Source organism: Mercenaria mercenaria, chromosome 18 (genome assembly GCF_021730395.1).
Source record: "Mercenaria mercenaria strain notata chromosome 18, MADL_Memer_1, whole genome shotgun sequence".
Taxonomy (NCBI): Eukaryota; Metazoa; Mollusca; class Bivalvia; order Venerida; family Veneridae; genus Mercenaria; species Mercenaria mercenaria.
In genome coordinates, this window is record NC_069378.1 from 42,430,712 (window position 1) to 42,502,800 (window position 72,089).

Sequence of the window (72,089 nt, forward strand, 5' to 3'; positions counted from 1 at the left end):
TAATTTCTTTAATAAGTAATCAAACCAATACGAAAGTTTTTGGAAGGACACATGGTACAAATAAGAGGAAAATAGATCTAGAATAATTATAATAGGTTTCTTTATTAACTGATTGTTGTCTGACTAATTTAAGATAAAGAACTCAAAATAGATAACTTTATAACGACATAAAAAGATAAAAATATATATAATGTATGTTGGCATTTAAAATGCCTGACATTTTGGTTCATATTTTGTTGTGTTGACTCTGTATGTTGTGAAATTGTTTCGATAAAATATGATTTACAACATTCGCCGAAGTCTGAAGTAGTAAATCAATAAATATATGTAGAAAATGAATGATTTAGTTTGTTTTACATAGTAGAAATGAAAATTAATAGGCAAACAGAAGTGATATAATAAATTGCTGACAGGTGTGACTAATAGAATACATTTTAAACATTAATCAAAGTTGCGGTTTAACATAAATGAAAAATTGCGGTTGAGATATTGATAGACGATGAGGTTATAACATGAATTATACATGTATGTTAGAATGTGTCAACAACGCGGTTTTTATACGAATTAATAACGCAACCATGGAGTATGTCCAATTTTTATGTATAATCAAAATCAGTTTAAACCGGTGCTAGAGGGCGAAATGGATGTTGCACATTTCACTATCTCTCATTTGAGTCTGTTATTACTTTACTTAGTTGCATTCTTTTCCTTCTTAGTTTTAAATCATACCATTTCAAGAACGCTCAAGCATGCGATTTTTACAATGATTAACAGTGCGCTTTATCATAAATCAACATCGCGGTTTAACCATGAACTGGTTTACCTCTTATAGGAAATAATTTATAAGCCCCTGTTTATTGTAACTCAGTATAGGCACTTATGCATCTTAAAGGGTTGATGCACGTGCAAAACTTAACCTTTACCTTTAAACATTTAATTTACGTCTAAATATTTTTGGCATTCTAAGCAGTGCACGATGTTCGTGACAATCTTGTCAGGAGGAAATATGCATTCTGTGTATTTAAGAAATGTTACAGTGTCTCATGTTTTTCGTTTTCGACTTTAATATTTCAAAGTCAACTATTCTTTATAATATATAATATATATCGCAATAAGGCCAGCCCTATTCAGCGGTTTCGCTTCGTGCCCGAAATTAAACGTTTATGAAAATTTTTGGTGTGTAAAATTGAGCCGCGCCATGAGAAAACCAACATAGTGGGTTTGTGACCAGCATGGATCCAGACCAGCCTGCGCATCCGCGCAGTCTGGTCAGGATCCATGCTGTTCGCTGACTGTTTCTCCAATTCCAATAGGCTTTAAAAGCGAACAGGTCGCAAACCCACTATGTTGGTTTTCTCATGACGGGGCTCAATTTTACCCACCAAAAATTTTCATAAACGTTTAATATCGGGCACGAAGCGAAACCGCTGTATAGCTTTGCAACCAGCATGGATCCAGAACAGCCTGCATTTTTACTAAGAGCTGGGCAATATTTTCGATGTTTGATCTGATTTACAAACTAAACTATTCGGTGTTCAAATATATGTGCAAAAAAAAAAAAAAAAAAAAAGGAAAAACTCTAAAACATCAACAACAAAAAAGCACAACAAAAAAACCCTATACTTAGCTTGCTTGGGGATGTTGGTTCAATACAGATGTTGGCCCCCTGTCGTAATCGATGTATGGAGGAGCACTTTTGGTCTAAACAATGTCGGTGCGACGTAAAATAAAACGAAACGAATCAACTCTATACCATCCCGTGTTCATTGGCTTATTTTCTTTTTTTTCAAATTTTGACGTTAATGTCGCGAAGAAATAATCGTTTGTGTTTGGCCAGTTTTCTTGTTATTTACATTTTATATTTACATTTCATAATTTCATAACTATATTAACGTTGCATAAGCTAGATGTGTTGTTCAAAACTATATTTAATTCGAGTGGTTATTGTTTTATAATGGAGGTGACGACAACTATATTTATTCATTTCAAAGTAATTATCTTAAATGAGCAAAGAATTGCCCCTGATATAAAATGTCTCTGAAACAATGCAAGACGTGAAACTTGACAGTTTTAATTGATACATATGTGCATGTTAAAAGAACACGATTAAGAACGGAAATTTCCTTTAATTAATTTCAAACATCTTTCATTTTAGTGTGAATCGTCTCATTTGAATTGACCGTGAAAAGGGTGTAGTATAACTACCAGCTGAATAAACAAAGTGCACATGGGAAACATAATACGAGTATTTCTTTTCATTTATATAGATAAAAATGAAATTCTTGTTTTTAGTTTTATGAGTAATGCTTCATGCAGAAGCCACAATAAAACTCCATGTGCATGTATCTAGTCAGTATTTGTCTGTTATTGTACGTCATCATAACAGCAAAATAACCTACCAAACAGTATTTTTATAACGTACTTAAAATATATTTTAATGAATATTGATGACTGTAGTAGAAAGTTTTATTAAAGCTGATTGTTTTGATTACCTCCCTTTATGGTTCATACTGCAAACGTTTATGTGCAGTATTGGAAATAGCGCTTTCCTGACCGAATGATTATGCGGAACATAGATCTATTAACAGCTGTTTCTCCCGTTTTTAACATTAGATTTAAAGCCTTATGGGACTTTAAATACCGATTAACTTCATACAGTATGTACACATGTCCATGATAAATTATGGAACGCTGGTAGATTGGGCTGTTTCCTTGAAGTATACTAGATGTCTCCATTTCAACTTAAATATGAAATAAACATTCATCATTGAATGATTCACAGTGACTTGGCCGGTGAAGATAGTAAGCATATTCGATAAAGGCAATATCATAGGAAAATAGGTGCTACTGTTACAGTAAATATTGTATGAAGATCCTAGAATAGTGTAGAAATAATAACTTTAAAGTTACATTCTCCCTGTTCGTTCCAAAGAAAATCATGACGTCCATTTCTTTATGAACTGCAAAGAAAAGGCGCCACAGGTACAATAACGTCGGTCGTTGTTTTGGCGACGCTCGCGTGTGGTCAAGGAGAACGTTCCTTAAACGACGTCACAGCTGCTTTATCTGGTGAACTGACCGGGAAGCAGATTCAAATGTTAAATACAACGAAAACATTTATAAGTAATTTATAAAAGGTGTAAACACAAGGAAATGAATATAATGTTAATATAAGAAATGAAATGTTTTTAAAGTTATTGTGAAATTAACGACAAGATATGACTTGCAAATTCATAAATAATCGATAGCACAATTTTGCCGATCACTTCCTGTCGTTACTCTAAAAGAATAAATTTATTTCTTATATTTTCAAGTGTGTAACCTTTCTTGAAATGTTCATTATAAATACAACTATAACTGACAATTACGATCAATATACCTCCTTAAATATTAACCCTTATCATGCTGGACACTGATGCTGCTTTTGTGACCAGTGCCGATCAAGATCAGTCTGCACATCCGTGCAATCTGATCATGATCTGCATTGTTCGCAATTAAGTCTGTATCCTTTTGGTTTGCACTCCTTTTAACAGTAAATGGTACAGTCAAAATTGAAAGATGGACAATTTCATTATCAAATTTCAGCAGGATAAGGGTATAACCTTAATTAGTTAATAGTAAATAGTTAATAGAACTGAAAGATGGACGAGTTCATTATAGAAATTTAGCAGAGTAATTGTTAAGAACTTTAAAGATGTCTGTCGACATTTATTTATAACTAACCACGTTCATTAAGATTTAAATATAAATTATGAAATGCGATGAATTTCAAAATATTGTCAGGTCTATATATTTACCTTTTTTGAGAATGCACAGTTTAAAGATTTTATCCAATATCTAAAATATATTACTACTAATCTTGTATTAAATTCCTTTCATACATAGATAAAACTGACAGAATATATTTAGACTCTTTTTAAAAAGATGGCAGTTATATCTCCTTAGTAAGACTCAGTACCAATTTTCAAAGTTTTTAAAATATTCATTATTACTTGTGTGGAGAAGATATGGCATTCAAATGTTGTTAAATAAATAAAATTTCCATATAAATTGAAAGGTTATCATAAGATATATTCTTTGTATGGGGAATAACTCCTAAAACATTCATGTAAGATTATGTTCCAGTTGGTTTACCGAACTCTGAAGGTAATCAGATAGTCTGGCTACCGACTAGATAATCTTTCTTTTTTTTAGAAAAAAAATAATTCTTTTATATATTCTAATTCATCAGTCTTGGCAGAAAACCAGAAAAAAAGACAGCAAATGACGAGAACTGGATGCAGTACAAGACCAAGACATTTGTTTTAGAAATATCCATACATGAACCTAACATCATGAAACTACACAATTGCACACAGTTCTTTGTGAGGCGTATCTAAAGAGAAAAAAGTTGTCCCTTGCTTAGAGCTCAGCATTAAAATGGAAACTGGCTTCACGTCTCGCATGGCTTCCATCAGGAATGAGGTGTCGAGAATGCTTAATATAAGATGTAAAACATGCTTTACAATCAGCCTTAAATTTATTAGTATAAACTAAAGAGAGACCAAGTTAAACATGGGGTCCATGAAATACCTATGTCTTGCCCTTACTTATTATCTTTTGAGCATAGGTACATATTTAACGCACACATTACAACATCATCCAAGTAATATATATATAATATAATGTAAGAGTCTAAGGATGTGTCTCTGAAACAAAAAAAAAAACATCGAGAATTTTAAACTGGTCTATATTTATATCTGGTCTAAATAAAATTTGAAAAGGATAATTTTGGTTACCTTAAAGCTTGTTTAATCATTATATTTACTGTTCCTTTGGGAAATTTGCTATTTTTTCAAGCAGCTACATCAGTTATAACAGTGTTGTGTCGAGATATAATCCTATGAATAAACATCATTTCAATAAAACTTAGACTGTATATCATTCTTTATTCTCATTACCTAGATCTGATTCGGTTCATTGTTACGCCAAATTAATTGAACAGTAAAATAGTAAGAAAAGTAAAAAACACTATCCGCGTAAATAAATATTGTCAACATAAAGTAAGATACAATTTGCACGCCTCAGGCTAATAAAAGAGATAAAAACGTGCAGTTTTACACATTGTTACATTGTTATTTCTTACAAATACACTTTATTGAATGTAAACAAGGAAATTTTGACTATATAAGCCAATGACAAATAAAATAAGACGTGAAAAAAAACAAAGTAAACAGTAGTCCAGGATGTCGACCAAATGTATATAAATGCAAGCATCTTTTTAAATAAGCAACTTTAAGAGTTATCTTTATTGGATCAACAGTATAATTTATTAAAGGCGATAATGTTGAGTATATCAAAAGTTTTTATTATATTTGCTGTGGTATCATGTGTTTACAGTGTGCCTACACGAGGTTGGAGAGAAATTAGTATAAATTTAAGGAGGTCTATCGGATCTGCGTACTCGGCGGCAGAAGAACTTCATGTAACATTCGTTAACATGTTGAAAGCATACGAAAAAGTAATTGTAAGTAGTCTATTAATAAAAATATATATGAGAAAGGAGCTTAAATAATATGAATAAGTTTGTTGTCGCCCGCGTGCTAATATTGTTCTGGAGATGGTAATATATAATAACAAAGTATTACATTTTATACCTGTGATATATTTGCTTGTAACAATTGTGTACTTTTTTAAGGATGCTATACAATGTATACCGTGTACCGTGTCATGATTCAAATTTCACCAGGAACTTCCAAAAGCTGATTTTAAACTATTGCATGTGAATTATCTGTCAGTAGTTACTATTGTTTAATGATATGGGATCAATTTCTTTCTGCAGTTAAGATTTTTTCTTACTATGTGAGCTTAAAGAACATTAGTTTCCATGACAATTAAGAGCAGAAAAAGCACAGGTCACAGCACTCGTTTTTATCTAATAGTGCATTTTCTGCTTTCACTGTTTAAAGCATTCCTGAAACTAAATAAAATTGAAAAATAGGGGGTACATTTTAAAACATATAATATCCTACTTAATGTTATATGGATTTCAGGTCTTACACGTTACTATGAATACATGTACATGCTGGTAATGGCGGGCAGTACAATTATTTTCCCGTAACTGTAAAACAATTAACAATAAACGATTTTTTTTTGTTTCTGTAAAAATATCTTGCGTTTAAGCAAACAACAATGCTTAAAGTACAGCAAACGCTATATTTGACCTTTTTGTTCTGAAAATTGTTCTGCTTTATTCATTTTGAAATAACTTGTTGTTAAAGATGTAAGCTGTATGATATAGCCTGTGATTTTTATGTTTCACCCTTTCTGAAGGTTGTATCTTTATGATAGTTTGAGCTATATGCTGCAAAAATCACTATGTTTGGTCACTAGTTCTTTAATGTATAAGCCCTGTGAAGAGATTTGAGCCGTGCCATGAGAAAACCAACATAGTGGGTTTGCGATCAGCATGGATCCAGACCAGCCCGCGCATCAGCGCAGTCTGGTCAGGATCCATGCTGTTCGCTAACAGTTTCTCCAATTCCAATAGGCTTTAAAAGCGAACATCTTGGATTCTGACCAGACTGCGCGGCGGATGCGCAGGCTGGTCTGGATCTGGATCCATGCTGGTCACAAACCCACTATGTTGGTTTTCTCATGGCACGGCTCATTTGCTGTGAACCTTTTTTGGAAAAGAAAAGAAAACATATTGATGGTTTGCCCTGTCTGTGGAGATTTAAGCTTTATATTATGTAAAAATTATCCTCTGAAGGTTTTCTGCATGAAATTATCTTTTATATAATACTTACAAAACACTGTTCATGTTTCATATTACAGACAGCCGAATACATGGACTACTATTGGGTATCTTTTATAGCACATTCTAGGGGCGGAGTAGTAAGTATACATAATTCTTATTTGTAAACTACATGTGATTTCAACTTTTAATTATACTGTTTATCTTTTTTATAACAATGTGGGCATGATTTTAAATCACGATGCATTTTTAAACATTAACTTTAAAGCTACAGATCAATACAATCATGGTTTATCTACTGTGACCTCTGACTATGAACACTTTTAAAGCTTGTTTCGACGACAATTATCAATATTTATTTTTTTACCTCTTTTACTTCAGCGTCAAGAATGCCAGGCATATGTTATGTGGCTATTTAGACCGACCTTTAGAAGGATAGTTATCAGCCCAAGCTGTAGGCCAGCATACTAAAGTTTATTATACATATGTATGTCGAGAATGTTCATGTGTAAATAAAACGTTACACGTAACAACGTCTGTTTCGATGTGAACCTGACAGGACCATATCCTAACGCTACTGAAATTGCAAAAGGAGATTTAAATCAAAGCTTTGTAAGCCTTATCGGAAATCCTGGTATGTATGTACATTAAACGTAGTTAATTTTACGAACTACATTGTTTTTTATTGTTCCTGTAATGTTCATACCAAAACACTAAATTAAATCTAAAGCATGCATATGATGTGCTAGCTGAAATTAAATATGCATGCATGACATATTTGCATTCACTTAGGAACATATTTTAAAGGCACTCGCTACAGTTTTTCCAGACGGGTCGATATTTACCCCAACACCGTGCTAATTTGGTTTCGATGTAGCTCACTGCAGACTTGGTGCGGTCTTCTGCGCATGCCCGGAAGTGATTATCTAATGTCGCGTACGGCAAATTATTGTATGTTCGCATGCATTTAATGTACAAAATGTTTAATATACTGGCTAAAGGTTAGGGTAAGTATCACCATGGTTACAAAATATATACATTTAAAGTACTTTTAGTTCAAATTGCTTCAATCCGACATATACTGGAGTCTGTTATTTATTACCAGCGTTCAAACTCTGCATTGAGTCACAGCTGTTTCTAATCCCGTACCGTACATTCGTAAACTACAGGTTTTGTTAAAAAAAGGGCGGAAACTTTCATCGTTCTATGCCATCAAAATGCTTCAGAAACACCTTAAAATCCGCTTATTAAGAAATCTGCCGTTTGATAATTATATATTTATATTTCTAAGTCATTTGCTCAAACACTGAAAGAGCATTTCGTACCAACCTGCGTTGTATAAATGCCCGCCACATCCCACCTCGTTGTAATTTGATTTAAGCGAAATCTAATATGGTGACCTATCAATTTTCTATTTGTTTTAGATTAGGTAGACATAACCAAAGGTATGCGCAGAGTTTGCTTAAATTCTATTATGTGAAACTCGATAAAATAGCAGAAGTACCAACTTAAAACTGACAAAAATATGCAAAAATAGCCCTTAGGTCTGCTGAACAAGTATTCCTTTCTTTACAAAATCATGTTCTTTTGATTTCTCTGAGCATGTTTCAAATAGATATATTGTTTTCCGTTATAAAAATGCTTAGAAAATCAAATTTATGCTAATTATTGTACTTTATTGAAAGATATTTTAGGATTACAGAAACTTTGAAAACTGTTTAAAATAGCACCATATCTAGGGGCAAATTAAATTGAAAGAAAGCTGGTGACCTAGTATTTTTATTTAATTTTTCATTACATCTTAACATGATCTTTGAATACAAAACATTTCATCAAAATCTATTATTGAGAAAAAAAAACGAAACTGTAGCGAGCGTCTTTAAGTTACCTAAAGGAAATTCGTACGTACACGCTTTCCAAAATAAGTAAGAACGGTTGTAAACAAACATGAACTGTTCACAATATTTACAATACTTGTTGTATTTACTTTTTACAGACGTGCAGATATATGTGTCATCATTTTATTTGTCAGACGCTTATTTTTGACTGTGTAACATCTTAGTTTTGTTGTTAAACTGTGATTTGATACAATAAAAGCAACTGTAAGATTACAAGTATACATGATTATCATACACCCTTTTGTGAACATTTTATATTTCATACTCGAACAAGGAATGTCAGTTTATTGTGCAAATACACTCAGTTCCAAAAGAAAGTGTGCACTTAGTTTTCTGTTATTTTTTCTCGGTTATTTTCATGAAAACTTATAATGTTTGGTACCAAAATTTAAATCAGTTCGTAAACAAATTGGTGTGCATTGTAGATTTTGAGTTATACCTGAGAGTTAGTGTATGAAGAAAATGAAACAAAAAAGTCGGGGAATTTTTTGAAATATTTAAACTTAAAAAGTACACACTTTCTTTTGAAACTGAGTATAAATTACAAAGAAAATGACATACGGAATTCTACATTTCATTTACCAGCATTTATCAAATTATACGCACGAAAGCAAAACTGGCTGGAAAAGTTATCAGAATGGCAATAGAAAGTTTTAAGTACCATTCAAACAGCCGGATTCTGTGTATAACTCGCCGCTCTATTTCCCCGTTAAAATCCGAGGAGCACGCATTTTTGATAGCAACTGTAATTTAAATTACATACATGTATTCAACACGTCTAACACGCACAAACTTATATCAATAGTATTCAAAATTTCTTCATGGCATAATTTGCAGTACTTTAAAGGTTTAAGATGTTATAAACACTTCTACGGACCAACATTTCATTTTGTATAAACAGTGATATGTGCATAGTATAGTTTAAACAGTTATAGTCCTGGACCTGTCCAAAATGGACATATATCCATGCCAAAAATACAAGCTCTTCTTGTTGCAATTGAAAACATACCTGTTTGAAAATAAACCATTTCGCAATAACATTGCTTATATAAAAACGACGTGCAATTATGCACCTTCAAGTGTTGAAACATCAAAACATCGCCTGAAGACTGATTCAAGTCTGATGCAAAGCGACAAAAACACACTATTATTATATGGGAAATTGGAAAAAAATGCGAATGAAAAATGAATAAAAATGCGGTTTTAACATGAATCAATTGAATTTCTGTGTAAAACAAACAACAACAACACTTATTTTTTTGTTGGGTTTATCACCGCACCGACACAGTTAAAGGTCATATGGCGACTTTCCAGCTTTGATGGTGGAGGAAGACCAAGGTGCCCCTCCGTGCATTATTTCATCACGAGCGGGTACCTGGGTAGAACCAACGACCTTCCGTAAGCCAGCTGGATTGCTTCCTCACATGAAGAATTCAACGCCCCGAGTGAGTCTCGAACCCACATCGATGAGGGGCAAGTGATTTGAAGTCAGCGACCTTAACCACTCAGCCACGGAGGCCCCACAACAACAACATGTACTGATTATTACTGTAAGGAGCTTATAATACATCAAGGCATCTATACGTTTTCTAGAATTATAGAACTTGTTAAACCTAACCTTAACCTTTTAACATTTAACTTTCCATCAAAGGAAATTAGCATTTGTGCAATGCACGCTTTTCATGACAAGGAAATATGATTCTGAATAAGATGGGGGTTGTTACCACCACCTGCTTGGTTTTTAAAGCTATTGTTATTCGTAATAACTTATATATTAACAAATAAAGGTACCTAACAAAGTTTGTTATGTAGTTCCAACAGCATAATTGTAACAGGTCATATTGAAGCACAACTGCATAACAATATTTACTGTTTTGTCTGTCAGCCAGCCAACCTGTAAGCAAAACAAAACGAAAAAAAAAAAAACACTTTACATTCATTGTGTCGTTGCGGTGGTACAACAGAATGCGATAACGAAAAGAGGGAAAAAGTCGATATGTCGTTGTTGTGGGAGCGACTAAAACGGCATACTGAAGTCTATCCAAATATCATGAGCGACCAACATGACTTACGTTTGTTTTTGTTTTTCATTCGTTGTTGCAGGAGCAAAGGAGCGACAACTGCATTGTAAACTAAAAATATCGTTAAAGCTGCTTGTAGTAGAAAAAAATAGAAAAATACCACTAAACACGGAAAACAATTGCCATATTTTTTTTGTTACGATGCTTTCTGTAACACTTTTTTTTCAACCTACGCCAGCCTAACGGCACTTTTGTGCCGCCATTATCGGCGTGCTTAGAAATATCGTCTTTTCTTTCTGTCGCCATGCAGGTTTTGCAAAGATGATAGGATAAGACAAAACAAAGACAAAAATAAGAAAACTGTCTTTCTGTCGTTCTATCACGGTCAAAGAAACGAAACAATAATGCAACGAAAATCAACAAAGTACGTTGGCAAGCCATTAAATGGTTAAAGTTCAAAGGACAGGAACTAGAGGGCGTTTCGTCGTAGTGCCTGCAACATTTTTATTTTGTCGTACTGGGCGCTCTGTGTTTGCTGTTTTTGCAAACTGCATTGACATTTTATGAACATAGAAACAATTCTTGTTGTATACGAAATATGCAGCGAAAACTGTTTTTGTTCATTTAAATATCTGTATTTGAAATGAACAAACAATGGTTTATTGTTGTCTATGTGTAGATATTTCCCTGAAATAATGCAAAAGTAGACAGTTTTAATAAATACAGACGTAAATGTAGTTAGAACACGATTTAGAGAAGTTATTTCCTTAAATACGTTGAAAACATATTTTACATATTAATGTTGCCACTTTAAAATAAAACCGAAAAATATAGCATTATATAACAGCTAACTTAACTAAATATGATTTACAAAAAGTTTGCAAGCGATAGCAGGTAATCTACAGTGAGTTCAAAAATTATGACAGTTATATAACTATTCGCTTCCATTCGATTCCATCAGAGGTTTGTAGTAGTTCTGGGACCAGAGTGGTATGCAAGAATAGTTGAAGCTGGGAACAGCATACTTCAAACATTTTTCTGCGATGCTTCCTGTCTTATCTTTTATTTGTATATGTAGTAACACTTTTCTAGGCACTGAAATAAACTTTCTTATAACTATATATAGCCATAACTTTCCAGTCACGTGAAGAAAGCTAAGTATTTGTTTTCGCGTCGTTTTTTTTTTTTTTTTTTTTTTTTGGATTTAACGTCGCACCGACACATGATAGGTCATATGGCGACTCTCCAGCTTTAATGGTGGAGGAAGACCCCAGGTGCCCCTCCGTGTATTATTTCATCACGAGCGGGTACCTGGGTAGAACCACCGACCTTCCGTAAGCCAGCTGGATGGCTTCCTCACATGAAGAATTCAACGCCCCAAGTGAGGCTCGAACCCACATCGATGAGGGGCAAGTGATTTGAAGTCAGCGACCTTAACCACTCGGCCACGGAGGCCCCTGTGTTTTCGCGTCGTATCAACCGTACAAAGCTAAAGGTGTTCTTTTACATGTTTACATGTTAGAAATATATGGACAATTTCAATATAGTTTATGTAAACATAAAAGTTATTGCACCGTTCTATGCATTAGGACCAAAAAAGTAAACACTTGTTAAATGTGTAGCTAAACACAGAATAAATGTGTCAGTAAAGAGACTGGGGACAGAAAGCATTAAGCTTCTTACTCAATCCTGTATGCCATTTTGATATATGTTGCAAATAAATTGCGATTAATAAAATTGTTTAAACCAAAGAATTCTGGAGTTTTATTAAACAAAAAAACTGTTACAGCACGATATTTTGATAATAATGCAGCTCAACATGCATGGCTAAATTATTATTTAGCCAGGATAAATTCATCTGATAAAGAGTTTCTATGTTTTGAAGTAAATGTCTGAAGATAAAAACATTTTCGTGACAGAGATGGGCATTTTATAGTTTTTATTTTAAAATTACATGAAGTCTACACTAATATGGTAATACTGATTTCCGGACAATGCCAGGTACTATTATCATTCCCGTATTTTGAATAGTAGTTGTACCACAATGTTTAAAAAAATAATAAAAAATGGGGTAAAGTAGAAATCGTTAAATTGCCAAGCATTGAGACGATTTCAAATCTGACGACCAAAGGTATGATTTTTTAACTATTGTAGATAGTTGCGGGACTGTACAGTAAACGTTACAAAAATGACTTTTATCTTTTATCGCAGTAGAACAATAATCTCACGTCCCGGTTCGAAATAGCAAACATTTGAATTTGATTTAAACATAAAGTCATAAGAACATTTTTGTCAAAGTCGATGACTGTAATTTACTATTCTTACCTAGCCCACTTGTCACAAAACATTATTCCAGATCAAGCAAACATCTCCAGATATACTCGAATACCTGGATTTTCTTCGTTACAAAGTCCGACACGGAAAAATATGAGAGGGGGGAAACTGAACTTCGGAAATTTCTTTTGATAGTTCGTCGAAAAGTCACGACTCTTTATAACAGCATTTATGAATCATTAACAATAAAAATAAAAGAACATAACACAATGTCTTTTTGCACAAACAAAAAAGCGTCATCCATATGCATGTATATGAGCGATATTGCAACACCTAAAATGGTAAATAGACCGAAACGACGCGCTGGCCAATAAATCAAAATACAAAATGGTCTGATAAATATATACGGTTTTATGGATTGTATGTCGTGTTATGCCAAAGGATGAGAGAAAAATATGCATTCGGGTATTACTAACAGTACAGTCATGCTTCAAATAGAAGGTCGACAAAGCCCGTACTCCTTGCATGGTTTGTCTTTTAAAATCGATATCAATAAAGATGAAACAAAGTAATACTTTTGTTAAGATAAAAAAATGTATGAATTACACTGTGTTTTCCATTGTCTTGTTTACTTTTTCCGAAAAATTGATATGCTTTTTCTTTTATTTTAGACTAGAAACCTACCCTAAGCCCTCTTTATACAAGGGAGCAAACACCGTTTGTCAATCATAATCCTGTCCATGTATCAATAGAAAAATTAAGCTATGTTATCTGTTTTCAATTATGACACCGTCATACATTTAACAGTTCTGAAATTGTTGTTCTTTTTAGCTTTTCTTATAATTCTTGATATGTTCCCATATTTTGACGAATATATTTTGATAGCATTGTTCTCTTTCCAGCAACAGATTTCTGTGAGTTTAAACTTTTATAACAATGTCGTCTGTTTTTGATAAGCTTCACCACAAAAAGATGCCACACATTCTCCAGGGCATTAAAATATTTGATAATTACACATTTTTCTTCGTAAAGTGCTGACCCTTGCATCATTTATGCATTTTGTTTCATGCCTAGAGGTAAAAAGTGCATTATTTCCATGCATAGTGAATATAAAACACACAATAAATCGACTTTGTGTCACTAAGTACAAAGAAAAAACCAGAGTTAATAGTACGCCTTTTGCATATTGTTGGGTTTGGCATTATAAGCAAGGGTGTAGCCGCTGGAGGAGTGTGTATGTGTTCGGGTTTAACGTCTTTTTCAACATTTTTTCAGTCATATAAACGACGGTGTCTACTTGTAGCAGTAAGCACAATGTCCAACTTTATAGTGCTGCCTCACTGGAATATCACGCCGTAGACACGTGACATGATATCCCACCCAGTCACATTATACTGACACCGGGCTGACCAGTCCTAGCACTACCCTCTTAATGCTGAGCGCTAAGCGAGGAAGCTGCTAGTACCATTTTTTACGTCTTTGGTATGCCTCGGCCGGGGATCGAACCCACGACCTACCGCACTCGAAGCGGACGGTCTACTACTAGGCTACCGAGGCGATTGAGGTCGCTGGAGGAAGTATACTATTGCTATGGTAAAAACATACAGACATAAAGATCGCTAGTATGGATTTGTTCTTCTGCAGACAACATGGCTTTTATTCGGTTCGTTATTGCGTCAAAATAACTAGGAACAAAAGCTTATTATAAATATTGAATTTATTTTCAATTTGCTAGGCCTGCTTTCTCCTACAAATTTATTATCTAATAACAGAGTATGTTTTGGAAAACTGTTTACAGGTTTGCAGTAATAGATTGACCTTCAAATTCATGATAATTAATTTTAGTTGAAGCGAGCTGCAACACCGCCGTCAATTATGTATCTCAATTATGTATCTCTATGACGATCAGTACAAACAAAAAGGATATGGCAAATAATAAACATATCAGGTTTTTTCAAGTAGAAAATATTGTTGACATTATACTGGACAAAGCGTGATTATTACTTGTGTGTTTTAATGTTCTTTCCGTGCATATCTGCATGTCGTCTGATAATAAATATAAAATCGTTATATGAATACGTTATGAGATGTGTCTATAAAGGCGGTGGCATGTAAATACATACGCACTTTAAACAAGCTCCCTCTGTTGGACGTACGTTACAAATCATTAATACGACTATGCAGCTGGATATACCAAGCTTTTATTTTACTTGCATTGGTAGCAAGTGTTGCCATGGCGCCGCCTGAAAAAGGGATGGAGAGAAGTTGCTGTAAATTTAAAAAGGGCCATTGGATCTGCGTCCTCGGCGGCAGCCCATCTTGGTTTTTAAGAAACAAAAGCATGTTGAAAGCATACGATAACGTAGATGTAAGTAAGAGAAAATGAATATCGCTGCACGTATTAGTATTGTTCGGAAAATTATAATAAGTACATTTTACAGCGTTTTCACATTGTTATATATGCATGTTGTTGTTTTGTTCCTTTTTAAAGGAAGTTGCATATGGTGCCACGGTGTATTTGTTAAATGTTAGCAACTCTCTTATGATTTTGCTAAATTAGATATTACAACAGCTTAAACAACAACACATGTGATAGTCTCTTACAGTTTTATTAACAACACTATCCTTGTTTAAAATGTATAACTTTCGTAAAGTAAGAATATATATAATTATTCCATTTTGTATCTTTATCCTTTCATATCCATAGAAGTGTTATTATTATTATTTGTACGTTTCTACAAAGAAGTATAAAATACACAGAATGGCAACTGTCTGTAATCTCGCGTGAGCTCGTGTCAGAGCGTGATTCGGCGTTATCTTACTAAAAACAAACATATGCGAGCATGGAGTTACAATTTGTACCTTTAAAACTACATTTGAAATACATGTTAGCTTCTAAAACAAAATTAAAGTTTAATTTGGAAATGGTCTTAAAACACGAAGTACAAAATTTTGTTTTGCCATCGAAAGAAGCGTGGTCATACGGTGATAATTTTTTTTACCGATGAATAATTGCTTTCGCATACAAAATGGCGCGTGGAGAAAGCGCCACTTCAGGTAAACGAGATCTCGTTTTTTGTCACGGGAGGTTGGCGAGATTTGCTCTATATGCCTTTCAAGTTGCCAGTCTATTTATTTTTATAGCTCTGTGGTTTCTAGTATGGTCTTGAATAGTATATCACTCAGATCGAGCTTTTTGCAATGTCATGGGTTTCCAAGCACTGTTATTTTTTCAAATTTTATTACATAAGGGTTTACAATGTCGCAGAGCCACTTTTTTAATGCAACACTGTATGCTCCTTTCACGTTACAATAAGTCAAACGTTTCCTGGCTGCGGCAAACAGTGGCGTTAATAAGGTGCAATCAAAACATTTTTCGTTTCATATTTGTTTCAATTTGTTAAAAAAACAACAACAAAGCTTCAAGTACACTAATACTATTGGAATTTGAACGGATATTTGTATTTGCTTATATTCATTTTGAAATTCGTCTTAAGAGCTGAAGACGTTAGGTACAACATAAAAGCATTATTATTTGTTTAGAGATTTTGTTTAAAAACATCACCGCGTACGAAATTTCGGGGTTTTTTTTTAGTACATTTTATGGTAAGTCCAGTGATTTTGGGCGACCATGCAATCGCTGATAAAGTGCTTACTTCCATTTATTTATTGGTATTTTCTCTGAGATTTAAAGTTTTCGGATATGTCGAATAAATAAAAATTAAACATCACTTTACACTGAACGAACTTTTATTGATAGCTTTTCTGTGAAGACTTTAAACTTTACAATATGCTGAGCGATTTGCAGCCAAAAGTGACTCAAAACAGAATTGCATATGAAACTAACTTTTGATTATATACTAGTACGTTCTGTAAAAACTCAGGATTTATGGTATGTTATGTGATTTTTCATGATTCATGATTATTATATTAAATTGTTTGTTGTGAAAACTTCATTGAAAAGAAATTTCTGCTTTCGTTGAATTTTAAAGCTTTATATTATGAACCTATAGTGAGGCATGTTTTCTGCATATTAAGCATAAATTTATTTCCTGCATTTTAATACATTACAGAATGTCCCAGGTTTCGAGTTCTATTGGGTATTCTTTAAAGCAGTATCTGTGAAAGGAGAAGTAAGTATACATAATTCCATTTAAGTGAACGATTTTTACATTTTTTTTTTCTTTTAACAAAATAATGTGCTTTTTAACATTTTAACTAAAAAGATCCATTTTAAATTTCATCGCAAAACCAAAGATTACATGTTTTCTTCTGGCAATCCTGGCATTTTATACTTTAGAAGCTTATTTCAATGAAGCGTATCTCTATTTCTTTTTATCTGTTCATTTCATTCAGCGTCTAGAATGTGAAGGAATAGTTCTGTGGAAAGATGGTAGAAGGGTAGTGAAACGTGCAAGTTGTAAACCATGTGCCACAGGGAAGAAGATTCGTTGATGATGCATGAAAATATTTTTTATGTGGAACCACACTTTGTAACTACGTATATTTTGATGTGAACACGACAGGAACATTTGATGATGTCATTGAAATTACAAAAGGAGTTTTAAAACATACTTGTACCTAGAAATCAAAGTCGAAGAATAAAATTTGTAAACTGATTAATCATTAATTCTTAAAATTTTCAGAATAGTATCGTGTACATAATTAATATTACTTGAAGTAAATCTGAAATACTTTTCTCACCAAAGTCCTTATCAGAAAAAGAGGTCTCATAAATGGCATAGGCAAGTTCACGTAACTTTAAACCATGCTGATGATACATTTTCCATTATGAAATAATGCGTTTTGTGGAAAAAATGACTTCAAAATTGAAACAAAGTATATCATAGAAAGCCCTCAATCTCGGTACACCAACCAAGTGTGCTTTACTGAGATTCGTCAGTCATGTTCGGAATCAAATGGAAAAGAAAACACCTTTTTGTATTGACGATACAGGTTTATGCAACGTCATCAAATTGGAATGAAAAGAATAAAAATCTCCCTCTCTCTATATATGTTCTTACCTTCTGTAAAGGTGCACAGTAATATGATTTTTAAACCCTTTTTAAAATACCAAGACAATGCCTGAAGCATTCTTAAATGTATTGTTATTTTAGATTTTAGATAAAAAAATTGTACATGTTTCGGTAGAAAATGATACTATGCACCATGACATGACAAAATGGGGTCTTGAGATCATGTTTGCTGTTTTTACAAAAACAAACGGAAAACGTTTTTATTATCCAATCAAACATTGGACCAATACTGTCAAAATCAAAGGACAGTGAATTTGGATAAACAAAATGAGCGGTTCAAATTCCAGTTCATGCGAGGCTACTTTAGCAGCTTAACAGTCGGACTCATAATACTCGATTAGCATAGGACCACGCAAAATTTGAAGTACATGCCCTATCTGATGTTCCAACAATATGATTGAAAAATCTCTAAAAATGTATACGATAAAATCATAAATCGTAATATTTCTGTTCAGTAATATGTACCTGCGTTCTACAAGAATTTGTAAATAGCAGGTTAAGATCTAGATCTGCAATCATCGACATGTGGAAGCACAAAGATGAGCATACTTATCTAAACAGTGCAAGCAGGAAATATGAGTGTAGGTTGAGTGCACTGCCCATGTATAATAAAGTCTATGAAGTGAATTTCAAGACATTAGTGTTTAAGTTGAGTCTTGAAATTAAACATATGCTACAGAATCAAAGTTCCTCAAGTATCATTATTCAGCACTTGTAGAAACGACAGCATAGCTTACATCAGGCCCCGCCCATATAAAAAGCACACGGTAGAATATTCACCCTCTATGCAGAAAGATCAGTTCCATATATCAATACAATTTAGATTTATATGAAGATCCTTTGGAAGTAGAGAATGCGAACAAGCAAAACAATAGCAGACTCGATTTGACTGAGTCTGTTCATTAGAGTTAATGCAATGTGACACACCTCGCACACCACTAAGCAAAAACAGCGATTTTAAATAGACTCCATGATCCCACAGCAACGAGTAGTCCTGGTCCCTTTTGACTTACGACGTTTGCCTTATGATTTGTGACTTTTGACTTATGATTTATGATAATTTATGACTTTTGACTTATGATTTGTGACGTTTGACTTATGATTTGTGACTTTTGACTTATGATTTGTGACTTTTGACTTATGATTTGTGACTTCTGACTTGTGATTTATGACTTTTGGCTTATGATTGTGACTTCTGACTTGTGATTTGTGACTTATGACTTGTGACGGAATATTGCCGGGCACTTCAACCACGTGACGATGGTAGATTAACGTTGACGGAGAGCGAAAATCAGATGCAGTACGTTCTATTGCTTTGTATGAATATTATATTGATAATAATAGATGGAATCATAGATGGAATCCATAAGGGTCTGGTATTGTTTCCATTACCCAGATTACACCCAAATTAATAACCTCAAAGAAATGGAAACAATTTAGATAATGATATTGGACCACTTGTTTTAAACACGAAGCGTTCCGATGCAGCCTAATTGTGTACTTTACCGCAAAAATGCCAGTGAAGTAAGATTATCATAACTTTAAAACGTTAAGTTCGGCGTTTTAAATTTGTGATATAGACCTGCGGTCATCCAATTTCGTGAACTTGAAAGCACGTTTTTTTTTGTGAATTGAATGTAGTAAATAAAATGAAGATGCAGTAACGGTAGTACATTCTCACTGACAGCTGTACTTTAGAGTTATCTACGTTTACATGTACTGATTCTTGTGCAGCAAACTTCCAAGAATTGAATTATCTGTGTATTAGTGTATTAGAACATATTCTGAAATGAGTTATTCAAATACATCTACACAACTTCCAGTTTTTTTCCTCGTTTCTTCATGATATTTTATCAGTAAAACTCATTCTAATATTTTTTTGATCCGACGAGATTTGTTTTCCTTCGACTGTTGCGTGACAGATGGTACAAGTTGTTCAGTTGTTCTAAGACTGTAAGTAGATTTTACACGTATTTATTACAGATAATTACGACGTGTAGATTTTTGATCTTTTTACAAATAAAGCGAGTTGATCGCACTATTAATTTAAAATGTGAATAAAAAAATAGGAGTCATTAAAGAAAATTTCGGCAATGTTTTGAGATTTTTAGCATACGTACACGTGGACATACACGTTTTTACAGCTGTTACTGCGAAATGGTTAAAAATAATTTTAACAACAACAATGGCTTGTCCGTAGAAGTGCTTAAAAGCATTTCAAACCTTATAATTACTGCAAACTATGCCATGAAGAACTCAACGCGATGATAATAGTTCATTTCACTTGACAATTTTAGTATTGTTCATATTTTCGACCTTCTTGTATCAACGAGAAACGAAATGCTATTTCAATCAGTCCAACACACCAATGGGTTTTTTTTCTATAATAACCTTTTGTTAAAGTTTTATATAATATCAATTTCGTTTAGAGTTTTAAAGCTGTCATAATAATATCTAAAAAATACTAAAATATAATGAAAATTTAAAACCAAATCTAAGCAAATAATAAAGAAAATCCAGACGAAAGCCAATCCATAACATACTGTTGGTAATTTTTAACACAGGGTTTGCAAGTAATTATCGTATGTACATGAATTACACAACATAATAATTGAAATCGGCCTTAAAACTATTCCACCCAAGGTGAGCTATTTACCCATTGATTCGATTTTTCTCTTTTATCTTCAAATCGTCAAGTAGTTCCAGTTGGATTCGCAAAAGATATTGAATCATTGCAAGCAGACAAACACAGAGAAAAAAATATGTCGACATTTCAGTTAATACGATTGTTCATACTTGCCACTAGCAAGTTTTCAAAGTAATAAGTGTATTTTATTTACCATGTTAGCAAAACTTACAGAAAACAATGAGATAAAGAACGTAAATATGGCCAAAAACCTTGAACAATTTTTTCCCGCTTGCTATGTAGAAATATTCTGAAAATTGTTAATCTTATGGATATAGGTTTAGCAGAAGCTGCTTGTTATTTAATACATGGCTTCAACAGTAATGGTATTAGTAGCTTCCTCGCTCAGCATTAAGAGGTACTAGGACTGGTCAGCCCGGTGTCAGTATAATGTGACTGGGTGGGGTATATTGTCACGTGTCTACGGCCTGATATTCCAGTGAGGCAGCACTATAAAGTTGGGCATTGTGCTCACTGCTACAAGTAGACACCGTCGTTTATATGACCGAAAAAATGTTGAAAAAGACGTTAAACCCGAACACACACACACACACTCAAGAGTAAGACGTAACATAAACTGAGAAAAAAGGTACATGATTTCCTTATAAACAAAGTCCGTGTGTTTGAATGTATTCGTTTTTCAAAGTTTGGCTTTAAATGTATTAAGGTAATGGTAAGTGGAAGCGATAAAATCTAAGTTCAGCAGAAATGATAGCGACTCCGCCTTTGATACACATGGATATAATAGACATAACATCATGGTTATAGGATAAAGTAATTGTAGACTAAAGTTTCGATCAATTTATAGTTTTATTCACCAACCCGAAAGACATATTGGCCTTATTCTGGCGGACTGGTTTACGTTCTGGACAAATCACTTTCTGGCACCGTACCTGAACTTCATACTGAATGAAACATACCGCTGAAAGTGTGTTAAACTAACAAGGAATAGTGCTTTTATTCGTTTCAAAAGATAGTTGTCTACCAGGGAAATACTGATTTTATAATTTACACCATTGCCTTACTACAATCGCATTTCAAAAACTGTATCACAAAGACCACTTTCATAAAGTACACGCTCTAAAATAACGGCAACTAGTCCATTTTAATAAAAAATCTTCTTCAAATTATTTTTTATACAGAACTTTATGTATCTATCTTTTATTGGTAAAGGAGGTATTGTGTGGCAGCATATCCGCTAGGAAACGTTTTAGCAAGTATACCTCAAATGATGCAATTTGATCAATATTTGACAAAGCCCGTCCGCAAAGCACAAAAGATTTGTATATGTTATGATTGATTTAACAGTTCATTTTTCGTTTACAAACATTTTTACTTACTTTTGGAAACAAAAAAGTACTTATTGATTTGTCTGTCAACCAGCCATCGTGTAGACTTGATTGATGCAGTGCGAAAAAACCCAAAGAATATATATGCATTTGTCGCAAACAGCGTCTGGTCATTCTGTGTTTGGTGCAACAGATTGCGATAACGAATATAGAAACGAGACATCAACGTAACGAAAATCAACAAAGTACATTGGCAAGCCATCAAATGGTTAAAGCTCAAAGGACTGGAACTTGATGTACGGAGGACACCATTGAAATAGGTTACATAAGGCCGGATATTTGGATATTTGACCTAAGTTATTGCAGTATTTTTGTTTTGTCGTGCTGGGTAAGTTGTGGATTTTTAAATATTTAAGGTACGATGGTTTTTTTCTTTGTTTTTTTTTTAATTTTATAAACATTGAAATAATTCTTTTTTTATATAAAACAATGGTTCATTGTTATCTATGCCTAGATATTTTACTGAAACAATGCAAAACTAGACAGTTTTAATTAATACAGATGTTAGTTAGAACATGATTTAGAGAAGATATTTCCTTAAATACATTGAAATTATATTTTACTAGATATTAAACTTTGTAATTGCAAAATAAAAAAAACACAAATATATAATATTATATGATAAACTTAACAAAATATGAGGTACACAAAAGAATGGAAGCGGTATCAGGAAATCAACAAACTTTGATATAATAATACATTGTATAATAATAAACTTTTCTCTTTAGTTAATGTACATTCTATTTCATTAGACTGAGGTTTGTCAAAGCATCGGGGCCGAGATAGTGAGCGTTGATATGCAAGAAGGGAAAAGCATATTTCCTGTTTTGCTTAGATAAACACACTTCTGTGATGACTCCTCTCTTACTTTCTTATTTGTATATGTAGTAGCTTTTTTCTAGACGTCGTAATAATATTAGGTTATTTAACATTGTTCTGTACAATACGGAGATATATTTGGACAAGTACCAGCTGAGAAAATCATATTGGACGGGCCGCTAGGCGAGTGTAATAGGGTTTTCTCAGCTGGGTACAGTCCAAATATATCCATATTTACAGTACAATGTTAGAAAACCCTTTTTTAAATTCTATATCTATCTATTTATCATAATAATAGTTTAAATTAAAAATGTTTCACTGAATATTGTATTCCTGCCTTTTTTCTAGTTTTTCCCAGCTTGGAAATGAGTGCAAATATATTATACAGAACAATGTAGACATTGAATAACCTTTTTAATCTATATTTATTTCAATTCATTGAATGTTTTTTTTCTGCGTATCATCATTAAAAAAAGTATATGGTGCAACCTCCCTACATGAGCCATTTGGCGATTTGGGTGGTAACAATACTTGGCTGAGATATTATGCCCACAAACATGTCAGCAAGTTTGGTGAAGATCAGACGAAAACTGTTCAACTTAAACGCCGGGTCCTTCCTGGCTGATATTGCGGTGGTAAAGCCATTAAGCATATTTAGGGAGTAGGCTGGGCTTATCTGACAGATGATGGGTATAACACTGAAATATTATCTCTAGTAAACAAGCCCGGTCTTTGAAATATTTTTCAGATCTGAATAAATTGTAGTAAATACCATCTACAAATTAAAAAGCCTATGTATCTACAAGGGTATCTACACATATTTTCCATTGTTGAAATACTAAAATTTACATGACTGGTGAAGTTAAGAAGTTTAAACTTAACATTGCTTTGTATCAGTATCAGACAATGGTACACAGGAATTAGCATTTCATGTAATAAATATTAAAAAATGTGGAAATATTTTTGCTTACTTACACAATTCTTTGAAACATATTCCATAGAATTTTGAATCTCTCAGAGTTATAACAATATATGTCAGTATGTGTATTACATAATGAATGTTTGAATATTTGTTTTTACATCTCCCAGAAATTGCATTTTGAAACTACTGGCTCTGATATAGTGGACGCAACATTTTTTTATATCCATATTTTAAAATGCATGTAAATACTAACAAACTGCACTAAAAACATACACCTGGACTAAATATCCTAGGAAGTTTTTGTTCAGCTTATTTATTAACTGAAAAAATATAATAAAAGTGACATATTGCTTTTTTAAATAATAATTTCCCTTTTTTTCGGCCCCGTTGTGTATTTGACAATTCCAGGACCTGTTCAATATCTTATCATTTTGCTCAGTTAGATTTTCTATTTAATGCGCGAGAATATCTGCGTTGTTTTATCACGCTGACGTCATTTCCTTTCGAAATACACGTTTTTGGGCCGTAATACTTTTATGCTTTGCCACGGAACGCGCATTATATAAAAAGGTGTTTGAACAACGTGAGTTCGAGTATCATTTGGTAAACACACGTTCACTCTTCTGTTAAAACATATCTACCAAGTGACAAGAAAAGCTAGAATGACGATTACAACATATTATATTGCGTAACTATCTATATAGCTCTATATCCATAAAAACAATCAGAGACATTTTTCGTTTTATATTTGTTTCAGTTTAAATTTTTTCCATATAAGCAAAACTTCTATTAGCTAATATTCATTTTGAAATATGTCTGGCGTGCTGAATCTTTTGTGAAGGCTTACGTTGAAAAGCGTCATCATATTTTAGAGACTTCTTTTGAAAGCATCATCGCATACGAAACTTCGGCTTTTATGTAATTGTCCTTTCTTTTTATGATCAGTTAAATTGTCTGAGACGACCATGCCAGCGCTAATAATGTGCTTACTTTCATTTATAAATTGGGATTTTTTTTCCAGAAGATTTAAGTTTACAGATTTGTCGAACAAATTAAAATCAAATATCACTGTACACCTAACTAACTTTTGTTTAGCTTTCCTTTGAAGATTCATACTTTGTAATGAATAAAGTGAATACCTGTGAAAACATAACTGCATACGGAACTAACTTTTATTTATGTCTTGGTCCTTTCGTTAAACGTTTTAAGCTTGATGATATGTGGTGTGAATATATAATAATGTTAGGTGATTTGCTAAGAATTTATCATGCATACGAAACTAACTTTTATATTTCTAAGCTATGTAAAGATTGATGCCCAATGATATATTTCGTTGATTGCTTTGAACACTTCATCGTGTATGGAGCTAAGTTGTTATCACGTTTTCGTCCTTTCCTTGAAGTTTCCGTCGTTATGAAAATGTAAGTTTTTTGCTACTAAATCACCATATTTGATATTTTCTGTACCTTTTTTATGATTATCAAATTATATGGTTTGTTCATAAAACTTCATGGAAAGAAAATTGCCGCTTTTGATGAATATAAAAATACAAAAAAATTATAATCCGTTAAATGATCATCTAACAGGAAAGATTCCTGCATATTTAGCATATTTTTATTTCATGCATTTAAATAGTTTTTGTGTTTATTTTACAGACAGACATACACACATACTCCAATTGGGTATTCTTCATGGCAGAGTCTATAGAAGGAGAGGTAAATATACATACTTCCAATGGGTATTTTCAGTTCACAAAATAACATTGTTTTTCAACATCTTTACTGAGGATCAAGAAACCATTTTAATATCATTGCAAAACCAAAGGTTATACATCAGTTCGATAAGTTTTCTACCGGAAATTATGGCAAGGCAGACATCAGAAGCTTATCTCAGGGATGCACGCCACTATTTCACTATATATTTGTTCGTTTTTCTTTCAGCCTCAAGAATGTCAGGGAAAAGTTTGGTGGTCAACTGAAGGTGGAGTGGAAGTTACCAGTGCAAGTTGTGGCCCTGTTGCGTATTAAACATATGTTAATTGCTATGTCAACAAGATAGGGCACTCAAATGATGACATTGTAATTGCAAAAGGAATTTTAAAACATATTTTTGAAATCATATTAAAAAAGCAATATTTGTAAATTGGTTAATCATAATAAATATTCAGAACTCTATCGTTTACTGATATAGTTATTCTGAAATACTGTTGTTATCAAAGTTCTGATCAGGAGAAGATATATTATAAATGACAAAGGCAAGTTGACGTAACTTTATACCATGCTGATACTGCATTTACATTATAAAATTATACATTTCTAGGACATACATGTATGCAAAATCAGCATAGAGTGTTTTTATATAGATTTCCACAAATCTTGTTGAATAAGACCAGAGTAAGTCACTGGGAGATGCTTCAGCCATGTTTCATTCAACCGGCATCGTACTGGAATGATAAGAAGAGAGACCTCAGCAAATAAATATATGCTATTCTTCTGTACAATTGATACTTTATTGCATAGATGAATAGTGTCACAGTAATATGATTGTTTTTAAACGTTTTAACATTTAGACCAATGTTTGCTATTTATACAAAAACAAAACCAACTCTTTATTATATAATCCCATTAACATTGTAAATAAAGGCTAAAATCAGTATTGTCAAGGACGAGGGACGATGAACCTGATAACAGAAAAAGAGCGGTCCTATCCAAATGGTTGCCAGGCTACATATGCAGGTTTGTCTTAAGTGTCGGATGCTTAATACCCAATTCACTTAAGTATGCCAGACAGGCCATTTCTGATGTTCTCAAATATGTATGTTGTATCGTTACAATAAGCTCAACGGCAATATTTCTATTTCTATTCTGTAATCTGCACCATTTATAAATGGCTGGTTAAGATCTAGATCTGCAATCATCCACATATGATACCACAATGACTACACTCTTCCGCGCGTTTAATACTTCATATCTGTATTCGATAAGTCAGATCAGTGTAACAGGATACTACAATAACGAGCAATACTCCTCTCATCTGTGTTTACAGCAAATATAAATGAGACACTCATATACCACCGCCCATGTATAATAGAGTCTACGCAATAAAGTTCATGCCATGAGTGTTTAAACTGCATCTTGAAATTTAATATTTCCACAAAATCAATGTTCTTCAAGTATTATTATTCAGCACTTGTACGTCTTACATGAGGTATATAATGAAAGCAGCGCTGAACTATTGTTACCTGAAATTAATGAAACTTGAAGAATGCATCTCAAGATGCACGATTTGGGCCCAGGCGGGATTCAGACTGTAACAGATACTATATATCCTTCTTTATATTCAACTGCCACGATCACTTGAGCCCCACAATTTCATCTATTTTGTACAATAGCATAAAAGTCAATGGAGGAGACAGGGGAACTGTCGTGCCTTAATTCGTCAGCGGTTTCTTTCTGATTTTAAGAGAAAGGCTAAACCTGCGTAAGGTTTGTGCACGCTGGATACCGCATTTATTGACCCCTGAGCTAAAGAGTAAGATGGTAGGAAAAGCTTCCGCCTTGCTCGTCAAATACAAAAAGAAAAAAAAAGAAATATAGGCGTATGAAAGAAGTCGTTACAGGTGATGAGACGTGACTGTACGATTATGAGCCTGACAATAATGAAAATAATAAAATTTGAGTAGGCGAGAATAACGAAAGGCCCGTTATTGCTCGGCGGAGCAGAAGCGTCAGGCGGGTTATGTGACTCCGATGGAGTTGTGGCTCGTGTCCCTGTCCCTGAACACAATAGCGTTACTGGTACATTTTACAAAGAATATGTCCTATCTGCCGTTCTTGACCACAATCCAGCAAAGCGCCCAAGGACAGGTGCGTGTGGCACCAAGCTGCTACATGACAATGCCTTGGTCTATCGTTCAGCCGTAGTACAGGAATACTTCAAGAATAATTATATTGAGCTTTTACCACATCCACCTTATAGCCCTGATCTTTCCACTTGTGACTTTTGGTTGAACACTTACATTAAATCAAGCTTAACTGGACGCCGCATTTTCTTTCTAAGTGGCTTTTGCGTCGGGGAAAAGGTGAACAGTCAGATGGAGATTACATTTTAAGGTCTAACATAGTAATTTCTTGGAAAATTACTGAGGTTTGTATAGCCCGCCGCTGCTGCCACTAGTTTTCAAACGCTCTTCGTATATCCGTGTTTATTTCAGACAGTATCAGTTTTAAAGTCGCTTTCATTTTCTGCTTTTCATTGTAAAGTAAAAACGAAATATATAGTACACGTATTATATATCAGCTAACTTAACAAAATATGAATTAAACAAAAGAACGAAAGCGGTTGCATGTAATCAGTAAACCAGGAAATTCAAAAATATATTTTTGTTTATTTGTTTTTGGTTTAACGCAGTATTTCAGTCATTTAACGGCGGGCAGTTCATCAGTGTTCCTGGATTCTGTACCAATACAAACCTGTTCTCCGCAAGTAATTGCCAACTTCCCAACATGAATTATCAGAGGTGGAGGACGAATGATTTCAGACACAATATCTTTTATCAAATCGTTACGGAGGACATACACCCCGTCCGGGGACCAAACTCGCGACCCCGCGATCCGTAGACCAACGCTTTTCCTACTGAGCTATATATAGCCATTACTTTCCAGTCACGTAAGGACAACGAATTATTTGTTTTTGCGCCGTATCATCCCTAAACAGTTAAATGTATTCTAGACCAAACTGTCATATTGAAGAAATATGAAAAAAATTCTACATATAGTTAATGTAAACATAAATTAACTGGTGAACGTGTACTCACCCTGCTATGCATTAGGGTAAAAGTGTACACACTAAGTTTATGTATAGCTAAACACAGAATAAATGTGTATTGCCATTAATGAAACTGAAAATTTTATGAAACAAATAACTGTTATGGCATGCCATTTTGATAATAAAGTAGCTCTACATGTTCTGTTAAATTTTATTTACCACATTTGAATTGAATCATGGAAGGAAACATGGTACACACAAGAGGAAAATAGATCTAGAATAATAATAGGTTTCTTTGTTAACCGACTTTTGCCTATCTTATTGAAGATACAAAACTTAAAATAGATAACTTCATAACGATATAAAAAGATAAATATGTATATTGGCATTTAAAATTCCTGATATTTTGGTTCATTTTTTAAAAATTCAGTGTTGACTATGTTGCGAAATTGTTTCGATAAAATATGATTTACAACATTCGCCGAAGTCCGAAGTTAAATTAATTATATATGTAAAAAATGAATAATTTAGTTTTTTACATAGTAGAAATGAAAATTTGTAGGATAAACAGAAGATTAGTGATTTAATAAATTGCTGACAGGCGAGGCTAACAGAATACAATTAATCATGAATCAACATTGCGGTTTAACATGAATGAACTATGTGATAAAGATATTGATAGACGATGCAGTTTTAAATGAATTATATGTTAGAATAAGTCAACAACGCGTTTTACAAATTAAAAACGCAGCCATGGAGTAGGGAATTTTATTATAACCGAATCAGTTTAAACCGTCTAGAGGCCTAATGGATTTGCACAATCAGATTCATTATCCTCATAATTTGAATCTTAATTCATTTACTTATTGCCCTTCTTTGCCCTTTTGCCTCTTAAATTTAATTTAATGTAAAAAAATCATACCATTTCAAAACCCCTCAAAGCATCGATTTTACAATGATCAGCATGCGTTTTAACAAAAAATCAACATTGCGGTTTAAACATGAAATGGTTTACCTCTTATGGGAAATAGTATATTAGCTCATATTTATTGTAACTCACTTGTGCATTTTATAAAGAATTTATGCACTTGAAAACCTAGCCTTAACCTTAAAACATTTAATTTACGTCTAAGTATTTTTTTCCTATACAGCGGTTTCGCTTTGTGCCCGAAATTAAACGTTAATGAATATTTTTGGTGTGTAAATAATCTCTAGTTGTTTTACATGTGAAACAGTCACAAGACGTGTACATATCACATATGAAAGTGAACATAGAAATACCAAAAATTGTAACTAACTCCGCAGGTTTTTAAGGAAGCCCCAAGTATATATTTTTCAGCGCATTAACTATTTTAGCATGTATGTAACACATTTTTACCAAGAGCTGGGCAATAATTTCGAAAATGCAGTTTGATCTGATTTACAAAATAGACTATTCGGAGTTCAAGTATATGTGCAAAAAGACACACACACACACACACACACACACACACACACACACACACACACAAATAAAATAAAGGAAACCTATACTTTACTTGCTTGGGGATGGTGTTTCAATACAGATGTTGGCCCCCTGTCGTAATCGATGTAGGGAGGAGCATTTTTGGTCTAAACAATGGCGGTGCGATGTTAAATAAAATGAAACGAATCAACCCTATATTAATTTACTATCCCGTGTTGCTTGGCCTATTTTCTTTTTGTTTTTTAAATTTTGACGATAACGGCACGAAGAAATAATCTCATAACTATATTAACGTTGCATAAACTAGATGTGTTGTTCAAAACTATATTTAATTCGAGTGGTTATTGTTTTATAGTGCATGTGACGGCAACTGTTTTTGTTCATTTCAATGTTATTATTTTAAATAAGCAAAGACTTGCCCCTGATATAAAATGTCTCTCAAACAATGCAAGACTTGAAACTTGACAGTTTTAATTGATACATATGTGCATGTTAAAAGAACACGATTAAGAGCGGAAATTTCCTTTAATTAATTAATTAATTGAAAACAGCTTTCATTTTAATGTGAATCGTCTCATTTGAATTGACCATGAAAAGGGTGTAGTATAGTTATCAGCTGAATTAATCAAATGCACATGGGAAACAAAGAAAACGAGTATTTCTTTTCATTTAGATAAATATAAAATTCTTGATTTTAGTTTCATGTGTTAATGGAGAAGTGTTTCATGCAGTAGACACAATAACATATCATGTGCATGTATCTAGTCAGTATTTGTCTGTTATTGTACATCATCATTATCCATGGTTGGCCGACAGCAAAGTAACCTACCAAATGGTATTTTCATAACGTACTTTAAATATATTTCAATCATGTGACCCTTGCAGTTATAATATTACAAAGTAAAGTGTCTTGTTAAACTTGGGATACTTTTTGTTATTGTACAGTTGGAGACGATGTAAACTGATGCCTCGGTATATTGTTTTCAAAATTAAATAATTAGTAGTTAAAGGCTCATAATGCCTTCGTTAACGAATGTGGCTGCCATATTTTACTTTGTGAACATAAAATGTATTAATATCTCGTTAATTTTATTCCCGATAGTTGTATTCTCAAATATCTGACAAAAATCCGAATATTGATGACTGTGGTAAAAAGTTTTATTAAATATGATTTTTTTATTACCTCCCTTTATGGCTCAAACTAAATAGCGCTTTTCTAGTCACGAGAGTATGCGTAACATCTATTAACAGCTATTTCTCTAGTTGTTAACAACATCAAATATAAAGCCTTATGGAACTTTAGATATTACATTTTGTAATTTCATTCATATATGTACTACGCACACATGTCCATGATCAATTATGGAATATTTGCATATTGGGGTGTTCCCTTGAAGTATACTAGGGTTCTCCATATCAACTTTAATATGACAGGCCTACGAAATGAACATTCATTAATGAATGGTTCACAGTGACTTGTGACTTGTCCGGTGAAGATAGTAGTCATATTCGATAAAGGCAATATCATAGGATAATGAATATATTGTAAATATAAGCAAAGAAATGTTTTTAGAGTGCTTGTGAAATGAACGAAAAGATATGACATGCAAGTTAATAAATAATCAATAGCACACTTTTTCCGATCACGTCCTGTCCTTACTCTAAAAGAATCCAACTATAACTGATAATAAGTACCAATATACGCCCTTTAATATTAATCTTTATCATGCTGGACACGATTGATTCTGCCTTTTTGACCAGTGCAGATCATGATCAGACTGTACGCATCCAGTGTAGATCAATACCAAGAATATTTCGCCTAAAACTTATGTTTAAACCATTGATCACCTATGTTGTGTTGAAAGTGTAAGTGTTTCTTGGTGAAAGGTATTTTGATTTTACAACGAAAAAAAATCTAATTCCTGTACTTGATACTTCTAATTGACTTGATTTGACAAGAAACTGTATAGATCAATTGGTTGACATTTCATTCATATACATCATTTATTATTGCTGTGAATTGTCGCGCAAATCTCTAGGTCAAAGCATACCAGTTTAACAATAATGCCTACATTGAATAATTATACTGGAAAATATCAATAATGTTAACATTAAAATATGTTTAATTGTTAAGAAAATATGTCGGTAAATAACCACATTCAGTAAGATTTAAATATGAATCATGAAATGGGATGAGTTTTTAAATATTGCCCGGTCTATAGATTAACAATGTTTAGAATGCACAGTTTAAAATTTTTATCCAAGTTCTAAAATATATTACTGCTAATCTTGTATTAAATTCCTTTTATACATAGATAAAACTGACAAAATGTATATAGATTTAAACTAAATTTCCAAATGATAGATTATCATAAGGTATATTCTTTGTAATAGAGTATGGGGAATAACTCCTAAAACATTCACATGGTATGGGATTATGAATTTGTTCCAGTTAGTTTACTGAACACTGAAGGTAATCAGAGGACTCTACATATGATAAAACCAGAAAAAGTCAGAAAAGATGAGAACTGGATGCAGTACAAAGCCAAGTCTTTTTCACAGATATATCCACACGTCAACCTAACATCATTAAAACTACGCACATTAAGTTCTTTATTAGGAGTATATAAAGAGAGAACAAGTTTAACATGGATCTATGAAATACCTATGTCATGAGTACATGTACATATTTAACGCGCACATTACAGCATCATCAAGATAATCAATATAATATAATGTATGAGTCTAAGGCAGTGTCTCTGAAAATTACCATCGGGAAGTTTAAAGTCGTCTATATTTCAATCTGGTCTAAATAGAATTTGAAAATGATAATTTTAGTGACCATGAAAGCTTGTTGAAACATTTGTGTATATTTACTATTCCTTTGGGAATTTGGCTATTTTTTTTTTCACGCTGCTACATCAGATGTCACAATGGGTTGTCGAGATATAATCCCATGAATAAAAGTCATTAAAATTTAGTATATATATCATTCTTTATTCTCATTACCTAGGTATGATTCGGTTCATTGTTACGCCAAATTGATTGAATTTATGAATGGAGAAAATGCTGATTGATACACAATTAATCAGCTTGGTACTTATTAAATGTTATTTAATCTGATGTGCACCTACTTTTAAGACCTGTTTTATTATGAAAAGCAAAATTTGACCGTAGTCAAATTGATAATAAATTCCGCTGTAGTCGCGATGCAGCATCTGCGTCAATTATGCACCTAAAAGAATCTACACCATTTCGTAAATAAAGTGTAAATAAAAAGGATAAGCAGAATAACATAAACTCTATCGGGCTTGTCCGCGTAAATTGATTTGTCAACATCATGTAAAATAAAATTCACTAATGTTTAATCACGAAGTTTCCGCGCCAATTTGCACGTCTGTACCGTGTAAACAAGTACTTGCAACAATCTGAGCCAGTGACAAACAAAATATGACGTAAGACATTAAATCTAATGAAAATTAAGTAAACAAGAGTCCAGGATGTCGACCAAATGTATATAAATACAAACATCTTTTTAAATAAACGACTTGAAAAGTTATCTCTGTTGGATCAACGGTATCATTCAAAGGCGATAATGTTGAATATATCAAAAGTTTTTGTTATAGTTGCTGTGTTATCACGTGTTTACAGTGAGCCTACACGAGGTTGGAGAGAAATTAGTATACATTTAAGGAGGTCTATCGGATCTGCGACCTCGGCGGCAGAGAAACTTCATGTAACATACGTTAGCATGTTGAAAGCATACGAAAAATTAAATGTAAGTAATGTTTAAAATATGTATGAATAAGGAACTTAAATAATATGAATAGCTTTGATGTCGCCCAGGTGCTAGTATTCTTAAAATGGTAATACATAATAACAAAGAATTACATTTTATACCTGTAATACATTTGCTTGTAACAATTGTATACTTCTTTTTAGGATGCTATACAATGTATTCCGTGTACCGTGTCATGATTCAAATTTCACCAGGAACTACCAAATATCATATCATTTTGTTAAAGTAAAGATTTTTCAAAAGCTAATTTTAAACCATTTTAAGCGAAATCCTCTGTCAGTTTTCATAACGAAAATATCATTGTTTTAGGAAATAAGATCATTTTTTCTATAGTTTAGATTTTTTCAAACTCTCTGAGCTTGAAGAACATTAGTTTCTAAGACATTCTAAAACGTCCGCTACAGTTTCTGTATATGAGATGGGCGAGATATTTACCAATAACAGAATTTCTACAAACTTTGGATATTGAAAGACAGTCCTTTAAGAAAGATATGCAATCAAAATCACAGGTCTCCAGTATTGAAAAAGAGTTATCTGCACTTGAAAACGGCATTTTAGGGGAAAATATTTTTATTGGTAAAAAATTCGCCCATCTCATATACAGAAACTGTAGCAAACACCTTTATGAGCAGAAAAAGCACAGCTCACGGCACTCGTTTTTTTTAAATAGGGTGCTTTTTTTTCTTCTATTGTTTGAGCATTCCTGAAAATAAGTAAAATTGAAAAATGGGGGTACTTTTTAAAATATATCATATCCCACTTAATTTTATAGGGATTTCAGGTCTTACAAGTTACTATTACTATTAATGTCACAAACAAATCTCTTTCATTTTCACATGTTGACATTAATAACCCACCCACCATTTTTTTTTTCAATGGAAAAATCGTACTTAAATATACGAAAGAAATATGTAGTTAAGATTTTAAAAAATATTGTGTTGCTTCAATGACACACAAAAATGCTTCAAATTTGGAAGGAAAAATGTTGGGGTCACCGTGCATCTAAGAGATATATTTAGAAAAAAGAACCATGTAAAATAGGTGAATTTTGATAGTTTTAGCTCGTTTTGATTCAGTTTATATATCCTAGATAAAATAAAGTGCTATGGTGAAACTTTCATATCCGTTGTAGATTATCGTTTTATATATCTGTCAGAAAAATATTAGAACCAAACCTGTTCTACCTAAATCGAAATTTGAAATTACCGACCCTACCCCAATTATGCTTTTTTAAAAATAAGATCTGTAAAAAGAAGCAACAAAGAAACATAATAGTAGACGTTTCATATGTTTTTAAGATAAAATTTAAGCATTATGGACCTTTAAAGGCCAGTTTCATAAGATTTTAATATTTTGAAATATTTAACTAAGGTCATTGCATGGTAAAGTAAGTTAAACGGTTGTAACCATGGTAACAGGGCCAATAACAATTATTTTCAGATTTCTGTAAAACAATTATAAATAAATGATTCTCTTTTGTTTCTGTATAAGTTTCTTGCATTTAAGCAAAAAGCAATGCTTAAGTAAAGTAAACATTATATTTGACTTTTTTACGGAAAATTCTTCTACTATTTTCATTTTGAAGTTTGTTTATATATCTCTGAATACTGGAAACTCGAACGGTTTCTCATAACTACAAAGGAATATCATACATAAAAATTCCTCTGAAAACCGGACAGTAAGTGTCAAACTTTTGTGTGACTTGTCACTTTGATTTGATTTTAAAAAACACAATCTCCATATTTTCTCACACTCTCTTTCCTCTCTCTCTCTCGCTCTCTCTCCTCTCTCTCTCTCTACAGTATAAACTTGAATTGTTGTTAACACTTCTTGGAAAAGAAAAGAAAATATATTCATGGTTTGCTGTGTCTGTGAAGATTTAAGCTTATATTACGTAAAAATGATCCCATGAGGAGGTTTTCTTCATAAACCTATCTTTATATAATACTTAATACTTACACTATTCATGTTTCATATTACAGACAGGCGTAGACAGGGACCAATACTGGGTATCATTTATAGCAGATTCTATGGAAGGAGTTGTAAGTATACATCTTTCTAGTTTGTAAACAATTTGTGATTTCAAGTCATGGAATAACCACATCTTTGAATTATACTGTTTATTATTTTTCTTACAAAAATGTCGGCCTGATTTTAAATCATGTCGCAAAATACGAAGCTACGAATCAGTACGATCATAGCTTATCAACTGTGACCTCTGACTATGCACACTTTTAAAGTTTGTTTCCGTGACAGTATTTATTTTTCCATATTTTTTTCAGCGTCAAGAATGTCAGGCATATGTTTTGTGGCTATTTACACCGAACTTTAAGAGAATAGTTACCGGAGCAACCTGTAAGCCTATTCCAGAGCCAGCATACTAAAGTTTATATTGTACATATTATGTACAAGGAGACCAAGCGTTACATGCAACTACGTCAATTTCGATGCGAATCTGACAGGACCATATCATAACGCTACTGGACTTGCAAAATTTAAATCAAAGCTTTGTAAGCCTTGTCGAAAATCATGATTTGTAAAAACATTAAATATAGTCAATTTTCAGAACTTCATTGCTTTTGACTGTCCTTGTAATATCCTACCTAAAATACTTACCTAATGCACGAATGTATTATGCATGTCGAAATAATTTAAAATTATGCTGCCAATGCTATTATTTCATTATAAAATGGAAAAATATGTATGTACATGTACATGTATTTTTTAATCCGTAGCGCCCGATTAAAAATGGCAATCTTTAAAAACATTATCCATGAACTTCGCTCACAAAAATATATCCATTATCTTAATAAAGTCTGTAAAAAGTACTTTGGAAGCATAGAATGCAACCAAAAAGAGTAATAGCAGACACGGTTTGAATGAGTCTGTTCATTATAAGTAATGAAATGTGCAACACCTCTCACATCCGCTAGCACCGGCTTAAGCGGATCTTTATTATACATATATTGAATGCACTTCATGATCCCAAAGGACCAGAAAATACACCAATATAGAATTGTTTTTTTCTGAAGGAGTTTAATTAAAACAAAATGTTAAAACAAAACTAATTTTCTTTTCTCTTTTTGAAAATAAAGATGTTATCTTAACTTATCGGACTTTATAGATAAACATAGTACGTTTTAATTTCAAGCATACATTTTCGTTCCATTAATAACAAAAATGAAGAAACAATAACGACACACATGTAAATGTGCACACATATAGAAAGAACAGCACTCTATTTCGAAACACTCCCAACGAGCATCATTTGTTTTTTTATGGAGTACTTCAATGCCATGTTTACGGTAACTATTCATTTCAAATGTTCCCCTGTCCAGATGCAAACCTATCATATTGTAAGTTTCATTATACACTTATGATGAAATGGCAAGACTTTTGATATGACATGGCGTTTTTGAGTGACTTTATAATCTGCTAACTACCTATTTATTTTGTTAATTAAGCAGTGGTAAAGGCGGATGAGATTTGATTTTGAAATTAACAAAGAAAAAGAAAATACATACAAGGTTATACAATCAAACCGAGCCTACAACATTTTCGTTTCTGTTGTGTTGAGCGACCTGTGGAGTTTCCACTTTCTATTTTATTAACCTTTTAACATTTAACTTTCCATCAAAGGAAATTAGCATTTGTGCAATGCACGCTTTTCATGACAAGGAAATATGATTCTAAATACAATGGGGTTTATTACCACCACCTGCTTGGTATTTTTAAAGCTATTGTTATTCGTAATAACTTATATATTAACAAATAAAGGTACCTTACAAAGTTTGCTATGTAGTTCCAACAGCGAAATTGTAACAGGTCATATTGAAGCACATCTGCATAACAATATTTACTGTTTTGTCTGTCTGCCAGCCAACCTGTAGGTTATGCCGCCATTATCGGCGTGCTTAGAAATATCGTCTTTTCTTTCTGTCGCCATGCAGGTTTTGCAAAACTGATAGGATAAGACAAAACAAAGACAAAAATAAGAAAATTGTCTTTATGTCTTTCTGTCGTTCTATCATGGTCAAAAGAAATGAAACAATAATGCAAAGGAAATCAACAAAGTACGTTGGCAAGCCATTAAATAGTTAAAGTTCGACGGACAGGAACTAGAATACTGAGGACATTTCACCTAAGTGCCTGCAACATTTTTATTTTGTCGTACTTGGCGATCTGTGTTTGTTGTTTTTGCAAATCGCATTGACATTTCATTAACATAGAAATAATTCTTGTTGTATACGAAATATCCAGCGAAAACTGTTTTGTTCATTTAAATATCTGTATTTGAAATGAACAAACAATGGTTTATTGTTGTCTCTGTGTAGATATTTCCCTGAAATAATGCAAAAGTAGACAGTTTTAATAAATACAGACGTAGACGTAGTTAGAACACGATTTAGAGAAGTTATTTCCTTAAATACGTTGAAAACATATTTTACTAGATACCAATGTTGTCTAAAAATATAAAAAAACCCCGAAAAATATAGCATTATATAACAGCTAATTTAACAAAATATGATTTACAAAAAGTTTGCAAGCGATAGCAGGTAATCAACAGCGAGTTCAGAATTATGACCGTTATATAACTATTCGCTTCCATTCGATTCCATCAGAGGCTTGTAGTAGTTCTGGGACGAGAGTGGTTGAAGCGATGTTTCCTGTCTTATCTTTTGTTTGTATGTGTAGTTTCATTTTATCTAGGCGTTGAAATAAACTTTCTTATAACTATATATAGCCATAACTTTACAGTCACGTGTTTTCGTGTCGTATCAACATGTCCAAAGCTAAAGGTGTTATTTTACATGTTCTTTTACATGTTTTCGTGTTGGAAAAATATGAACAATTTCAATATAGTTAATGTAAATATAAAAGTAACTGCACCTTACTTTACATTAGGGTCAAAAGAGTAAACACTTAGTAAATGTGTAGTTAAACTCAGAACAAATGTGTACTGTCAGTAATGAGACTGGGGAGAGTTTGAAATAAGCATACAGCGTCCTACACAATCTCGTATGCCGTTTTGATATATGTTGCAAATGAATTGCGATTAATAAAACAAAGTTCAAACCAAAGAATCTTGGAGTTTTATTGAACAAAAAACTGTTATAGCACGACATTTTGATAATAATGCAGCTCAACATGCATGGCTAAATTATTATTTAGCCAGGAAAAATTCATCTGATAAAGAGTTTCTATGTTTTAAGTAAATGTCTAAAGATAAAAATATTTTCGTGACAGAGATGAGCATTTTATATTTTTCATTTTGACACGAAGTCTACACTAATATGGTAATACTGACTTCCGGACAATGCCAGGTACTATTATCATTCCCGTATTTTGAATAGTAGTTGTACCACAATGTTTAAAAAAATAATAATAAAATGGGGTAAAGTAAAAATCGTTAAATTGCCAAGCATTGTACTAAAGACGATTTCAAAATCTGACGACTAAAGGTATGATTTTTTAACTATTGTAAATAGTTGCGACACTGTACTGTAAGACGTTACAAAAATGACTTTTATCTTTTATCGCAGTAGAACAATAAACGCACGTCCCGGTTCCAAATAGCAAACATTTGATAAGTATTTGAATTTGCTTTAAACATAAAATTATAAGAACATTTTTGTCAAAGTCGATGACTGTAATTTACCATTCTTACCTAGCTTACTTATCACAAAACATGATTCCAGATCAAGCAAACATCTCCAGATATACTCGAATACCTGGATTTACTTCGTTACAAAGTTCGACACGTACGGAAAAATATGAGAGGGGGAAACTGAATTTCGGAAATTTCTTTTGATAGTTCGTCGAAAAGTCACGACTCTTTATAACAGCATTTATGAATCATAAACAATAAAAATAAAAGAACATAATACAATGTCTTTTTGCACAAACAAAAAAGCGTCATCCATATGCATGTATATGAGCGGTATTGCAACACCTAAAATGGTAAATAGACCGAAACGACGCGCTGGCCAATAAGCTGTCAAAATACAAAATGGTTTGATAATTTATACGGTTTTATGGATTGTATGTCGTGTTATGCTGAAGAATGAGTTGACAATATGCAATCGGGTGTTACAAACAGTACAGTCATGCTTCAGTTTTTAAGGTCGACAAAGCCCGTACTCCTTGCATGGTTTGTCTTTTAAAATCGATATCAATAATGATGAGACAAAGTAATGCTTTTGTTAAGATAAATGAACTGTATGAATAACGCTGTGTTTTCCTTTGTCCTGTTTACTTTTCCCGAAATATTGATATGCTTTTTCTTTTATTTTAGATTAGAAACCTACCCTATGCCCTCTTTACACAAGGGAACAAACACCGTTTGTCAATCATAATCCTGTCCATGTCTTATAAATGCAATAGAAAAATTAAGCTATGTTACCTGTTTTAAATGATGACAACGTCATGCATTTGACAGTTCTGAAATTGTTTTTTGAGATTTTCTCATAATTCTTGATATTTTCCCATATTTTGACGCATATATACTGGTAACATTGTTCTCTTTCCAGCAACAGATTTCTGTGAGCTTTAACTTTTATAACAATGTCGTCTGTTTATTGACAAGCTTCACCACAAAAACATGACACACATTCTCTAGGGCATTAAAATATTTGATAATTACACATTTTTCTTTACAAAGTGCTGACCCTTGCACCATTTATGCATTTTCATTACATGCCTAAAGGTAAAAAGCGCATTATTTCCATGCACAGTGAATATAAAACACACAATAAATCGACTTTGTGTAACTAAGTACAAAGAAGCGGACGGTCTACTACTAGGCTACCGAGGCGATTGAGGCCGCTGGAGGAAGTATACTATTGCTATGGTAAAAACATACAGACACTAAGATTGCTAGTATGGATTTGTTCTTCTGCAGACAACATGGCTTTTATTCGGTTCGTTATTGCGTCAAAATTACTAGGAACAAAAGCTCATTATAAATATTGAATTTATATTCAATTTGCTAGGCCTGCTTTCTCCTACAAATTTATTATCTAATAACAGAGTACGTTTTGGAAAACTTTGTTTACAGGTTTGCAGTAACAGATTGACCTTCTTCAAATTCATGATAATTAATTTTAGTTAAAGCGAGCTGCAACACCGCCGTTAATTATGTATCTCAGTGACGGTCAGTACAAACGAAAAGGATATCCTAAATAATATACATATCAGGTTTCTACAAGTAAAAAAAATTGTTGACATTATACTGGACAAAGCGTGATTATTACTTGTGTGTTTTAACGTTCTTTCCGTGTATATCTGCATGTCGTCTGCTAATAAATATAAAATCGTAATATGAATACGTTATGAGATGTGTCTATAAAGGCGGTGGCATGTAAATACATACGCACTTTAAACAAGCTCCCTCTGTTGGACGTACGTTACAAATCATTACATACAACGATGCAGCTGGATATACCAAAGCTTTTTATTTTATTTGCATTGGTAGCAAGTGTTGCCAGTGTGCCTGAAGAAGGATGGAGAGAAGTTGGTGTAAATTTAAAAAGGGCCATTGGATCTGCGTCCTCGGCGGCAGCCCATCTTGGTGTTAAATACAAAAGCATGTTGAAAGCATACGATAACGTAGATGTAAGTAAGAGAAAAAAAGAATATTGCTGCACGTATTAGTATTGTTCGGAAAATTCTAATAAGTGCATTTTACAGCGTTTTCACATTGTTATATATGCATGTTGTTGTTTTGTTCCTTTTTAAAGGAAGTTGCATATGGTGCCACGGTGTATTTGTTAAATGTTAGTAACTTTTCAATATCAGTCTCTTATGATTTTGTTAAATTAGATATTACAACAGCTTAAACAACACATGTGATAGTCGCTTACAGTTTTAATAACAACAATATCCTTGTTTAAAATGTATAACTTTCGTAAGGTAAGAATATATATTTAATTATTCCATTTTGTATCTTTCACCCTTTCATATCCATAGAAGTGTTATTATTATCAATTGTACGTTTCAAGTATGGACTTGGACTTGGACATGAATAGTATATATCACTGAGATCGAGTTTTTTGTAATGTCATGGGTTTCCCAACACTGTTATGTTTTCAAATTTTATTATATTAGGGTTAACAAATCTCAGAGCCACTCTTTTAATGTAGCCGATTACAATTATGTACATTTATGCAAACCTCAATGCTCCTTTCACGTTACAATAAGTGAAACGTTTTCTGGCGATAATAGTGGCGTTAATAAGGTGCAATCAAAACATTTTTCGTTTTATATTTGTTTCAATTTGTTAAAAAAAAAAACAAAGATGCAAGTTCACCAATACTATTGGAATTTGTACGGATATTTGTATTTGCTTATATTCATTTTGAAATTCGTCTTAAGAGCTGAGGGCGTTATATACAACATAAAAGCATCATGATCTGTTTAGAGATTTTGTTTAAAAACATCACCGCGTACGAAATTTCTGTCTTTTTTAGTACTTGTCTTTTTTATGATAAGTCCAGTGATTTTGGGTGACCATGCAATCGCTGATAAAGTGCTTACTTCCATTTATTTATTAGTATTCTCTGAAATTTAAGTTTTCGGATATGTCGAATAAATAAGAATTAAACATCACTTTACACTGAACGAACTTTTATCGATAGCTTTTCTGTAAAGACTAATACTTTTTGCATACGAAACTAGCTTTTAATTTAAACTTTACAATACGCTGAGCGATTTGCAGTCAAGACATAATTGCATATGAAACAAACTTTTGATGATATACTAGTACTTTCGGTAAAAACTCAGGATTTATGGTATGTTATGTGAATTTTCATGATTCATGATTATTATATTAAATGGTTTGTTGAGAAAACTTCATTGAAAAGAAATTGCTGTTTTTGTTGAATTTTAAAGCTTTATATTGTGAATCTATAGTTAGGAATGTTTTCTGCATATTAAGCATAAATTTATTTCCTGCATTTTAATGCTTTTCATGTTTCATATTACAGAATGTCCCAGGCTTCGAGTTCTATTGGGTATTCTTTAAAGCAGCATCCGTGAAAGGAGAAGTAAGTATACATAATTCAATTTAAGTGAACGATTTTTACATTTTTTTTATTTAACAAAATAAAAATGTGTTTTTCAACGTTTTTACTAAAAAAAAATCATTTTAAATTTCATCGCAAAACCAAAGATTACATGTTTTCTTCTGGCAATCATGGCATTTTAGACTTTAGAAGCTTATTTCAAGGAAGCGTATCTCAAAATTTTCTTTTTATTTGTTCATTTCATTCAGCCTCTAGATTGTGAAGGAATAGTTCTATGGACAGGGCTTAAAAGGATAGTGAAACGTGCAAGTTGTAAACCATGTGCCACAGGGAAGATACGTTGATGATGCATGAAGATATTTTTCATGTGGAACCAAACTTTGTAACTATGTAAATTTTGATGTGAACACGACAGGGACAATTTATGATGTCATTGAAATTGCAAAAGGAATTTTAAAACATACTTGTACCTAGAAATCAAAGTTGAAGAATAAAATTTGTAAATTGATTAATCATTTATTTATATTAAGTTTTCAGAATAGTAACGTTTACAAATATTACTAAAAATAAATCTGAAATACTTTTTTCACCAAAGTTCTTAATTAATCATTAAGTTTTCAGAATAGTAACGTTTACAAATATTACTTGAAATAAATCTGAAATACTTTTTTCACCAAAGTTCTTATCAGAAAAAGAGATCTCATGAATGGCATAGGCAAGTTCATGTAGCTTTACTGAGATTCTTCAGTCATGTTTGGAATCAAATGGCAAAGAAAACACTTTTTGCATTGACCATACAGGTTTATGCAACGTCGTCAAATTGCAATAGAGAGAAGAGAAATCTCACTCTCTATATATATGTTCTAACCTTCTGTAAAGTTGCACAGTAATATGAGCCGTGCCATGAGGAAACAAACATAGTGGCTTTGCGACCAGCATGGATCCAGACCAGCCTGCGCATCTACACAGTCTGGTCAGGATCCATGCTGTTCGCTTTCAAAGCCTATTAGAATTAGAAAAACTGTTAGCGAACAGCATGGATCCTGACCAGACTGCGCGGATGCGCAGGCTGGTCTTGATCCATGCTGGTCGCAAAGCCACTATGTTGGTTTTCTCATGGCACGGCTCATATGATTTTTAAACCCTTTTTAAAATACCAAGACAATGTCTGAAGCATTCTTAAATATGTTGTTATTTTAGATTTTATAATTAAATTGTACATGTTTCGGAAGAAATAACTAAGAAAGATACTATGCACCATGACAAAATGGGGTCTTGAGATCATGTTCGCTGTTTTTACAAAAACAAACGGAAAACTTTTTTTATCATCCCATCAAACATTGTAAATAAAGGTAACGACCAATACTGTCAAGATCAAAGGACAATGAATATGGTTAAACAAAATGAGCGGTTCAAATCCCATTTATGCGAGGCTACTTCAGCAGCTTAAGGGTCGGACTCATAATACCCGATTTGCGTAGGGCCACGCAAAGTATGTCAGACGAAGTTCATGCCATATCTGATGTTTCAACAATATGATTGAAAAATATCTCAAAATGTATACGATAAAATCATAAATTGTAATATTTGTGTTCTGTAATATGTACCCGCGTTCTACAAGAATTTGTAAATAGCAGGTTAAGATCCAGATCTACAATCATCGACAGTGGTAGCACAAAGATGAGCATACTTATCTAAACTGTGCGAGCAGCAAATATGAGTGTGAGTTGAGTGCATTGCCCATGTATAATAAAGTCTATGAAGTGAATTTCATGACATAAGTGTTTAACTTGAGTCTTGAAATTAAACATTTGCTACATAATCAAAGTTCATCAAGTATCATTGTCCAGCACTTGTAGAAACGACAGCATATCCAGCATCTGGCTCCGTCCATATAAAAAACATGCGGTAGAATATTCATCCTCTATGCAGAAAGATCACTTCCATATATCAATAAAATTTAAATTTATATGAAGATCCTTTGGAAGTAGAGAATGCGAACAAGCAAAACAATAGCAGACTCGATTTGACTGAGTCTGTTCATTAGAGTTAATGCAATGTGACACACCTTGCACACCACTAAGCAACAACAGCGATTTTAAATAGACTCCATGATCCTAAAGCAACGAGTAGCCCTGGTCCCTTTTGACTTACGACGTTTGCCTTATGATTTGTGACTTTTGACTTATGATTTATGATAATTTATGACTTTTGACTTATGATTTGTGACTTTTGACTTATGACTTGTGACTTTGACTTGATTTGTGACTTTTGACTTATGATTTGTGACTTCTGACTTGTGATTTGTGACTTATGACTTGTGACGGAATATTGCCGGGCACTTCAACCACGTGACGGTGGTAGATGAACGTTGACAGAAAGCGAGAAATCAGATGATGTACGTTCTATTCCCTTTGTATGAATATTATATTGATAATAATAGATGGAATCATAGATGGAATCCATAAGGGTCTGGTATTGTTTCCATTACCCAGATTACACCAAATTAATAACCTCTAAGTAATGGAAACAATTTAGATAATGTATATTGGACCACTTGTTTTACACGAAGCGTTACGATGCAGCCTAATTGTGTACTTTACCGCATAAATGCCAGTGAAGTAAGATTATCATAACTTTAAACGTTAAGTTCGGCGTCTTATTTGTGATATAGACCTGCGGTCATCCAATTTCGTGAACTTTGAAAAGCACGTTTTTGTTTTAGAATGTAGTAAATAAAATGAAGATGCAGTAACGGTAGTACATTCTCACTGACAGCTGTACTTGAGAGTTATATATGTTTATGTGTACCGGTACTTGTGCAGCAAACTTCCAAGAATTGAAATATCTGTGTATTAATGTATTAGAACATATTTTGAAATGAGTTATTCAAATACATCTACAAAACTTCCAGTTTTTTCCTCGTTTCTTCATGATTTTTTATCAGTAAACTCATTCTAATATTTTTTTGATCCGACGAGATTTGTTTCCCTTCGACTGTTGCGTGACAGATGGTACAAGTTGTTCAGTTGTTCTAAGACTGTAAGTAGATTTTACACGTGTTTATAACAGATAATTACGACGTGTAGATTTTTGATCTCTTACAAATATAGAAGCGAGTTGATCGCACTATTAACTTAATGTGGAATAAAAGTATAGGAGTCATTTAAAGTAAATTTCGGCAATGTTTTGAGATTTTTAGCATACGTACACGTGGACATACACGTTTTCATATCAGCAGTGTTACTGCGAAATGGTTTATAACAATTTTAACAACAACAATGGCTTGTCCGTAGAAGTGCTTATAGCATTTCAAACCTTTAAATTACTGCAAACTATGCCATGAAGAAATCAACGCGATGATAATAGTTCATTTAACTTGACAATTTTAGTATTGTTCATACTTTCGACCTTCTTGTATCAACGAGAAACGAAATGCTATTTCAATCAGTCCAACACACCAATGTTTTTTTTTTCTATAATAACCTTTTGTTAAACTTTTATATAATATCAATTTCGTTTAGAGTTTTAAGCTGTCATATATAATATCTAAAAAATACTCAAATATAATGAAAATTTATATCATATCTAAGCAAATAATAAGAGAAATCCAGACGAAGCCAATCCATAACATACTGTTGGTAATTTTTAACACATGGTGCAAGTAATTATCGTATGTACATGTATTACACAACAGAATATATTGAACTCGGCCTTAAAACTATTCCACCCAGAGGGTGAGCTATTTAGCCCATTGATTCGATTTTTCTCTTTATCTTCAAATCGTCAAGTCGTGTCCAATTGGATTCGCAATAAGATATGTGAATCAGTGCAAGCAGAACAAATACAGAGAAAAAAATATGTCGACATTTCAGTTAATACGATTGTTCATTCTTGCGACTAGCAAGTTTCAAAGTAATAAGTGTATTTTATTTACCATGTTAGCAAAACTTACAGAAAACAATGAGATAAAGAACGTAAATATGGCCAAAAACCTTGAACATTTTTTCCCGCTTGCTGTGTAGAAATATTCTGAAAATTGTTAATCTTATGGATATAGGTTCAGCAAAAGCTGCTTGTTATTTAATACATGGCTTCAAGAGTAAGACGTAACATGAACTGAGAAAAAAGGTACGTGATTTCCTTATAAACAAACTCCGTGTGTTTGAATGTATTCGTTTTTCAAAGTTTGGCTTTAAATGTATTAAGGTAATGGTAAGTTCAGCAGAAAATGATAGCGACTCCGCCTTTGATACACATGGATATAGACATAACATCATGGTTGTAGGATAAAATAATTGTAGACTAAAGTTTCGATCAATTTAGAGTTTTATTCACCAACCCGAAATACACATTGGCCTTATTCTGGCGGACTGGTTTACGTACTGGTCAAATATCACTTCCAGGCACCGTACCGGAACTTCATACTGAATGAAACATACGATTGTAAGGTTGTTAAGTACACGCTCTAAGTAGTAAAATAACTGCAATTAGTCCATTTTAATAAAAAATCTTCTTCAAATTAATTTTTATACAGAACTTTATGTATCTCTATTGTGTGGCAGCATATCCGCTAGGAAACGTTTTAGCAAGTACACCTCAAATCAATTTGACCAATATTTGACATAGTAAAAGCACAAAAATATTGTATATGTTATGATTGATTTAACAGTTCATTTTTCTTTTACAAACGTTTTTACTTACTTTTGGAAGTAAATTGTTTTTATTGATTTGTCTGTCAACCAGCCATCGTGTAGATCTGATTGATGCAGTGCGACAAAACCAAAGAATATATATGCATTTGTCGCAAACAGCGTCTTGTCATTCTGTCGTTGGTGCAACAGATTGCGGTAACGACTATAGAAACGAGACATCGACGCAACGAAAATCAACAAAGTGCATTGGCAAGCCATCAGATGGTTAAAGTTCAAAGGACAGAAACTAGATGTACTGAGGACGCCATTGAAATGGATTACATAAGGTCGGATATTTGACCTAAGTACTTGCAACATTTTTGTTTTGTCGTGCTGGACGAGTTGTGGATTTTTAAATTTTAAGGTACGATGTGTTTTTTCCTTTTTTTGCAAACTGCATTGAAATTTTATAAAGTTTAACATAGAAATATTTCTTTTTGTACATAAAATATATCTTTATTTTAAATGAGCAAACAATGGTTCATTGTTATCTATGTGTAGATATTTTACTGAAACAATGCAAAACTAGACAGTTTTAATTAATACAGATGTTAGTTAGAACACGATTTAGAGAGAATATTTCCTTAAATACATTGAAATTATATTTTACTAGATATTAAACTTTGTCATTGCAATATAAAAAACGAATGCATAATATTATATGATCTAACTTAACAAAATATGAAGTACATAAAAGAATGGAAGTGGTAGCAGGTAATCAATAAACTCTGATATCCAAAAATATATTACAATCAGTTTTAACCATAATAAATTGTATAGTAATAAACTTTTCGCTTCAGTTAATGTTCATTCTGTTCCATTAGACTGAGGTTTGTCAAAGCATCGGGCCAAGAAAGTGAACGTTGATATGCAAGAAGGGAAAAGCATATTTGCTCTTTTGCTAAGATAGACACATTTCTGTGATGTTTTCTCTCTTACTTTTGTATTTGTATATGAAGTAGTTTTTTTCTATGTGTCGAAATAAAATCACTTATAACAATATATAGTCATTACTTTTCAGTCACGTGAGGATAACGAAGTATTTTTTTTCGCACCGTATCAACCCTACAATGTTAAAAGTATTCTAGACCAAAATTTCATATTGAAAGAACATAAAAAATTTCTACATATAGTTAATGTGAATATAAATTTGTTTAAAACACTATTTATTTAAAGCAACATAAACATACCATGTAGAACAAATTTTTGCACGTCAAATGGATTGGAAAACAAACTGATAGCTTATGTAAATTCCTTTCCAAAAATGCATATAAATTGACTGGCGAAAGTGTACTCAACGTGCTATGCATTAGGATAAAAAAAGTGTACAAAAAAGTGTAAACACAGAATAACAATGCATTACCAGTAAAGAAACTGGAAGATTTATTAAAAAGATATCTGGAATGACTTTACATGTTAATGATAAAGTAGCTCTACATGTTCAGTTTAATTTCTATTTACCACATTTAAATGGAATTCAGTATTGTACTAAACACTGCTAAATTACCTCTTTATTTCATACCTTGATAAAAAAATATTAAAAGCAAATATTCACACATCTTATAAATGATGAATGAAAACATTTTATAAATATATAGTGCGTGCGTTATTATGCTTTCACTCCAGTGCCAGAAAAAGGAAAACAATTTATTAATCATCAATGTTTTAACAGAAACCATGATCATTGGATAGGAAACGTTATACTCAGAAACCGGCAGCTCACACTTTTAAGCGCCGCTCAGAAATAAAGAAGTTATGGCAGGTTTTAATTTAACTAAAGTGTGTAGACAAAATGCGTTATGGATGGGAAGTAATCAATATCAACTCCTTGCAATAAGGAAACAGAAGAGTTGTTCCGTCTTATACACAAAATGACATGGATATGTTCGACTAAAGTCCAATTCTAGAAAAATATTGCAGTTCTGAACTGTAAGTTTGGACATTGCTATATGTATTTCAAAATACCGAGAATATATTTTAAATCACACACTATAATACTGACAGACAGAAAGGAAAGCTTTCAATTGGTTAAAATTATATAAATGATTAAATATGTCAATACGCTGTCAATATACGAAAGGAATTGATCAATATATTTGGATTTTATGGATTATAAGACGTCTTATACCGAAGGATGAGTGAAACGTATGCAATCGGGTGATACATAATGTACAGTTACATATTAAAGTTGGAGTCCTACAGAGCTTGTATTCCTTTGCTTTCTGTAATTGATATCAATGAAACAAGCATGAACACAAAGCATGAAAAAAGCTGCTGACTGTGGTATATTCGTTTCGTGGTGGTTAAGCAGAAGGGGATACACTCTCATAAAATAAACGTGCGAAAGAATTTTATTGAAATAGAAAAATTGAATTAATACATCTATGTTTTCTTTTGTCTTATTTACATTTTCCTAAAAGCTAACATGTGTTATTTTATTAATTGTAAATACAGCGTTGAGCTTATTATGCCATTGAAACATTGGAAATTTTCACCTCAGTGAAAATATGTAACCATCTAGTTATATCATATTGAACAGCCTTATGATTTTTTATTTCTTAGAATGATTGTTCTTTCCCGAGAATTGTCTTAATGCACAATAATAGTAAGATGAAAAAAAGACTTAGTATACTAACCGAACTAAATGCATATGTTGCTGAACCTGGACCCTCTGTATTCTAAGCAACAAGGTACCTAATGGAGAAAGTATGCCTTTGGTATGGTAATAATAAACAAACATTAAGATCGCTTGAATTTATTTCATTATTGCGCCAAAATTACTATGAACAAATGCTGGTTAAATATTAAATTTGTTTCCGTTCTCTCTTATCACCTTCAAATTTATGATTTAATGAAAGGCATTAAGCTACGTTTTGGAAAGCGTTAATTACTGGTTTGCAGCAACACATAGGCCTTCTTCAAATTCATGATAATTTAGTCTAGTTGAAGTGAGCTGCAACACCGCCATCAATTAATTAAGTAAGAAAAACTAAAGCATAAATAAAAAGAAAATGTCAAATGATTAACATATCAGGTTTCTACAAGTAAAAACAATGTTGACATCATAATGGACAATGCGTCAAAATCACGTGTATATAATGTGTATGTAATGACAAGGTTGTAACTCAAAGCTTCGTATAAAGACAATGCAACTGCGTGGGAATAAAATATTTTAATGACGTTTTCTGTGTTGGACTTACGTTCTATACCATTACAGAAGATGATGCAGTTCATCAAATTAAACGTTTTGGTTTTATTTCTATTGGTATCAAGTGTTTCCAGTGAGCAAAAGGAAGAGTAGAGGGGAATAAGTGTACTTTCAACAACAGCAATATGGTCTGCGTCCAGGGCAGCTGACCATCTTGGTGTTAAATACATAAGCATGTTGAAAGCATACGAAAAAATAGATGTAAGTAATTATATATATACATATGAAGAAGGAATTTATATAATAAGTTGATTGTCTACCACGTGATAGGCTTGCTCTGAAAATCCAAATACATGCATTTAACATAGAGGATATTTGTTTGATTCAGTGTAAAATTGAAATATCTTTCACGAGTGATCATCAGGTGCAATATTTCCACGAGTGCCATAGCCATGAGTGAAAATGTAAGATAAGGTGTTCTTGGGTGAAAGATATATTCTTTGTAACAGAGTATTGGGAATAACTCCTAAAAACATGGTATGGGATTATGAACCAGGAACAGTTCAATATCGTATCATTTTGTTCAGTAAGATTTTCTATAAAATGCGTGGGAATATCTGCGTTGTTTTATCACGTTGTCGTCATTTTCATTTGAATTACACGTTTTGGGACCGTAATACTTTTATGCTTTGCCATAGAACGCGCATTATATAAAAAGGTGTTTGAACAACGTGAGCTCGAGTATCATTTTGTAAAGAAATGTTTACACTCATGTTAAAACATCTCTACCAAGTGACAAGAATAGCCGTTGTATGCTAGAATGACGATTACAATATATTATATTGCGGAACTATCTCTATATATCCATAAAAACAATCAGAGAATTTTTTCGTTTTAAATTTGTTTCAGTTTAAAATTTCTTCCATATAAGCAAAATGTCTTGGTCCTTTCGTTAAAGGTTTTAAGCTTTAGGATATGTGCTGTGAAAACATCACTCTTTACGAAACTAACTTTTGATGTACTGTACTAGTCCTTACGCCCGCTTAGCTCAATAGGTAAGAGCGTTGGTCTACGGATCTCGGTGTCGCGAGTTCGATCCTCGGGCAGGGCGTATGTTCTCCGTGACTATTTGATAAACGACATTGTCTCTGCTATCATTAGTCCTCCACCTCTGATTCATGTGGGGAAGTTGGCAGTTACTTACGGAGAACAGGTTTGTACTGGTACAGAATCCAGGAACACTGGTTAGGTTAACTGCCCGCCGTTACATGACTGAAATACTGTTGAAAAACGGCGTTAAACCCAAAACAAACAAACAAACAAACAAACAAAAAGTCCTTTCGCTAAAAGTTTAGAATTTATGATAATGTTAGGTGATTTGCATACGAAACTAACTTTCATATGTCTATGCTATGTAAAGATTGATGCCCAATGATACATTCTGTTATTTGCACTGAACATTTCATCGCATATGGAGCTAATTTGTTATCTCGTTTTCGTCCTTTCCTTGAAGTTTCCGTCGTTATGAAAATGTAAGTTATTTGCTACTAAATCACCCTATTTGATATTTTCTGTATCTTCTTTTTATGATACTTAAATCATAAGATTTGTTCTTAAAACTTCATGGAAAAGAAAATGCTGATGCATATAAAATCTTTATAGTACGTTAAATGATTGTCTATGAGGAAAGATTTCTACATATTTAGCTTATTTTTATTTCATGCATTTTAATATTTTTTGTGTTCATTTCACAGACAGGCATAAACACATACTCCTATTGGGTATTCATCATGGCAGAGTCTATAGAAGGAGAGGTAAATATACATACTTCAAATTAGTACTTTCAGTTCACAAAATAACCTACTGTTTTTCAGCGTCTTTACTGAGATTAAAAAATCCATTTTAATATCATTGCAAAACCAAAGGTTATACATCAGTTCAATAAGTTTTCTACCAGCAATTATGGCAAGGCAGACATCAGAAGCTTATCTCAGGGATGCACGCCACTATTTCACTATATATTTGTTCGTTTTTCTTTCAGCCTCAAGAATGTCAGGGAAAAGTTTGGTGGTCAACTGAAGGTGGAGTGGAAGTTACCAGTGCAAGTTGCAGCCCTGTTGCATATTAAACATATGTTTATTGCTATGTCAACACGACAGGGCACTAAAATGATGACATTGGAATTGCAAAAGGTATTTTAAAACATATCTCTGAAATCATAGTTGAAAAGCAATATATGTAAATTGGTTAATCATAATGAATATTCAGAACTGTATCGTTTCCTGATTTACTTATAGTTATTCTGAAATACTGTTGTTATCAAAGTTCTGATCAGAAGAAGATATATTACATGTATAAATGGCAAGTTCACGTAACTTTAAACCGTGCTGATAATGCATTTTAATTATGAAATTATACATTTCTAGGACATACATGAATGCTAAATCAGCATAGGGTGTTTTTTATATAGATTTCCATCAATGTTGTTGAATTAGACCAGAGTAAGTCACTGGGAGATTCTTCAGCCAAGTTTCATTCAACCGGCATCGTATTGGAATGATAAGAAGAGAAATCTCAGCAAATAAATATATGCTATTCTTCTGTACAATTGATACTTTATTGCATAGATGAATAGTATCACAGTAAAATGACTGTTTTAAACATTGAGACCATGTTTGCTATTTATACAAAAACAAAACTAAAGCTTTATTATATAATCCTATTAGCCTTTTAAATAAAGGCTAAAGTCAGTATTGTCAAGGACGAGGGACGATGAACCTGATAACCGAAAAAGAGCGGTCCTATCCTAATGCATGCCAGGCTACATATGCAGGTTTGTCTTAAGTGTCGGATGCTTAATACCCAATTCACTTAAATTATGCCAGACGAAGAACAGACCATTTCTAATGTTTCATCCAATATATTTGAAAAAGCTCTCAAATATGTATAGTCTGTATAGTTACGATAAGTTCATCAATGGCATAATTTCTGTTGTGTAACCTGCACCATTTATAAATGGCTGGTTAAGATCTAGATCTGCAATCATCGACATATGATACCACAATGACGAGCGATACTCATCTAAACTGTGCTAACAGCAAATATAAATGTGAGTTAAGTGAGAGACTCATATACCACTGCCCATGTATAATAAATTTTATGCAATAAAGTTCATGTCATAAATTGCACCTTGAAAATGAATATTTTCCACATAATCAATGTTCTTCAAATATTTTTATTCAGCACTTGTATAAATGAAAGCATAGGCTGCACCAGACCCTGTCCATATAAAAACCAAACGGTAGAATATTCATCCTGAATGCAGAATTAGATCACTACTAAAATAAATTCTAAACGAAGATCCGTTGGAAGCAGAGAATGCAACCAAGCAAAATAATAGTAGACTCGGTTTGACAGGGTCTATTCATGAGAGGTAATGGAATATGTAACACCTCTCACGCCCCCTGGCAACGGGTTAAGCGGAATTCTATTACAGTGATTTTGAATAGACTCCATGATCCCTAAGGGCCAGAAAATATAATAACAACACTGAATTTAAGTACGAAAAAACTTATTACAGCCGCCACAAGGCACTTAAAGGTTGTTGTTGTGATAGTAAATAAAATCTGTATACAGATCCTTTGAAAGTAGAGAATTTATGAATCATTTAACATGAGCAACTCAGACCATATAAGGGAACATCATTGAAGCAACACATTCTGTATCTCGGTCAAAACGAAAAAGGAACATGGTGACAATGTAGGAAAAACAAACGTCAACGGGCTTAGCATTCTGACTATTTATCGCATCTCGCACCGCTGCATAAAAGGTAGTCATTAACCTGTCATCTGTACGTCTTACATGAGGTATATAATGAAAGCAGCGCTGTAATTATTGTTACCTGAAATTAATAAGACTTGAAGTATGCATCTCAAGATGCACGATTTGGGCCCAGGGGGAATTCAGACTGTAACAGATACTATGTATCCTTCTCTTTATATTCAACTGCCACGATCACTTGAGCCCCACAATTTCACTATATTGTACAATAACATAAAAGTCAATAGAGGAGACAGGGGAACTGTCGGGCCTTAATTCTTCAGCGGTAATTTTCTGATTTTAAAAGAAAGGCTAAACCTGCGTAAGGTTTGTGCACGGTGTATACCGCATTTATTGACCCCTGAGCAAAAGAGGGAGAGGGTAGAAAAAGCTTCCGCCTTGGTCGTCAAATACAAAAAAACAAGCAATGTATGCGTATCAAAGAAATCGTACAGGCGATGAGACGTGACTGTACGTTTTTGAGCCTGACAGTAATGAGAATATTAAAATGTGAGTAGGCGAGAATAACGAAAGGCCCGTTATTGCTCGGCGGAGCAGAAGCGTCAGGCGGGTTATGTGACTCCGATGGAGTTGTGGCTCGTGTCCCTGTCCCTGAACACAATAGCGTTACTGGTATATTTTACAAAGAATATGTCCTCTCTGTTGTTCTTGACCACTTTCCAGCAAAGCGCCCAAGGAAAGGTGCGTGTGGCATCAAGCTGCAACATGACAACGCCTTGGCCTATCGTTCAGCCGTAATACAGAAATACTTCAAGAAGAATTATATTGAGGTTTTACCACACCCACCATTATAGCCCTGATATTTCCTCTTGTGACTTTTGGTTTAAATCAAGCTTAACTGGACGCCTCTTTACCAGGTATAAACAGTTTACCTAAAGAGCTCTTCAAAAATGCATTTTCTTTCTAAGTGGCTTTTGCACTGGGAAACATGTGAACAGTCAGATGGAGATTGCTATTTAAGGTATCACATTTCTTGGAAAATTACTGAGGTTTATATAGCCCGCCACTGTTGCCACTACTTTTCAAACGCTCTTCATATATCCGTGTTTATTTCAGACAGTATCAATTTTAACGTCGCTTTCATTTTCTGCTGAATTGAGATTTCATCGCCTCCGGTCGCACAAATGAACCTGTTACAGAAGGGTATTATATAGAAGTAAGGATGAAGATTGATTTTCAGAACAATTACCATTACCTTGACACATGTTAAGCTAAACTTTGAGGAATTAACACATTCAAACAAAAGGAGTTTGTTGAAAATAAACGTATGTTTCCCGATAATATTGTCGAGAAATATGATTCCGAATAAAATTGGGTTTGTTACTTTCGCTGTATATTTTTTGTAAAGGTCATATTGAGGCACAACTACAAAAAATATTTACTGATTTGTCTGTCAACCAGCCATCATGTAAACCTAATTAATACAGTGCGACAAAACGAAAGAACCCATATGCTTTGGTTGCAAACAGCGTCTTGTCATTCTTGTCGTTGTGGTGGTGCAACAGATCGCGATAACGAAAATAGGAAAAGTCGATATGTCGTTGATGTAAGAGTGACTAAAACGACATAAAGACAAACCAAATATTTTAAGCCACAAACTTGACATTCGTTTTAACGTTTTTCATTCGTTGTTGCGGGAGGAAAAGAGTGACACAACGGCTGAATAGTAAATAAAAAATGTTCTAAAAGCAGCATAGCAGTATATAGAACGATCTCTTCTATGATATTGTTTTCTTTAACCTATGCCAGTCTGACAGAGCGGGACGACGCCATTTTTAAGTCGCCATTATCGGCGAACGTACAAATATCGCACTTTCTTTCTGTCGCCATGCAGAGTTTGCAAAGCTGACAGGATAAGACAAAAACAAAGAAACAGACGGTTGGCCTAAGTGCTTGGCTTGTAACATTGTTATCTTGTCATGCTGGTCATTTATGGATTTTCTAGTATTTTTAGGTACGATGTGTTTATAGTTTTTGCAAACTGCATTGAAATTTTATAGGTATAGTTTATTTAAATGAACAAACAATGGTTTATTGTTTTCTGTTTGTAGATTTATTATTGAAACAATACAAAACTAGACAGTTTTGATAAATACGTATGTACATGCAGTTAGAACACGATTTAGAGAGGATATTTCCTGAAATACATTGAAATAATATTTAATTTACAAGATATTAAACTTTTCATTGTAAAATAAAAACGAAATATATAGTATTATATATCAGCTAACTTAACAAAATATGAATTAAACAAACGAACGGAAGCGGTTGCATGTAATCAATAAACCATGAAATTCAAAAATATATTTTTGTTTATTTGTTTTTGGTTTAACGCCGTTTTTGAACAGTATTTCAGTCATGTAACGGCGGGCAGTTAACTAGTGTACCTGGATTCTGTACCAATACAAACCTGTTCTCCACAAGTAACTGCCAACTTCCCAACATGAATTATCAGAGGTCGAGGACGAATGATTTTACACATTTCTACAAACAAAAATCATAACAGCCTGCTATATAATTTCACTGTTCTTGGTAATTATTATTTGAAAAGAGAAACTTGAAGGGTTATATATATTTTGTCAGAACAAAACATTTGACCCTGAAAAGGATAGTGTTCATCTAATAAGCAAAGACAATCATGCTATAAGTTTGATGACACAAGGCCTAAGCATTTCTATAGTTAACGATTTGAAACGCTTTATTATCTCAAGGTCTCTGTGACCTTGATCTTTGACCTACTAAGCCCACATCCGATAAGGTTCATATATAACCAAAGAAAATGATCCTTTAGTGTTAAAGTCTCTGGTACAAACATTCTTCAGTTATTTGGTTGATAAGAAACGATTTTCAAGGTCAATGTAAATATGATCTTAGTTTGTGACTGAGGCACTGTAGTTTTGAAATTTGACCTACTAACTCCATGTGCAAAAGGCATCATCTGTTGATGCAAAGTGTTCTATTTTATGTATGATTAAGTTTGTAGTATGTTTTACAGCCACTAGTTTTTGTGCATCAACAAGGGAGAAAAAAGAACGTACTAGGGGGAAAGAACCAACCAGTCAGTTTCTTCTCCCTTCACCGTCTATTATTCACACATGTAGGCACAAACATTCAGTTTCTTCCTCTATAACTGACTATTATTCACACATGTAGACACAGACGTACTAGGGGGGAAAGAACCAACCAGTCAGTTTTCCCCCTAGTTCTTTTGCATAAATAAGAAAAAAAAACAGTTGTTTTTTTTTTCTCCCTCGTTTATGCACAAAAACTTAGTTATTAGGGAAATTAAACAACAAGGGGTGAGAAAAAACCAACTGGTTGTTTTTTTCTCCCTTGTTTATGCACAAAAACTAGGGGGGAAAACAACTGCGGGGTGGGGGGGGGGGGGGAACCAACTGGTTGTTTTTTCTACTTTGTTTATACACAAAAACTAGGCGGAAAAAACTGCTAGGGGGAGAAAAACCCAACCGGTTGTTTATACCTTTTATACCTTGTTTATGCACAAAACCTAGGGGAAAAAACAACCATGGGGGAGAAAAAACCAACCGATTGTTTTTTTCTCCCTTGTTTATGTACGAAAACTAGGGGGGGGGGAAACAACTAGGGGGAGAAAATACTAACCGGTTGTTTAAACCTTGTTTATGCACAAAAACTAGAGGGAAAACAACCAGGGGTGAGAAAAAACCAACCGGTTGTTTTTTTTTGTTTTTTTTCTCCCTTGTTTATGTACAGAAACTGGGGGCGGGGACAACCAGGGAGGGAGGAGAAAAAAACAACCGGTTGGTGTTTCTCCCTTGTTTATGCACAAAAACTGGGAACAACCAGAGAGGGGGGGGGAACCAACCGGTTGGTTTTTCCCCGGGGAAAAAATCAACCGGTTGGTTTTTCCCCGGGGAAAAAGCTGACTGGGGGAAAAGCTGGGCTATTACACCGGATTAGATTTTGCTCTACAAGTATGTAGTTTATTAGCTGGTCGTGCCACAATACTAAATAAAATTGTCAACATCATATGATATAAACGTCAGTCGTATTTAATCAGGAAGTTTCCGTGCATACTTGCATGCCACTGGCTAATAACAGAAATAGAAAGACGCAGTGTTTTTCCTGCACATTACGAATATACCTTGTAATCAAGTACGTTTCAACTATCTTAGCCAATGCCATACAACCTGTGACGTAAGAAAATTAGAATAGAGTCAAGGATGTCGACAAAATGTATAAAAAAATAGATATATTTTAAAACAAGCGAATTAAAAGGTTCTCTCTATTTGATCAACGTGATAAATTACAACCGGAGATAATGTTGAATATATCAAAAGTTTATATTATATTTGTTGTGTTATCAAGTGTTTACAGTGCTCCGTTAGAAGGTGGGACGGAAATTAGTATAGAATTAAGGAGGGCTGTTGAATCAGCATACACGGCGGCAAAGCATCTTCGAGTTACATTCATTAGAATGTTGAAAGCATACGAAAAAATGAATGTAAGTTATAATAAAAAGCTTATATAAAATGAATAGATAGGCGTCATTCACGTGGTAATGTTAACATATTATAACAAACTATTACATCTTATACCTGTGATATATATGACTATATAATTGTGTACTTCTTTTAAGGATGTTTTACAACGTATATCGAGTCATGATACAAATTTTATTAGGAACTGCCCAATATCTATTTTTTTCTAAAAGTAAACAGTACGTCAAGTATTTAAAAACTAATTAAAAATCCTGGTATGTTATATTCTCTGTCAGTTTTTATAACAATATCATTGTTTAAGGTACATTGCTTAATAAAAATAAATCGTGCATTTAAATTATGGAAAAAATAAAATGTTTTTTTTTTTCACCATCACATATTCAATAAGTATTGCTATCAAATAATTTTATTACGTATGTGTGTGAGCTTGAAAAGTATATTTTGCTCTGCTCAAACTGTCATGCTCTGGATCCCCCTATATATTTTAACTAAGTTTAATAATAATAAAGGTCCCCGACACTTGAGGGGAGGGCTCATATCTTATTAACGTAATAGTAAATGCAGAAATGGTAACCTCTTTTCTATGTGATACGTACGTTAATTTATACTATTGCGTTTTATCAAAACCATTGTTTAAACTACAGCAAACCCTTTATCTGACTTCTGTACAGAAAATAGTTTTGCTAAGTTTATTCTATGCTTTGGAGTTTCCTTGATATGTTTGATGCTTTGCTATGATAACATAACTGCATGCAAAGTTTATTTAGTTTTAAGCTGTATGATAAATTCTGTAAATTATTAATCGCCTTTTTCTGATAGTTTTATTTTTATGATAATTTGAGTTAAATGCTGCAAAATTCACTTTTCTTCGTTTAAGCCCTGTAAAGTGTCTTGCTGTGAACACTTCAAAGAAAACAAAAGAAAATAATATACTGATGATTTGCCCGAGCTTTGAAGATTTAAGCTTTATAGTATGTTAAATGAGTCCCAATAAAAGTTTTGTTTTGCATAAAATTATCTTTAAAACACTTGTTTCATTTTTCAGACAGGCCCAGGCGAGGCTCATTATTGGGTAACATTTATAGCAGACAGTAAAGATATGAACGTAAGTATATACACTTCTAGTTTGGTTTGTAAATAATTTTTTATTTCAAGTCAAGAAATAAATATTATATTGTGTAACCCTTTTCTCATACGAATGTCTGCATGATTTTAAATCACGTCGCAAAACCTAGGTTACAAACCATTACAGTAATTATATGATATCAACTCAGGACGTTTCATATACACACTGTTAAGTTGGTTTCAATACCGCAAACTATTTATTTTTCTACTTTATTTTATTGTAGCGTAAAGAATGTCAGGCAGACGTTCTGTGGGCGTTTGAAAGGAAAGTTACCAGTGCAAGCTGTAGGCCTGTTTCACAGCCAGATTACTAAACTTTGCTGTATATGTGTATGAAGAGAATCAAACGTTGCATGTAACTACGTAAATTTCGATGTGAATGACAAAACCATTTCAAAAAGCAAATTGAAATTGTAAACGTAAGTTCTAAAACAAACCTCTGTGAGCCTTATAAAAAAATAAATATATTGCTCATCAAAAATTTTCAGACTTGTTTTGATTTTCAAGATACTTGTAATATTCTAATCCAAAGCTGAAATGCAATAAACAATCTTCAATTACTTTAAAACTATGCTGCTGATAGAGCTGATTCGATACGGTAATAAATGGAAAATATGTATGTTTATCTTGCCTCCTATAAGTTTCTTGCATTTCTATTGGTCAATACACGTCACGTGGAGACAGGATATATTCCACATCCTGCTAGTACATTTCAGATATGAATTTTGATTTTAGAAGAAATGGCTGCCGCATCGCCGGCGTAATTGAAACAAGTCAGATTAATAATTAGCTCCAGCGAAAGTATCGTTTTCAAGAGTAAATTTAGTGTTTTCTTGCCGTTTTCATTCATTCTACTTAGTTTAGGCTCGTGAAGTTTCACAGAAGTTAGCCGTAAAAGCGGAATAAATCTGTATAGGAGACACGGACGTTGAATTTTTGTTTTAAGTTAAATCATCGTAAAGCAAAGGAATTTTCATATCTGTTACTCAGCAGTTTGTTGTAAGATCATTTATCTACGTGCAATAGGAAATGAGCTGAAAGCCGAAGTTCCAAGACATTTGTGACATCGTGAAATCTGGTGATTTTCGAAAGGATGGTACAGAAAGTTTCTAAACCTTTTGATCTAAGCCAGTTCATAACCTGTATAAATGAGCTTTTGTGTTTTGGGATTTAATCAAAATACATGCCATACAGGTCAAACATTTAAATTCCCATCATAACAAATTAGCATTTGTGTAAACTCATCATTTGTAGCAGTGCCGGCGTTTCATGACAATATTGTCAGGAAATATGATTTTTAATACATTGGAGTTTGTTACTTTCGCTGTATATTTTTGTAAAAGGTCATATTGAGGCACAACTACATAAAAATATTTACTGATTTGTCTGTCAACAAGCAATCGTGTGGACCTGATTAATGCAGCGCGACAAAACGAAAGAACCCATATGCATTTGTTGCAAATAGCGTCTTGTCATTCTGTCGTTGCGGTGGTGCAAGAGATCACGATAACGAAAATAGAAAAAGTCGACATGTCGTTGATGTAAGAGTGACTAAACCGACATAAAGACAAACCAAATATTTTGAGCGACAAACTAGACATTTGTTTTAATGTTTTTCATTCGTCGTTGCGGAGGGAAAAGAGCGGCACGACGACTGAATAGTAAATCAAAAATGTCGTTAAAGCAGCATAACAGTATACAGAACGATATCTTCTGTGATATTGTTTCTTTTTCAACCTTTGCCAGTCTTACAGAGCGGAACGACGACATTTTTATGCAGCCATTATCAGCGAACGTACAAATATCGCCCTTTCTTTCTGTCGCCATGCAGTTTTTGCAAAGCTGACAGGATAAGACAAAAACAAAGCAACCAACAGAAAACTGTCTTTCTATTGTTCTAGCATGGTCAAAGAAACAAGACATCGACGCAACAAAAAATAACAAAGTTAGTTGGCAATCCGCTGGGCATCTGTGGATTTTTCACTTTTTTTTTTAGGTACGATGTGTTTGTTGTTTTTGCAAACTGCATTGAAATTTTATAAAAATAGAAATAATTCTTGTTTATATAAAATACGTGGTAAAAACTGTTTTAAAATTTGTTCATTTAAATATCTTTATTTAAATGAGCAAACAATGGTTTATTGTTATCTGTGTGTAGATGTTTTAATGAAACAATGCAAAACTAGACAGTTTTGATTAATATAGATGTACATGTAGTTAGAACACGATTTAGAGAGGAATTTTCCTTAAATACATTGAAATCATATTTTACAAGATATTAAACTTGTCATTGTAAAATAAAAAACGAAATATATTGTAATATATATCAGCTAACTTAACAAAATATGAATTACTCAAAAGAACGGTAGCGGTAGCAGGTAATTAATAAACCATGAAATTCAAAAATGTATTAAAATCAGTTTTTACCATAATATAATAATATATGCTCATTCTTTATCATAGCTCCGGGATGATAAAGGGAGCGTTGGTATGCAAGAAAGAAGAAAAGCATATTTTCTCTTTTGCTTAGATAAACACATTTCTGCGATGTTTTCTCTCTTACTTTTTTATTCGTACACATAACAACTTTTTTCTAGGCGTCGAAATAAAATGTCTTATATCTATATATAGCCATTACTTTCCAGTCACGTGAGGATAACGTAGTATTTGTTTTCGCGCCGTATCATCCCTACATGTATTCTAGACCAAAATGTCATATTGGAAAAATATGATAAAATTCTACATATAGTTAATGTAAACATAAGCTGGTGAACGTGTACGCACCGTGCTCTGCATTAGGATAAAAAGTGTACACACTTTATAAATGTATAGCTAAACACAGAATGAATGTGTATTGCCAGAAGTGGGACTGGAAGTTTGTTATGGCATGACATTTTAATGATAAAGTAGCACTACATGCTTAGTTAAATTTTTATTCACCGTATTTGAATTGAATTCAGTATTGTGCTCAACACTGTTAAATTACCTCTTTATTTCATAGCTTGATATCAAATGAAAAACAAATATTCTCACATCTTTTAAACGACGAATGAAACCATTTTATAAATATATAGTGTGTGCGTTATTATGCTTTTACTCAAGCGCCAAAAGTGAAAACAACTTATCATCAGTATATTAACAGAAACCATGATCATCAAATAGGAAACGTTCTACTCACCGAGAGCTCACACTTTTATGCGCCGCTCAGAAATAAGGAAGTAATGGCAGGTTTTAATTTTACTGAAGTGTGTAGACAAAATGCGTTATACAAGGGAAGTAATCCATATCAACACCTTGCAATAAGGAATCGGAAGAGTTGTCCCGTCTAATACAAAAATTACATGGATATGTTCGACTAAAGTCCAATACGAGAAAAGTATGGCAGTTCTGAACTGTAAGTTTGGACATTGCTATATATATTTCAAGTCCGAGAAAACATTTTAAATCACACACTATAATACTGGTCATGTGACAGAAAGAAAAGCTTTAATTGCTTAAATTTATATAAAATATTAAAAATGTCAATACGCTGTCAATATACGAAAGGAATTGATCAATATATTTAGATTTTATGGATCATAAGACGAGGATGAGTGAAAAGTATGCAATCGGGTGATACATAATGTACAGTTATATTTCAAAGTTGGAGTCCCACGGAGCTTGTATTCTTTGTGTAATTTGTTTTCTGTAATTGATATCAATGAAACAGGTATGCATACAAAGCATTGAAAAAGCTGCTGACGTGGTATATTCGTTTCGTGGTGTTCAGCAAAAGGGGATACACTTTCATAAAAAACGTGAGGAAGAATTGTATTAAAATAGAAAAATTGAATGAATACATCTACGTTTACTTTTGTCTTAATTACATTTTCGTAAAAGTTAACATTTGTCTTTTTTCCATCTTAGACTGATTAATTGTAAATACAACATTGAGCTTATTATGTCATTGAAATATTGGAAATTTTCAACTCAGTGAAAATATGTAACCATCTAGTTATGTAATATGAATAATTGATTGAACAGCCTTATGATTTTTTATTTCTGAGAATAATTGTTCTTCTCCGAGAATTGTCTTAATGCACAATGATATTAACGTGAAAAAAAATGACTTAGTATGCTTACCGAACTAAATGATTATTGCATATGTTGCTGAACTTGGACCCTCTGTATTCTAAGCAACGGGGAACCCAATGAAGAAAGTATGCCTTTGGTATGGTAATAATAAACAAACACTAAGATCGCTTGAATTGAATTCATTATAGCGCCAAAATTACTATGAACAAATGCTGGATAAACATTAAATTTGTTTCCATTCTCTCCTATAACCTTCAAATTTATGATTTAATGAAAGGCATAAAACTACGTTTGGGAAAGCGTTATTTACTAGTTTGCAGCAACACATAGGCCTTCTTCAAATTTATGATAATTAATTCTAGTTGAAGTGAGCTGCAACATTACCATCAATTATTTAATTAAGAGAAACTTAAGCATAAATAAAAAGGAAATGCCAAATGATAAACATATCAGGTTTCTACAAGTAAAAACAATGTTGACATGATACAGGACAATGCGTCATAATCACGTGTATGTAATGTGTTTCCATATATATCTACACGCCTTATAATTATAAGTATGACAGCGTCGTAACTCAAAGCTTCGTATAAAGACAATGCAACTGCGTGGGATAAAATATTTCAATGATGTTTTCTGTGTTGGACTTACGTTCTATACCATTACAGAAGGTGATGCAGTTCATCAAATTAAACGTTTTGATTCTATTTCTATTGTTATCAAGTGTTTCCAGTGAGCAAAAGGAAGAGTGGAGGGAAATAAGTGTACTTTCAAAGACAGCAATATGGTCTGCGTCCAGGGCAGCGGGCCATCTTGGTGTTAAATACATAAGCATGTTGAAAGCATATGAAAAAATAGATGTAAGTAATAATATAATATATATATATATATATATATATATAGAAGGAATTTATATAATAAGTTGATTGTCTACCACGTGATAGGCTTGCTCTGAAAATCCAAATAAATGCATTTAACATAGAGGACATTTGTTTGATTCAGTGTAAAATTTATATATCTTTCACGAGTGATCATCAGATGCAATATTTCCACGAGTGCCATAACCATGAGTGAAAATGTAAGATAAAGGTGTTCATGGGTGAAAGATAGTTTGATCTTACACAGAGGGCAAACACATTATTTTTGACATCATATTTTGACTATTACCCATTTCTTAGTTTCTTACCACCATTACAATATGAATTTGATATTCACCGTGAAAATACCAGATATATTTTACTTTAAATTTCCGATAATTAACTGAAAAAAATAAATAATGTGACATATTTGCTTGTTTAAATAATATTCCTTTTTATCGTGCCACGGTGTGTATTTGACATTTCCAGGACCTGCTCAATATCTTATCATTTTGCTCAGTTAGATTTTCTATAAAATGCATGAGAATATCTGCGTTGTTTTATCACGTTGACGTCATTTCCTTTTGCATTACACGTTTTGGGACCGAAAAAACCTTTTATGCTTTTCCATGGAACGCGCATTATATAAAAAGGTGTTTGAACAACGTGAGTTCGAGCATCATTTTGTAAACAAACGTTCACTCTCCTGCTAAAACATCTCTACCAAGTGACAAGAATAGCAGTTGTATGCTAGAATGACGATTACAATATATTATATTACGTAACTATCTTTATATATCCATAAAAACATTCAGAGACATTTTGCTTTTTATTTTTGTTTCTGTTTAAAACTTTTTCGATATAAGCAAAACTTGTATTGGCTTATATTCATTTTGAAATATGTCTGGCGTTTAAAAGCGTCATGATAATTTTAGAGACTTCTTTTTTAAACACCATCGCATACGAAACTTCGGTTTTTATGTAATTGTCCTTTCTTTTTATGATAAATTAAATGATCTGAGAGGACCATGCCATCGCTAATGAGGTGCTTACTTTCATTTATAAATTTCAATTTTTTTTCAGAAGATTTAAGTTTTCAGATTTGTCGAACACATTAAAATCAAACATCACTGTACGCCTAACTAACTTTTATTTAGCTTTCCTTTGAAAATTCATACTTTGTAATGAAAAAAAAAACGTGAATTTCTGTGAAAATATAACTGCATACGGACTTAACTTTTATTTGTGTCCTGGTCCTTTCGTTAAAGGTTTTAAGCTTTACGATATGTGCTGTGAAAGCATCACTCTTTACGAAACTACATTTAACTTTTGATGTACTGTACTAGTCCTTTCGTTAAATGTTTAAAATTTATGATAATGTTAGGTGAGTGGTTAAGAAACTATCATGCATACGAAACTAACATTTATATGTCTAAGCTATGTAAAGATTTATGTCCAATGATATATTCCGTTATTTGCGTTGAACACTTCATCGCATATGGAGCTAATTTGTTATCACGTTTTCGTCCTCTCCTTGAAGTTGCCGTCGTTATGAAAATGTAAATTATTTACTACTAAATCACCATATTTGATATTTTCTATATCTTTTTTTTAAGATTATTAAATTATATGGTTTGTTCTTAAAACTTCATGGAAAGGAAAATGCCGCTTTTGATGAATATAAAAACTTTATAGGATTCCTGCATACTTAGCATATTTTTATTTCATGCATTCTAATACCTTTTATGTTCATTTTACAGACAGACATACACACATACTCCTATTGGGTATTCTTTATGGCAGAGTCTATAGAAGGAGAGGTAAATATACATACTTCCAATTCGTATTTTCAGTTCACAAAATAACCTATTGTTTTTCTGCGTGTTTACTGAAAATAAAGAAACCATTTTAATATCATAGCAAAACCTAAGGTTATACATCAGTTCGATATGTTTTCTACCGACAATTATGGCAAGGCAGACTTGAGAAGCTTATCTCAGGGATGCTCGTCAATATTCACTATCTATTTGTTCATGTATTTGTTTTTCAGCCTCAAGAATGTCAGGGAAAAGTTTGGTGGTCAACTGAAGGTGGAGTGGAAGTTACCAGTGCAAGTTGCGACCCTGTTGCATATTAAACATATGTAAATTGTTATGTCAACACGACAGGGCAATCAAATGATGACATTGTTATTGCAAAAGGAATTTTAAAACATATCTCTGAAATCATAGTTGAAAAGCAATATTTGTAAATTGATTAATCATAATAAATATTCAGAATTGTATCGTTTACTGATTTACTTATAGTTATTCTGAAATACTTTTGTTATCAAAGTTCTGATCAGAAGAAGATATGTTATAAATGGCATAGGCAAGTTCACGTAACTTTACACCATGCTGATAATGCATTTTATTATAAAATTATACATTTCTGGGAGATACATGTATGCAGAATTGGCATTTTACATTGAGACCATGTTTGCTATTTATACAAAATCAAAACTTTATTATATAATCCCATTAGCCTTGTAAATAAAGGACATATTAAGTTTTGTCAAGGACGAGGGACGATGAACCCGATTACAGAAAATGAGCGGTTCTACCCTAATGCATGTCAGGCTACATATGCAGGTTTGTCTGAAGTGTCGGATGCTTAATACCCAATTCACTTAAAGAATGCCAGACGAAGTACAGGCCATATCTGATGTTTCATCCAATATATTTGAAAAATCTCTCAAATATGTATACTGTATACGATTAGTTCATAAATTGTAATATTTCTCTTCTGTAATCTGCACCATTTATGAATGACTGGTCAAGATCTAGATCTGCAATCATCCACATATGATACCACAATGACGAGCCATACGCAACTAAACTGTGCTAACAGCAAATATAAATGTGAGTTAAGTGCGACACTCATATACCACTGCCCATGTATAATTTAGTCTATGCAATAAAGTTCATGTCATAAGTGTTAAAATTGCATCTTGAAATTGAATATTTTCCACATAATCAATGTTCCTCAAATATTATTATTCAGCACTTGTATAAATGAAAGCACAGGCTGCATCAGACCTTGTCCATAAAAACCACACGATAGAATATTCATCCTGAATGCAGAGTTAGATCACTACTAAAAATATACTCTATACGAAGATCCGTTGGAAGCAGAGAATGCAACCAAGCAAATAATAGCAGACTCGGTTTGAGTCTGTTCATGAGAGGTAATGGAATGTGCATCACCTCTCACGCGCCCTAGCAACGGCTTAAGCGGAACTCTATTAAAGTGATTTTGAATATACTCCATGATCCCTAAGGGCCAGAAAATATATCAACTTTGAATCCAAGTACGGGGAGACATTTTACACACGACACGGCACTTAAAGACTGCTGTTGTGTTAGTTAATAAAATGTATATGAAGACCATTTGAAAGTAGAGAATTTATAAATCATTTAATATGAGCAACTCAGACCATATAAGATAACATGATTGAAACGACAAATTTTGTATATCAGAAAGGAACATGTGCAAAATGTAAGCAAACAAACGTGAACGGGTTATTATTCTTACTGGTTGACCGCATCACGCACCGCTGCATGCAAGGTAGTATGTATGTCTTACATGAGGTACATAATGAAAGAAGCGATGTAACTACTGGTACCTGAAACAAATTGATAAAACTCGAAGAATGGCATCTCAGGATGCACGAATTCGGCCCAGACCGAATTCGGACCGTAACAGATACCATTTATCCTTCTCGTTTTATTCAATTGCCACGATCACGATGTGTGAATTGTGTACGTTTATATTAACATATTGATACAACACCGTTATATTTCATCATATGACACAAGTGCTGCAATACAAAGGTGTTGATCATCGCTTTGAAGAAATATTGCTTGTAATATCACAGAGACCTGACAAAAATATTTGAAGAAATTCTATTATTGGAAAACATTTCGCCCCTAATCCTAGCATACGTCCTTAACTCAGTTTAGTTAAAGATATTGTGACCTATGCACTATAAACACAAATGCGTCATAATATTCTAGTTCATTATGTGTGTGCTCTTAATATGTTCAACTCGGCACTTTCAATGAACAAAAAAATGATAACAAGGATGCTGAAAATACATAATTACCAAGCTGTCACCTAACGTGAGGTCACAACAAGCGGGTGATCGCACAGTCGTTCACGATGTTCGATAAGAACAGAACAATAGTTAATATATATGTATATGTATAACTGCGAGAACATCCCAGGAAGTCTAATGATTTTCCCCTCACCGATGTTGGTTCAAGCCTCACTCGTTTCGTTAAATTCTTCATGTAAGGAAGCCATCCAGCCAGCTGGCTTACAGAAGGTGGTTGGTTCTATCCTTGTGCCAGTCCGTGATGAAATAAGGCACGGGGGAGTAACTTTGGTCTTCCTCCACCATCATGGGTGGAAAGTCGCCATATCCTTTCCGCAGCCTTAACGTACTAAAACGTATTAGCGTCTGATGGCCCTTTCATGCTTCCGTAGAAACAACATTTATTACACGAAACTTATTTTGAAAATATTTCTGAAGTGTCTAGGTCTGCAGCTCTCAAATACGGTTATATCTTACATCTGAGGCATATACTGACACTCTCAGACAACATCAAAAATGTCATTTCGAGCGATTTGATGAAGTTCCAAAATTATCAATGTACACTTGGTCCGTTACGGACCCCTGTGGGATTTGTGTTTATCCAGAGCTCAAATGTTTTTTCATAGATTAAACGCTGACATGCTGTACTAAAGACCAGGTAATTTCAATTCGTAATAAAGTGCTGAAAATTGGCTCCCCAATAGCAAAAATAAAAAAAAAAACAAACAAAAAACATTTATTATACGAAACTTATTTTGAAAATATTTCTGAAATGTCTAGATCCGCAGCTCTCAAATACGGTTATATCTTACATCTGAGGCATATACTGACACTCTCAGACAACATCAAAAAATGACATTTTGAGCGATTTGATGAAGTTCCAAAATTATCAATGTACCCTTGGTCCGTTACGGACCCCTGTGGGATTTATGTTTATCCAGAGCTCAAATGTTTTTACATAGATTAAACGCTGACATTCTGTACTAAAGCCCAGGTAATTTCAATTCGTAATAAAGTGCTGCAAATTGCTTGAAAAGTCCACGCGCATACATTTAGACGGGGTGACCCCTGCGCGTGACCCCTGACTATCTACGAATCAAAATGCGGCTTTCGTTTTCAGGTTAAGCATTTCTACTTTCATTTTATTTACTTCCGGAAACAGTTGAAGGTCGAGTGACGTCATTTTCTGTGTTGTCAAAAACATACATATGCCTGGCGAGATTGCATAAATATGTGCTGGCCGTCCTAAGGATATGAACTATAATTGTGTTGGTGCGATTTTAAACCAAGCAAACACAAACAAAATACTGGCAAGGGGTACAAATACACAAAAAGAAAGAAAATTGTTAAAAAAATATATAAAAACTTTAGGGCTGGAGGATGTGAAAAGGAATTAGCGTAAACAAGCAGTTTTTATGTACCATTTATTCGCCTATTACTTTAAATATGTATGTATATAAACTGGTTGGAGTAAGATATCTATGAAATTTTGTCTATGATAAATACATAAGAAAACAGTCATTCGCGGTCTCACTGGTGGTCAAGCGACATTTGGAATTTGACAGGATGAAATTTATTGATATTTTTGGGAATTCAATTATTTAACCTGTAATTTCCAGAAATGTATAAATAGTTTCCTCTTTACTGTTTTAAATATTATAAATGACAGATGTAAAACCTTAAGTGTCAGTTATTGCAAAAAGTAGGTATTTGATATCTGAAATTCTAAATAATGAAATGATACTCTATTCTTACTTGTCAAAGAGAGTGTTTGATTTTTTTAATATTTAGTGAAAAGCTAGCCCTAACACGCCATTTCTAAATCATTAGATGACTTGAAGACTAAAGGTTAACACTATTCTAATATAACTAACTTACAGACAGTAGGGATTTGATTCTGTTAAAATGCACCAAGTCTGATTATGTGTATGTAAAATGAATACACCAAATAGCATAGACATAGCATCTTAAACAATATGTGCCATTCATTTAAATTTCGTTGTAGGGAAAATGTTGCCAGGAAGATGTTTTGAGACAATTTCATACGACTGCAGCCATTTCTACATTTTTGAATGAATAATTTTTACAATCATTTCCATGATATGTTATGTCATTTTAAACATATACCAATATCTTTTTTCGAAATCAAACTATAAGTAAAGTATGTTTCAAATCAATCACAGAAGCAATAGACAGACTGAATCAAGCTACAAATTCCAGAAGCGCCCTTGGTTGCGGAGTGCATAGTCTGCGAAGTATACCAGGGATAGACTACTCTACGGCTTTCAGGTCATGCATATCACGGATGGAAAATGCGTTTCTGCTAAAAGTGATATTATATGCGGCAGGTGTATGCAATATGCTTTACTCTAGGCTTATATATATATATATATATATATATATATATATATTTCATATGGACAGTCTAAAAAGTGTCTGAATTCCTCTCGACTTGTTTCTTTTTCAGGTGGCGAACAAGTTTCATAAAGGGTATCGTCTTTCGAATAACAAACGGTGAATTGTGTATTCAAATTGCATAATTGACAGCCTTTAATGTAAAGAATTTACAACAATTGAAAATTAAGTCTAAAAACGGTAATTTATTGAAAAATAATTATGAACCTGCATCATAAATTTACTTTTTCTTCAAATAAATATATCAAGATAGAGAATGTGTCCCAAATATTAATATACACCTGTTCAACGATTGTTCAACTTCAAAAAATAAATATCTTTGGTTCAGCACGCATGTTAACTAGTTTTTTGGGGCGGAGTATCCGCCTAAATGTTAATACAGACTTCCAAAAATCAAGTCATTTCTTAATGCCAAAAGCCTAACAAAATAGTTCGTAAAAGTAGTACTACCTCCTTTACTTAACAAACTTTTTGCATAATTACACTATCATAATTAACTTAACCGAGACATATCTAACAAAGTGTGTA

At 33.1% G+C, this 72,089-nt stretch overlaps 4 protein-coding genes and 2 long non-coding RNA genes across 6 annotated transcripts; all 6 read left to right on the top strand.

Annotated features, from left to right (window-relative positions):
- Positions 1–5,180: 5,180 nt before the first annotated feature.
- On the top strand, positions 5,181–7,402 carry LOC123538536 (uncharacterized). Its single transcript, XM_045322702.2, has 3 exons — positions 5,181–5,506; positions 6,817–6,876; positions 7,118–7,402. The coding sequence occupies exons 1-3, from the start codon at positions 5,324–5,326 to the stop codon at positions 7,205–7,207; spliced, it is 333 nt and encodes a 110-aa protein (XP_045178637.2). The 5' UTR covers positions 5,181–5,323; the 3' UTR covers positions 7,208–7,402.
- A 16,795-nt stretch (positions 7,403–24,197) lies between these two features.
- Positions 24,198–25,915, top strand: LOC128550841 (uncharacterized). Its single transcript, XR_008368499.1, has 2 exons — positions 24,198–25,456; positions 25,682–25,915. It is a non-coding gene; the product is annotated as an uncharacterized LOC128550841 (long non-coding RNA).
- Positions 25,916–33,477: 7,562 nt separating this feature from the next.
- Positions 33,478–36,345, top strand: LOC128550424 (uncharacterized). Its single transcript, XM_053529395.1, has 3 exons — positions 33,478–33,751; positions 35,755–35,814; positions 36,055–36,345. The coding sequence occupies exons 1-3, from the start codon at positions 33,485–33,487 to the stop codon at positions 36,154–36,156; spliced, it is 429 nt and encodes a 142-aa protein (XP_053385370.1). The 5' UTR covers positions 33,478–33,484; the 3' UTR covers positions 36,157–36,345.
- Positions 36,346–41,115: 4,770 nt separating this feature from the next.
- LOC123539145 (uncharacterized) lies at positions 41,116–43,303 on the top strand. The gene is made up of 3 exons (XM_045323637.2): positions 41,116–41,386; positions 42,757–42,816; positions 43,044–43,303. The coding sequence occupies exons 1-3, from the start codon at positions 41,201–41,203 to the stop codon at positions 43,137–43,139; spliced, it is 342 nt and encodes a 113-aa protein (XP_045179572.2). The 5' UTR covers positions 41,116–41,200; the 3' UTR covers positions 43,140–43,303.
- A 7,302-nt stretch (positions 43,304–50,605) lies between these two features.
- LOC123538420 (uncharacterized) lies at positions 50,606–57,800 on the top strand. The gene is made up of 3 exons (XR_008368434.1): positions 50,606–50,898; positions 52,392–52,451; positions 52,679–57,800. It is a non-coding gene; the product is annotated as an uncharacterized LOC123538420 (long non-coding RNA).
- A 6,904-nt stretch (positions 57,801–64,704) lies between these two features.
- On the top strand, positions 64,705–67,293 carry LOC128546171 (uncharacterized). Its single transcript, XM_053529637.1, has 3 exons — positions 64,705–65,014; positions 66,772–66,831; positions 67,062–67,293. Exons 1-3 carry the CDS (start codon positions 64,781–64,783, stop codon positions 67,146–67,148), a joined length of 381 nt encoding a protein of 126 aa, XP_053385612.1. The 5' UTR covers positions 64,705–64,780; the 3' UTR covers positions 67,149–67,293.
- The last annotated feature ends 4,796 nt before the right edge of the window (positions 67,294–72,089 follow it).

Coding starts and splice junctions, on each gene's coding strand:
- LOC123538536 (XM_045322702.2), top strand. CDS start 5,324: ATGTTGAGTATATCAAAAGTTTTTATTATATTTGCTGTGGTATCATGT. Junction 5,507..6,816: donor AAGCATACGAAAAAGTAATT/GTAAGTAGTCTA, acceptor TTCATATTACAG/ACAGCCGAATACATGGACTA. Junction 6,877..7,117: donor CACATTCTAGGGGCGGAGTA/GTAAGTATACAT, acceptor CTTTTACTTCAG/CGTCAAGAATGCCAGGCATA.
- LOC128550424 (XM_053529395.1), top strand. CDS start 33,485: ATGTATATAAATACAAACATCTTTTTAAATAAACGACTTGAAAAGTTA. Junction 33,752..35,754: donor AAGCATACGAAAAATTAAAT/GTAAGTAATGTT, acceptor TTCATATTACAG/ACAGGCGTAGACAGGGACCA. Junction 35,815..36,054: donor CAGATTCTATGGAAGGAGTT/GTAAGTATACAT, acceptor TATTTTTTTCAG/CGTCAAGAATGTCAGGCATA.
- LOC123539145 (XM_045323637.2), top strand. CDS start 41,201: ATGCAGCTGGATATACCAAAGCTTTTTATTTTATTTGCATTGGTAGCA. Junction 41,387..42,756: donor AAGCATACGATAACGTAGAT/GTAAGTAAGAGA, acceptor TTCATATTACAG/AATGTCCCAGGCTTCGAGTT. Junction 42,817..43,043: donor CAGCATCCGTGAAAGGAGAA/GTAAGTATACAT, acceptor CATTTCATTCAG/CCTCTAGATTGTGAAGGAAT.
- LOC128546171 (XM_053529637.1), top strand. CDS start 64,781: ATGATGTTTTCTGTGTTGGACTTACGTTCTATACCATTACAGAAGGTG. Junction 65,015..66,771: donor AAGCATATGAAAAAATAGAT/GTAAGTAATAAT, acceptor TTCATTTTACAG/ACAGACATACACACATACTC. Junction 66,832..67,061: donor CAGAGTCTATAGAAGGAGAG/GTAAATATACAT, acceptor TTTGTTTTTCAG/CCTCAAGAATGTCAGGGAAA.